We start from the raw sequence: 72,089 nt of genomic DNA, 5'->3' as shown, positions 1-72,089 counted from the left end.
AGGTAGAAGCCATAGAAATCCACTGAGGATAGGGTGAAAAACCATTGGTGACCTTGCTGAGGAATACCAAAACTGTCTCAAATGCCAATTTAGGATCAAACCAAAAAGGCAAATTTAATCAAGACTCATCCTAATGAGGATATAACTCAATAGGGAAATCCATCCCAATGTGTGTGTTGGGAGGAAACGGAAGCAACCGTCATCCACGAGGATAAAACTCAGTGGGGAAATGGCAGGAAGGATAGACACTTTCTGCTTAAGGGGCTGACTCTATTTTGAAGGATCAGACACACCCATCTGCCTGGGGGAATGTATATCACCAACTAGCAGGAGACAACAAACAAAAGATATATGGCAAAAAATGCAACATGAATATCTGAATGTTAATGATTATGCATGTATATGCATGGTTTATGTATGATGAATGCTGACAAACAGACATATCTAACAAAAACAGGACCAGGAATTAAACGTCCGGTACTACATCTCGAGAGAGAAAGCCAGAAACTCTGATGGAGAGTATCCAATCTGCTGGAGATCTGAGATGCTAGGAAGCAAAGACTCTGTAGGAGAATTAGAGATATCACAGAAATCATAAATCTCTGAGTGATGGATCATCAACCAATCCGGTTAGGGAAAAGAGTCGTCGCACAGGCAGACAACCACAACATCAACTCATGCTGGGGAGATCCAGATACCAAAAAACAAAAGTATCTTTGTTGGGGATAGATCAACATAGATAAAGCTTATCACCAACAATTCCGTTAAGGAAAAGAGTCCACTGCACAGGCAGACACTGCTGAGGAGGACAAAATGCACGAGTCGAACCTGCCACACAAGCAACTCTACTGGGGATACTGTCAGCAACTCCACTGGGGACGTCTACTGGCAACTCTACTAGGGAAAACCACTGAGAGCACATCCACTGGGGGATCAATCAGCAACTCCACTGAGGAAATCTACTGAGAGAGCACGCTCTGCTGAGGAGAGAAAATCATTCTTCCGCTGAGGAGGAGAGTGGTGAACATCTTAGCGAACAATCTGCTTAGGGATAAACCCAAAAGGCTCAGCTAGGGAGAAAAGATTCATTTCACAGGACGAAATCTGCTACAGCCATAACTCTGATGAGGAGCAATGAAAACACAAAATCATCGCAGGGATGAATCAACATTCTCAGCTGGGAGAGGTGCTTAATTGTACAAGTAGAATCTGTCACAAAAGCAACTCTGGTTGGGGAAACTGTCAACACAGGTAAGATCCATCATACCAACACTCTGCTTGGGATGAGTTATCACAGGTAAAATCCATCACCAAAAAAAATATGCTGCGGATCAGAGAAAACAACAATATCTCTGAAAGAGGATAACATCGTCGAGATAAGATCCAACAGACCAACCACTCTAGCTGGGATCTAGATATGCCAGGAAACAGTAATATCTCGGCAGGGAATCTACCACATGAGCAGCTCTACTGGGGAGCCTATCTGATAGATGAAGGGAAGACTACTGCTTCAATGACTTCGCTGAGGAAGAAATCAACAAATCCAATCTTCCAGAGAGAACACACCCGAGGGGAGAAAATTACTGCTCTGCTGGGAATCTGGAGCGTGAATAAATTGTCCCAACACTCTGTTAAGGGAACGAAGCCAAGAAAGGCAACCTGCTCGGGAGAAAACCATAAAAGGCTCCGGAGGAAGAGAATACAATCAAATTCTATGGATATGAACAAATGTCTTACCCTGTTGGGAATCATACCACCCTTGGGAGAGCACTGAGGATCTCCTAAGTATCTTTTGATCATTGTGAATGTTCACTTTGTTTAAAAACATGTTCGTGAAAATTTTGTTTATTTTGAAAACAATGATATTTTATCAATTAAAACATGCAAAACATTTGTTGAATTGAAACAAATCAGAGTGCAAATAATTGGATAAAGGCTCAAATTTATTTGATGGAATGGTAGCCTGCAAATGGCAAGACTCCATAGATTTTTACAAGTTTGAAATTGGTGATATATATTGGAAAGGGCTACATTGAACATAATGACCATTTCTCCACCAATTCCGGATTCGATGTATTCGAAGCTTCAGTTGACGACGAATGAACAGGAATCTCTGATGGATGACAGATGTAGAACACAGTCTTGTCAGGATGCAGTTACTTGCCAAATCCCTTATTTTTGCCTAGATTGCCCCAGGGTGAGGTACTCAATCTAGCAGGATGTAAATATTCGTTTTTTTTCATGTCTCTAACTTTTTCCTGGATCGCCCTTTCGGGTTTTCCACCGAGACGCTCATTTTTGCCTAAGCCGCCCTTTCGGGTTTTCAACTTAGCGAGCTATTCTGTTTTTCTTTTTAGGCAAAGTATTTCTTGACTGCATCTGAATTCACAGGACGAGTGAAATCCTCCCCATCCATAGTTGTAAGCATCAAAGCACCGCCTGAAAAGGCTCGCTTGACAACATGTGGACCTTCATAGTTTGGAGTCCACTTGCCCCTGGAATCGGGCGTGAAAGACAAGACTTTCTTGAGCATAAGGTCACCTTCTCGGAACACACGAGGCTTGACCTTCTTATCGAATGCTTTCTTCATTCTTTGCTGATACAACTGACCATGACACATGGCAGTCAATCGCTTCTCTTCGATCAGATTTAGCTGGTCGTAATGACTCTGAACCCATTCAGCATCAGTCAACTTGGGGTTTGAGGGTGCCATTTTTTCTTTCTTCTTTTTTTTTTTGATTTTTTTTTTTGATTTTATTTTTTTGATTATGATTTTGTTTTTCACCCCTCTTTTTTATTACATTTGTAAAACCCCAATTTGACTGTTTACGGGTTCTCAAGATACGACTGAATGATCTTCTTTTTATGCTCAAGAAGACGGGTAATCTCATCAGGAATCTTGTCAACATCATCTTCCTCTACTTCGAATACAGGGGACCCAAAATTGGGAGATGGCGTTGGATCATTATGTTCAATGGGTTTAAGAATCAACCTGCATAATGATTTTGGATATGAAACGCTTTTTAGAAATCAAACAAGGCAATCATTATGCAGATGAAAAGATTGCTTTTATTCTTGTTTTAGGGTTCTTTGTGATCACCAATTTCATGCAAAAAGCAAAAAGTGAAAACAAATGGGAAAAACAAACATTTAGCATGAATTTATTGAATGAAATATCATTGTATAAATGTTGCCAACAATGTCATCACTTCTCCTTTTGGCATGGGAGAAGGGTTTTTCAAACAAAGTGATTATTACTTTGATTTATGGATAACTGTAGGAACATCCACAGCGACCCAATTGTTGCAGATCCCTCCAGGGATGACAAAGTTGTCAGAATCCTTTGCATCCTCTTCAAGAACAGCAGCAGCTTCCTCGCTCTGAGCGGCGTGGATGAAACCTCCACTCTTGAACAGCCCTTGCTCGTTGAAGACCCCAGCAGAAAAGCTAATGCCAGCCCGGGACTTGTTGTCTTCAAGCTCGATCATTTTTCCTAGACCAGCAACTGCACCACATTCAATGGCCAGTTTTGCATCTCGATAGGAAGCAAATGAAGGAGTCCTCTTCTCAACAGGCTCGGCTATAGATAAAGCTTGGAAAGGAGTTCCAACTTCATCCTCAGCATCTATGTATGAGAAGGAAGACAAGTGGCTAACCAGGAATAAATCCATCAAAAGCACTTAGTCTGGCAAATGCCTCTTTGAGTTCACGGTTCTCTTGCTCTAGATGATCCATCAATCTCGAAGAGTTGGCTCTGGTGTAGTACCGGTGAGTCAGCTTGTCTTCAAAATAAATGAAGAGCAACAGAGTCAGACCACAAGACCAGAGGCTGAGAAACAACACCTGCTTATGCAAATGATGCATGAAATGCTTGTGCATATGATTTGTTTTCATTTCAGAGGAACTTTAGGGTGTTATTTGCAAATTTTGAAATATTAAGCATTTTATCGCATATGGAATATATCTCATCAAATAATTCTTTGTCTTTCCATGTCTGAAATGTTTTGCAAAGAAACCCCTTAAGTTCCTTGAGAAAAAGAATTTCTCATTTTTTGATGATATGGATGCAGATGAATGCATGAATGCAACAATCACACTCAAGGAATAAGCAAAGCACACCAGACAAAGGTCATGGGATATCTCGTATTATCCTTAATATCAATCATCCATTTTGGTGGATTATGGTTTACACCGTATCGACACCCAAGTTCCATTGATATTAACGATATATGAACGGCTCAACCATCCTTAATATCAATCATCCATTTTGGTGGATTATGGTTTTCACCTTATCGACACCCAAGTTCCATTGATATTAAGGATGTGTGAACGGATCAACCATGAATCACGGGTTTGTTGCGAATCACGAGCAGGGAGTCTCGGTTAAGAACCACCCAAAAGGAGTGTACTAGGGTTTAAACCTGCCGAACATGTTCTATCAGAGGTTCCCATAGTCATCATCCCATCTTTCGAATATTATCGGAGGAACGAATACTCGTATTCCAAAAATATTCTCAAGAGAGACTCTTATGAGTGTGGTATCGCGTAACAATCGCATCAGATATTACATCTGAACGACCTCCGCACAACGTCCTAAAAATAGGCCAAGATGGGCTTGGTAAACTAAGGTCCTTGGCTTCTAAGGCACACATTGGAAAGATAATGTCTAACCACAAATTACTTGTGTGACATTATTATCCCAACATGACCTCCACCAAGTGAATGGACTCGCAAGTCAACTTGCTAAGGAATAACTCCACACAAGTCGACGAGACTATGCCATTCTCCTATCCTAAGGTGCACTCGAGTTCGGGTATAGAACTCATCTCACAGAGATCACCAAGCAAGTAAGTAATTGATATATCAAGCAATTCAAACATTACAATCAATACAGTAATCCCAAATTGCACCAAAAATATATCATAAACAAGTATAACACAACAAGTGTGAAAAGTTGGCAAAACCCACCAGGAAGAAGTCCCCAGCAGAGTCGCCACTTTTCTGTAGCGGTGTATTCATCACCATTGGAAATATTAACTAGATCCAAGGTAAATCATACAAAGTCAAGTCGCCACCGCACTTCTATTTATCCAAAGGAATGGTTAGAAAGCGAACAAAAACCTATAAAGTTTTACAAACAAAACTAGTAAAAGAGGGTCAGAGATCTGGGTAAGGGGGTTGGTTATGCAAAGGGAAGGTGTTAGGCACCCAATGCATCCTAGGTACTCCTAGGGAGCCCTTCTCACAACTTGTTGTATTGTTATTGTTTATGAAATTATTTTGTGCAAACATGATTGAAGAGATGAGAGAAGAATGTACAAGTTTATTTACATTTTTGTGTTTGGATGGATGAACCCATTGCCTACGTACCTTTTCATGAAAGATAAGGATCAAAACCCCGTAGTTCGGGTAAAAGATTTTGAAACAGATGATTGGATTGATTTTAAACAAAAGCCTTAAGGTCTTTCATTATCAAAGGGAGAAAACTCGACCTGAACAACCACAAGTCCACCATGTGAGAACAGCTTCGACATGCTAGTGAGGGGTTATGCCCTATAATAAGCATGGAAGTCTTACAATTCAATCACTAAGGACACAAGGTGAGATTTACATCAACCACTAAGATAATTCAGATCTATGGCTAATGCATGAAAATTTGATTAAGAAGTGGGCGAAGGCCACAAAAGCAATTGAGTGGGTTGAATTAACCAATTAGAAGTATTCACAAAATGATGTCAAAGTATGAATTAGAGTTCATTTACAATGAGTATTAGTGAAAGAGAGATTGAAAAATCAAAGGCATAAGGCCTAGGTTTCTAGTTTTGAAAACAAGTCAGATGTTTGCACAAAAAAAATTCTGGTTTGGGTTAAGGGTGAAAAATATGGGTCAAGGTTAAGCACAAAAGGGTTAAGGGAACAAATCCACAAACAGGAGTTGCTTTCTCAAGATCATAGAAATGATCCAAGTAAGTTCCTTTGAAATTAGGCAACACAAAGCAATAAGCAAATAAGCAGGGTCTCAACAAGAGAACAACAAAAACTGGAAACGGAGTGCCAATCAATGGTCTTACATCCAACTCCAAAAATAAGCTGGAAACAGATATCCAATCAATGGTCTTACATCTAACTCCACAAAAGAAAATAGCATAGGAAACAGATAGCCAATCAATGGTCTTACATCTAACTCCACAAAAGGAAACAGGAAACAGATAGCCAATCAATGGTCTTACATCTGACTCCTCAAACAAACAAACATGTATGAAAAGCAAACATATGAATGATTCACAAATGAGCAAACAAGCAATCAAGTATCACACTCTATACACAAGCAAGAGGCTCAGACAAATTGGTTGGGCTTTAGTCAAGGGGTCATATCAACCTCGACAAACAAGCCAAAACTGTAGGGGTGTTCTTGAGCTCTTAACCACTAACATTGAGAGTTAGGGTGAAGCTGATGAAAGGAAATGAGGATAAGACCTCATGCTCTTAACCCTGGCCTGGGTAAGCTTGAATCAAAGAAGATGTGGGGATCCAGAATGAGGGACCCTATTCCACATGACTGACTCTATACAACATCTTGGGTGTTTATTCAAAAGCATCAGCACGTAGTGCGAGCATAATGAAAGACTCAACTGATTAACAGGGGATTGATTGCAAATCCCTTCTATCTGTCAATTGCCTCTTCACTTAGGAGGACTTAACAAGTAACATGCCTCGACAAGGAGGTCTTTAGCACAAATATAAACAATCACAGTCATTGCCTCTTAAGGAGGACTTCAGCCAAATGCCTGCCAAAAGAAACGACAGGGCTTCCAGACTACATGCAGTTAGAGAGGTTACCTAAGTGGTAAACCAACCACAAGCAAGGCAAATCTCAAATGAGAGCTAAAAGCGACTAATGTACCTGTACAAAAGCCAAACAGTCAACATTCACATTCAGAAAACCAAAACAGACAACAGAGGAACATCCAACAGTTATACACAAGGTAAATCTCAAATGCAATCACTCAAGTGAGTTCATCACATCAAGGGACCTACAACACAACAAAGGTTAGTAGACAAAGCAAATGGCATCTGAAATGATGAGGCCACACCAATCATTAGTGCTAATACCTGAAACACAAACATAATTGGTGAGTACAAACCACTAGTACAAAGACTAGGGTCAAAGGCAAGTCAAATAGTCAAAACAGCAATTGATCTTTTGCATAATGTACATTTAAACCATCAAGAATATGTCCTTAAAAGGACCAAGTTCAACTCATGAAGGAAAGACATCAAATGATTCAAGTCATGTAGAGGCAAACCAAATGCACACAATTGGATATTCACATGAGAAAAATCAAAACAAAACAGAAAAGAATCAAATGATCATGAAACTTTTTATACATATTTGACATGTCATGAACAAGCATCATACCAAAAATCAAGTCCAGAGGAGTTCAATTGATGCATGAATGAAAATGTACAAAAGCATGGTTCAAAAAGGTTACACCAAATGTCACACCATATGATCATGTATGCAAAACAGTGACAACAAATGGGAAAAATGCCAAACCAATTCTCAAAAATCAAGCAACATGTTAGGATTAAGCATGTTAAATTTCAAGGCAATTGGAGAAACAATGATCATTTCACAATCAATTGAATGAAGCATGGTAGATTTGCATACATGTTCAAACACACAATATCAATTAAAAATCCAGAACCATTCAAATCACACAAATGACATCTAAAAATAAAAGACATCAATACAAACAAGTGAAAAAAAATTGGAAGCAATTTGGATTTATATGCTATTTTTTATGATTTTTTCAAATTGAATGAACAAAATGAAATAATACATGAAATAATATGGAGGGAAATAAAATGGTTTGATAGAATTTGAAAATATGCTGGAGGTAGGGATTGAACCCAGGATCATGAGGTCACCAAAGGCGCATGAAAATAAAATTCAGAAGTGTCATGGCAAGGTATTGAACACAGGTTAGCATGGTGAAAACAAGCGCGTAAAAAAATAAATCAAAAGTAACATTGCCACGAATCGAACCAAGAATCATGAGGTTCAAAGTAGCGCATGGAATTAAAATCAAATAACAAAAGCAAGGCCAGGGAATCGAACAGAGGACGGTAAGGTTCAAGGCGCATTCACAGTAAAACACATTGTTTGGTTAAGTGGAAATCACAAGCGAAAAATCCAAAATGTCCAGGCGCGGAATCGAACAGAGGATTGGAACATGAAAGGCGCTCAAACAGTGAATCTCAACGCGCTGAACCAGAAACCTTAAGTACTGTTCATGCGCGGTGGTTGACAGTGGTTTCCACCGTCTTCCTCAATGAAACGGCGGCGCAACAGTGGCATTCATCAAAAAAATTCCAGAAACACATGAAATTTATACCAATCGAAAGCTTATCTAATGTACATTCCAAATCCAGGTTCAAATCACCTTAATTCTTCCTAATAAGAGCAGATCGAAGTGAAACAGTTTGATCTACAAAACTTCAAGTCATCGTATCTCATGCAATATTTAGCCAAATCAAAATCTAAAAGCATCAGCATCACCAGGACAGAAAACTCTACCTAATCATGGCAATAGAATGAAGAATTAAAAGATTCGAAATCCAACCTTCTTGAAGAACAGAATGATGAAACAGTGGATTCAAGCTCCAGCAATGTCCAGATCTTCTCCTCAACTTGTGTATTGAAGCTTTATGCACGAATTGATGCTTGAAAAGGCTTGAATCTAGCTCAAATTGCAACTTCCATGTTCATCTTCATATGCTTGTACAACTTGATTCTTGCTCCAATTCTTCAATCTAATAGCTTGATCCTACTCAATGAGGCTTAATGAACACGATTGTGCAATAAAATCAATGGATTATATGAAGAAATTTGAAGTTTGAGATGAGAGCAAAAATGGAGGGAAATGAAAAATCTAGATCTAGAATGTGATTGTTATGAAAATTCTGTTACAATTAAGCTTATATATCATGTGCTAATCATGCTGAAAATGTAATTAGGCAATGGTTAATGGAAGATTAATGAAATATAAGGTGCATGGCAAAATTAGTAAAAACACCTATGCATGGCAAGGCATACGTGAACAGTGCCATGTGAGGACTCAAAGTCACTTAAAGTCATCTCATGAACAAGATAGAATTGGAATTTTGCATGTATGATGCACCAAATTTGAATTAGGCATTTTCCCTCCAAAATACTCTTGAATGAACAAATGATCATGTGATTTTATTTCATGGAATGCAATGAATGATTTGGAAAATATTGGTCACAAGAAGCAAATTGCAAAAAGAGGGACTCAATTTGGAGTTTTTGATCAAAAGTTATGGCCTTTTGAAGTTCCAAGCATACTTTGCAATCATTGGATCGTAACTCCTCAACCATTCATCAGATGATCATGATCTTGGACTTTTTGGAAATGGGAGAGAAAGATATTCAACTTTCATGTTGACCAAAAATTCATTTGGAGCTTCTTTAATGTTGGAAAGTCAAGTTGAATGTGAACCAAAAACTTGCCATTTTTGGAAACTTGAAATTACAGGTCACTTTCCATTTTTGGAAACTTTTGATTTAGCTTCAAAATCTTCAAGGTAGATGTTTGACATGATGAATATGCCTTGTTTGAACATTAATGAGGATGTTAAGATCAATTCCCACACCTCAAAGCCTTCAATTGACTGTACAGTTGATTGTATGGTCCTCAGATGACCTGAAAATGCTTTGATGAACTTGGGGGACTATCATCTCTTGTACAAAGGAAAACCTTGAATTGCCTGGCTTGATGACTGCTTAGACTGCAAAACAAATGTTAGGTGACATATTTTTTTTGCTTTTGGTTAGTGATTAAACAAGAAAAGCAATGATATACAATGCAAGCAATGCCTGGTGATCCAAAACCACTCACAGGGAGATCCCACCCAAAGGAAAGGAAGGCAAGATGCTCAAAGATCCTTGAGGCTATGCAATGCTATGATATGATGCCATGAGGGATCTTAGGGACAAAATTGGGGGCTTACAGGTTGACCTAATATCTTGGATGATTCCCCATTGTTTTTATTTAATTAAATGATTAAATTTATTTTGGTCAATTAATTGAATTAATGACTTTAGAACTATTTAGTTACCCCTTAAAAACTCTTGTATGCTCCCTTAGGTTCTTTTATTCAATTAGGTGATTAAAATCCCCTAATCACTTGATTTTAATTAGATTGACTTATGGACTTGTACCATGCATGTTCCCTTAGGTCAAATACAAATTCCTCACTCTAAAACACTAGAAAATAGGTAAAATAAATGCATGAAAATATTAGGATTCATTCCCCATCCTTAGTACCATATCCCATTCATTTAATCATGTCTTTCTCTTTCTTCATGTAAAACTAAAACCTCTTTTTTCAAATAAACTTAAAACACTTAACAAATACGATGTGAATTGTGTGCCATGAGCCTTAAGAAATGGATAAGAATGAAAGAAAACACTCTTATCCTTATTCTGAATATCTTTGGATACAAGACGTGTGACCCAATTATTCAAAGTATTCACCTTCATTCACAGACTTTAATGCAATTTAAATCAAGGCAATTTTCATAATAAAAGGAATAAAAATGAGGAGGATGTAAACTCTGTCTCCCCGAATGTTCAGACACTGTTCTAAAGCTTCCTGTTTAAATATTCGTCCTTAGACTAAAATCAATTATAACCAACATCGAGAACATTTCATTCTCACTTGGTACCAATACAACTCTTCTTGGTTTTGACACCCAAACTATTCCCTTTTCTCTTTACCTTATTAATTCACTGGTTTAGGAAAATTGTCTCATTCCCTCTCCTATTTGCCTTGTTAATCCCCTAGTTTATGCAAACCCTCGTTACCATTTGCCTTATTAATCTCTAGTTTAGGCAAACCTTTACAATTCTGTTCTTGGTTCAGGAACCACCTTTACAATTTCATGTCCTTGGTTTAGACACCACCTCCTTAGTTCAGACACCACCTCTTTGGTTCAGACACCACTTTCATAATTCTTTGTCCTTGGTTCAGACACCATATTTGTAATTCTTTGTCCTTGGTTTAGACACCGAAGTAATTTCTTTTCATAAAAAAAATATATATAATCCATTCCTTAGGAGTCAAACTAACAACTTTGAGCATCCAAACCAGGATCAAACAGCTAACGTCATACACCTCTAGGATACAATTATAACATTATTCCCTAAAATCAACCAACAAACATTCATTTTTTACCCAACAAACTACGGAGTTATGATTTTCTCATTGCACCATGAGAATACGTAGGCATAAGGTTTCAAATTCTTGGTGAGCACATTAATTAAAGAACTTATTTCCCCTAATTAAAACCAATCCCAAGTAACCTTTAGATAATAACACATATTCGTACAAAGAACAATCAAAACAGTTCTTATTGAGTACAACGGATGTGAAGGGTTCTTATACCTTCCCCTTGTATAACCGACTCACTTACCATTTCTCTCTTCCCTTTGGGTTTTATTGATATTTTCCCTTTCTCTTATAATAAATAAAATTCAGTGGTGACTCTATTGTATTTCGTGCGTACGATGCGCTCGGGTATTTTTCACAGCACGACACATGGTTCAAACATAAAATGCAAATGCCAACTGTCATGTTGATTACCTTACTAGAATCAAAACATGACCATGAAACAAGTTTTAAACATAAAATTCATGTCAAGCATTCCAAGGAAATTCACATGTCTAATATTGAATCATGCCAAACACATTTATTTGCAAGTGACTAAGGAAATGACAAATCATGTGGGATTTGAACTCACATCCACAAAGTATCTAACATCTTGATCAAATTATGCATTCGTACGTTAAATAGATTGGTAGTCCACACTTTCCTATGCTTACTTTACAAAAAGTCTTGTATCATATTCTTGGTTAAGTCCTGGCAGCGGATGATCGAAAACCTGGGTAGACTCATATACTACCTTAAAACACCTTTATTAAAGGTCCCAATCATGAACTTACATTTGAGTGAATCAGAAGCTTCTACTATAACCATCTGATTGTTAATAGCAATAATGTGTTCTTGGGGATCAATCTTACCCTTGAAAGATACTAACGATGATGGATTAAATTTCTCCGGGACCTGATCATCTAAGATAGCTTCAGATAAAGGATGAGATTCTAGAGGCTCCTCTTTTGTATCTCCATCTTGAAGACTCTGTGATTGCAAGACTTGGACACTGTCTTGCAAGGCTTCATTTTGTTAATGAAATGCTTCTACCACCGCGAATAATTGAGTTATATCTGGCAGAAGAGGCGGGTCACTTCGATTGGGAGATGATCTTGACATTTCCAGGTCGAAGTACTAACGCTTCGGTGATGGTTTTTGCATGGCCTGAGCAAGTTTTATCGAGGCCCCACGGTGGGCGCTAAATGTTCTTGCTAAAAAAATACTAAAAGGTTGGCTTCCTTGTTCTATTTCAAGGAGAGCCTAAATTGAATGGTTAAAGTGTCTGCCATGTGAGGTTTTCGTGTTTAGTTCCCCCATATACCCTCCAAGAATCCTTCTATTTATAGGTTTCCTTATCTCATTTCCTGACTCTTCATATCCTTCATAAATTCTCAGTTAATAACGTTTGTTGCCCCTTATAATTTCCTTTTAACGATTGTTTCTTCAATAATTGTAACTCCCTGCCATAATGTATCATATAGTAACCTTCTCTTGTGACCTCTCAAATAGCGTCATGGCCTTATCATCGGGCCCGATCTCTACTGATGGGATCACTATTTGTGTATAGGAGGTCGAGTGTGTCTTGCTTATTCTAATTGTCAGAACAAGAATTTGGTTCTGCAATATATCTCTAAGTTTTGATGATATCAAATAATGAAACAATTTGGTATCCTAATAATTTTCTCTAAGTGTGCAGGTTTCTAAGGAAAAATGAATCTAAGGAAAATAATATCTGGCAACTAACGAAGTCCAAGACAGTTGATCAAACAATGAAGAAATCATATCTGACTCCAAACAAGAACATCTTCGAAAGAACCACATATAGAATCTGACATTTAAGTTCACATCTGAAGACTTTGATGACTCTACATCTAAAGACTCTACAAGACAACATCAGAAGAAACATCTATTTGAAGACTACTCAACAAAAATTTATCTGAAGATTATTCAACAAACAACTATCTAAAGAATACAAGCCTCTGCTCAAAGACTCTGACTCTGCTTACTCTAATTCACACTAAAAAAGTCATCTGACTCATCAAAATCGGAAACTTAATCAAGAAGTATTCTAAGTATGGTACAAATCTATGTAAGGAAGTTATAGATTATACTCCAAGACTGCTAAGGAAAGGACAAGAAAATTAATTTCATTAAGTCCCATAATTGACAAGATATCTCCATTAATTTCCCTCCAACAGTATCATCTCAAAGTTCTATATAAAGGCCTCATCATCATCATTCTGAAAAAGACGAAATAATTACACAAGAATTCTACATACACTTAGATCTATATACTAAATACTTTTCATTATAAAATTCAGTAATCACACAAGAGTTGTTTCTCATAGTGTGATCATCGATAATTATTCTTAATCATGTTCATACTGCTTACCTAGAAGCACTAATTCAAACACTTGTAATTCTTTAAAGTTGTTGATTTTCCTCAAGTGACTTGTTGAAGTCTGTAGACTTCACAAGGCTAAGAGATTGTTGAACTCTTATACGTTTTTGTAATCTATTGAGATTATTAGATTAAGTCCTTATTGAAGGCGAAATCACCTTGGCCGGGTGGACTGGAGTAGCTTTGATTTTCAAGCGAACTAGGATAAATTTCTTGTGTTATGAGCATTTAATTTCGTGTATGCGGTGTTGTAAAAGTTTTTAGTTATTGTGAAAACAATTCAAACCCCCCTTTCTTGTTTTTCTCCACCTTCAATTGGTATCAGAGCTTCGGCTCTGTTATTAATTTTTGAATCAAACACTTAATAGCATAGAGAGATCCAGCGTGAGAAAAACATCATGGCTAACATAAATGAAAGAAATAGCTACAATGATAAAAATCCAGTTTTTGATGGAAAAAAAATTTGACTACTGGAAGGACAAAATTGAAAGCTTCTTCCTAGGCTACGATGCTAATCTATGGGACATTATCACAAATGGTTATGAACCACCCATCTCTGCCATTGGTATCGCTATTCCAAGAAGTAGAATGAGTGATGATCAGAAGCGTGATTTCAAGAATCACCATAAAGCTAGAACCATTATGTTGAATGCAATCTCCTACAATGAGTACAGGAAGATCACCAATAGGGAAATAGCTAAAGAAATCTTTGATTCCTTGAAGATAACTCATGAAGGCAATAATCAAGTCAAAGAGACTAAGGCTCTGGCCTTAATCCAAAAGTATGAGGCCTTCATAATGGAAGAAGATGAAGCTGTTGAGCTAATGTTCTCAAGGTTCCAAACATTAGTTGTAGGACTTAAGGTTCTGGATAAAGGATACATTATAGTAGATCATGTCAAGAAGATAATCAGAAATCTTCCAAAGAAGTGGAGACCTATGGTTACAGCTATGAAGAACTTATCAGCTCCCTTATGAGTCATGAGATATAACTATAGGAAGATGAACCTCAAAAGAAAAGCAAATCAGTAGCTCTGAAGTCTAGATCAGTAAGAAGAAAGGAAAAAAGTAACAAAGCCTTTCAAGTTGAAGAAGAAGATGATGATGACTCTGAGAATGAAGATTTTGATGATGAAAAAGAGTTATCTCTTTTATCCAAAAGAAACAAACAGCTCTGGAGAAAAATAAATAACAACTTCAGAAAGCCCAGACAGAAGGGAGATCATCCAGAGTCAACCTCCAGAGGCAGACCCAACAAAGAAGTGACCTGCTACGAATGCAAAGAACTTGGACACTACATAAATGAATGTCCAAAGCTCAAGAAAGACATCTCCATAAAGGAAGGGTTCAAGAAAAACTCCTTCAAAGCAAAGAAGAAGGGACTCATGGCAACATGGGACGACTATAAATCTGAAGCTTCAGAATCTGATTCTGAAGAAGAGCAAGCAAATGTTACATTCGTGGACACTACCTTTGGAATTTCATCTGAAAGAGAGTCTGATTCTGAAGAGGTGTTCTCTGACTTTTCTCATTCTGATCCGGAAGCCTGTTTATCAGAATCTCTGAGCTTGTATCAGAAGCATCGATAAAAATTCAAGAACCCGATAAAGGTTCATGAAGAAACTGTTGAAGAGTGTGATAAGCTTGAGAAAGAAGTTTGTGAACTTAAAGAAAATAATTTTATCCTTGAAAAAGAAAATGAATTTTCAACAAAAAAATGTTCAAAACTTGAAGATACTATTTATAAAGCTCGACCTACTTCTGACACCATCATATACAAATATGAAAAGGATTTTCAAAAATTTCTGAACAGCAGACTTGAAAGAACCAAAATGGCTTCTATGATCTATGGTGTTAGTCATAATAAGAAAAGAAAAATTGGATATGACTCTGATGAAGATGATTTAAAACCTTATGCAGAAAAGAAACTTAAATATCCCTTTTCTTATCATTACACACTTGCACAAACACAAAAATTTAATAATGCTAGAAAACCTAAAGTTTTCAAAAACTCTGGGAAAACTAATTCTAAAGGACCCAAAAGATTCTGGGTACCAAAAGATAAAATAGTGTATGTTGCAGATATCCTATGCAACAGAGTTAAAACACCAATCATGGTATCTGAACTCTGGTTGCTCGCGACACATGACGAGAAGAAAGAATATGTTCAAAAACCTGGAACTTAAAAATGCTAGCTTCGTAGGCTTTGGAGGAAACCAGAAAGGAAGAATCAGAGGATCTGATACAGTTGGTAATGGATCTCTGCCTTCTATTTCTGATGTTCTTTATGTTGAGGGATTAATGAATAACTTGTTATCCATACGTTAATTAAGTGATAACGGTTATGATATAATTTTTAATCAAAAAACATGTAAAGTTGTTAATCAGAAAAATGACACAGTCCTGTTCACTGAAAAGAGGAAGAACAACATTTACAAAATAAAGCTTTCAGATTTAAAAGATCAAAACATAAAATGTTTAATGTATGTAAATGAAGAGCAATGAGTGTGGCGTATTAGCTTGGGTCTGTTACCACAAGAAATCTATAAGGCAGGTTAAAGGCGTAATCAATGAAAGTGCCTTATGAATGTAAGGTTTATACCCCACCAAGGGGTGGTTTGAAAGAAAGATGTGCCTAAGATAAGTAAGAGAGAAAAACATAAGTCACCAGGAGATGAAACCGACAGAAGAATCATGTATGGTCGAAACCCATTCTGTCGACTGAAGTGAAGACTAGGACTTAAGGAATTTCGGGTTGCGTCAAACACATGGGAGACAGGGTCGACCTAAATACCTAGGCGGGAGAAGTTTGAAATTTAAAGTGACTAGCGGTTACAAGGAGAATAAGCGCCAGAATATGGAGCAGTTTGCAGAACGTGTATGGAGCAATTTGTAGATCGTGTGGCATGACGTCTGTTATTTTTTAGAAGTTTTTGGCCTGTAGGCAGTTTCCTCAGTTTAGTATAAATAGGATGTCCCACGAGGGACTCAAGGTGTTCACCTTGTACTAAAATCACTTGTAAAAAACTTCTCATTCCCAGCGCGAGGAAGCAGGAGTTTTTAAGAGTGTTCACCATATATATTTCAATGCAACTTTCTTATTTTTCAATTGTTCCCGTTGAACACTTTATTTTAATTTCATTTACCTTTGAGTTATAACTTTACGTTGTCATCTATGCTGTCAACACTGATTCTATTACGATAATAGAGTTCACCAAAAGCGTGTTCGTCGTGTACGTCTTTTGAATGTTGTAGTTCTGTCGGTCATGAGTCACCCATAGGCTATATCATCATTTAACATCTCGTGTAGAAAAAACCTGCGCTTGTTCAATACTTTGTCAGGAGCCATTCCTCACAAAGCTGATTATCTGTCAAATTGAATAAGCCACACTCGCACTAGCACATGTCTTAGGATCAACTGGTCGATCCTGCAAGTAACCCTCAGTTGTAAGGCCTAGGGAGGACCAGCGGTTGTTTACCAATTTCCACAGTAAACAAAATGGCACGCCTAGTGGGATAGTGCTAGTGCAGTTACGAAATTGCATGAAACTTAGAAGTGGCAAACTATATAGTAAGCCACAAGAAACTTTGAAAATGTCAAACTCCAATATGGATGAAGTGCCACAAGGGACTTTATCCACTACGTAAACAGTAATCTCGCAGGTTGCAACTTTGTCGCCGATGACAAGTGCAACCTCAACGATGTCGACTACGGGTGTGGTTGGAGCATCAATTCCTTTACCTCCACCGGGAGGTTCAGGATCAACGACAACGACGTTCATACCTTATGTGCCTCGCTTTGGCACCACAGATCCTCTTTATGGAATGTCGTATTCCTTAATGCCAGGATATCAGTCGGCATCAAGTGCAACACTGTTTTCAGACAACGCTCAAAATACTAATCCCTCCTTGCAAGGATCAGCGTAAGGGGGCAATGTTCAGAACATGAATAATACTCAAAATAGAACCATGTCGTTGTCGAACACTTCAATAGCGGTGATGAGGCAGCAAACGGATGGTAGTAACCATGATTGGTTATGTTAACTAATCAAATGGGTACAGTTTTTAATCCTGTGATACAGGAATCTGCTGGAACAAATAGGCAGGTGGCAAATCAATTGACGCACTTGTGTAATTTTCTGGGGGCACCGGCTTGACAGATGGCACAAGTGGTAAGACAAACCGTTCCTGTTCATATGGAGATAGGGGCAGCAGAAGATGAGACAGTCTACGAGGGATAAATCCTTAAACCCCAGCAAAATCAAGGCATTGAATCAGGAGTAGCAGGACGTAACCAAATGGTGTTGGTTAACCGACACCAAGATGTTGATCAAATTGTCGATCAACATCGACAAGAAGACTTAGCAGTAGAAAATAATTTGACAACTATTGTCGAAAGGATTATGGCTAGGAATGGTATGAGTGTTACATTGCAAAGGCCACTATATGCTTCCCCGTTGGCTGAATTTATTCTCCAAACCGAGGCACCTAGAGGAATGAAAGTGCCTAAGTACACTAAGTTTGGGGGAGAATCTGGTGAGTCGATAATAGAGCATATTGCCAGATACCTAACAGAGTCAGGAGACTTAGCTCATAATGAGTGTTTGAGAGTTAAAAACTTTCCTTCCTCTCTGACTAAGGCTACCTTCACATGGTTCACTTATTTGGCCCCAAGTTCGAATGATTCATGGGCCAAGTTAGAAAAGAAGTTCCATGAACAGTTATACGAAGGACACTCCAAAATTAGTTTGGTGGAATTGTCTAGTATTAAGAGAAGGTTTACTGAGAGCATCAACGATTATCTGAATAGATTCAGATCGTTAAAGGCCAGGTGCTTCACGCAAGTACCAGAACATGAACTTGTTCAGATGGCTGCTGGGGGGTTAGATTATTCCATTAGGAAGAAAATAGACCCAACTTTTGTGAAGAGTATGTCACAATTGGCTGATAGAGTTTGACATCTCGAACGGCTAAGGTTAGAAAAGGTTAGACACAATAAGGCTAAGAAAGAAAAAGTAGCGTTTGTCGACTATGACGCGACGGATCCAATATATGAGGCTGATTATACCTCATCGACCGAATTAGAAATTGACATGGCTGAGTTAAAGCCAGGATCTTCCTATGTGTGTCGATCATTACTTCCTGCGCAAGGAAAAAATCCTGTCAAAAACAATCCAAAATTCCCTTCGAAAACTTATACTTTTGATGTGACAAAGTGTGAGGAAATTTTTGATTTGTTAGTTAAGGATGGCCAAATGGTGGTGCCACCTGGTACTAAAATACAACCTTTAGAATAAAGACAGAAAAGAGGATTTTGTAAGTATCATAATTATTTCGGTCATAATACCTCTAATTGTTTCCTTTTCAGGGATCTGGTTTAGAAAGCGATTCAAGAAGGCAGGCTGAAATTTGTTGGCCGCAGAATGAAGATCGACGATGACCCTCTCCACCAGGAGGAAGCTCTATTCGTGGAGCCAGTCGAGATCAACATGGCCGAGATCACCGAATACGATGAGGCCGGCATGCTGGAGCAAACGGGTGAAAGCCCAGACGTCGACATAGCTGAAGTCTACGCAAGGGCTGATAATGATTTGGTAGATTTCTTGTATCGTTGCAAGAATAAGGGTTCACAAGTTCGCCTGTGCCCTAGATGTGGTGTTGTCACCGACAAAATAGCTGCTGAAAATTTCCAGAAGTTACAATTGAGCAAGAGCAAAAGAAATGGGCTAAACAGAGAGCGCCAGAATGAAAGAGTCCCAAAGAAGGTTGTGGAAAGTACTCAGGCGAGGCCTAGGAGCTTCGTACTGCCAGCAAGTGTTCCTAGAGGCACCTGGGTCAAGCCTCAGGGGAAACAAGAAACCCCATAAGGGGTTGCAGCTGCTAGAGGAGGTCTAGCAATTAATTACAAGCGTGAGTTCAAGTCTGAGAAAAGGACTCATGTCTCTGAAAATTATTTAGGGAAGAACCCCATGTCGAGGACTCAATGGAGACACTTTCAGAGGCGTAAGCAGGCCGAAAGAGAGGCTGTTAGAGGAATATCTGGAAAAGGCAGGGCCAGTGGGGCGAATGCTGGAAAGAAAGTTGTTGTGAAGGTCGACACAGCAACAAAAGAACGGATCAGGGAGTATGTTCGTCGACCAATTGAGAAATGTTCTGATGAAGTTACTGATGACTTCAATTCAGAATCTGAAGCAAGTCTGGACATCTTAGTCAATGTGGTGTCAATTCTACCACAAGAATATAATTGCGTGACTGAGGTGGAGGAGTCGGTAGATGATGTCGATGCTGAAGAAATGGCTTTACACCAGCCAAGATGCTACTTTGTGTTGAATGATGGCTCCGCTGAGAGCTAAGAAGCAGTTTTTGAAAGGCCCACGATGAGTATGAAAAATCATTTCAAATCGTTGTTGATTAGGGCCAAAGTGGAAGGTGTGACTATCAATAAAGTGTTGGTAGATTGTGGCGCCACTGTCAATATCATGCCACACCATATTCTGAGGAAGATTGGCAAATATGATACTGATATTAGATCCAACAACGTGGTCTTGTCTGACTACGGGGGCAAAACAAAAAGCACCATGGGTGTGATCATGGTGAATATCACTGTTGGTTCAATAACTAGACCGACACTGTTTATGGTGATAGATGCCAAGCCAAGCTATAACTTGCTATTTGGCAGAGAATGGCTCCATGGTGTCGGAGCCGTACCATCTTCAGCACACCAAAGATTGGTGATTTGGAGAGAAGATGGAGTGGTCGAAAATATCAAAGTTGACCAAGGGTACTTCATGGCTGACGTGAACAATGTCGGCAAGAAGGAATTCGAGAGAAAGCTGGCCAACATTTCTCTTTGTTTTCTAGTTGAGGATGTGTGCGCTAATCTGAGTGAAGCTTTTGTTTCTCTAACTTTGCACGAGACTTATGGCTTCATTTGGGATGTGGAACGTTTAGATGATCCACCCTATACAGGTATCCGGTTGACAGGCTGGGGAGATGTCACTGGTGATGACTGAGCTAGAAGCTCTAAAAAAGATTTCGGCATATGTTGCCAAGAACAAAATAAAATCGGCTCTAGAGGCTGAAGAAAACATTGTTGGCGAAGCCTATGTGTTAAAGAAAGAAGGTAATTTGGCTATTGAGCAAGAACCTCCAGATAAGTCAGTTTTGGCTAAAGGAAACGCCAACATGCAGTGTTTGGACTGCATTTATGACGAAGAATCTTTAGGGTTTGAAAAGGACCCAAAGGCGCCATAAAAGATGCGACCAAAAGACCCCTTAAAAGAAGTCGACCTTGGCGAAAATGGCGACAAAAGGCCAACATACATCAGCATTAACATCGACAAAGAGTTAAAATCTGAGGTAATATCTTTACTTAAAGAATTAAAGGATTGTTTCGCTTGGGATTATAACGAAATGCCTGGTTTAAGTAGGGATTTGGTCGAACTAAAACTGCCAATAAAAACTGGAAGAAATCCAGTAAAGCAGACGCCTAGACGTTTCGCACCAGAGATCATGGCAAAGATAAAAGCTGAGGTAGAAAGGCTCCTCAAAAGCAAGTTTATACAAACTGCAAGGTATGTTGAATGGTTGGCCAATATTGTGCCAGTAATTAAGAAAAATGGGTCTTTAAGAGTATGTATTGACTTTAGAGATCTAAATGCTGCTATCCTCAAAGATGAGTATGCCATGCCCATAGCAGAAATGCTGGTCGATTCTGCCGCTGGTTTTGAATATTTAAGTATGTTAGATGGTTATTCTGGATATAACCAAATTTTTATTGCAGAGGAAGATGTGCCGAAGACGGTGTTTCGATGCCCAGGAGCCTTAGGTACATATGAGTGGGTTGTCATGCCATTCGGCTTAAAAAATGCCGGAGCGACATATCAGAGGGTAATGAACTCAATGTTCCGTGATTTTATTGAAGATTTCATGCAAGTATACATGGATGATATTGTGATAAAATCAAATGGTCGACTTACTCACGTCGAACATCTCTGAAAGGCCATTTTAAGGATGAGGAAATATGGATTGAAAATGAATCCATTAAAGTATGCTTTTTGTGTGCAGGCGGGTGATTTCCTTGGCTTTGTGGTGCATAAAAAAGGTATTGAAGTAAACCAAAGCAAAACAAAAGCCATTATGGACGTCAAACCTTCGCCGACCAAAAAGGAACTGCAATCTTTGTTGGGAAAAATATTTTTTCTTAGAAGATTTATATCAAATTTAAGTGGCAAGACTAAAGCATTTTCACCACTCCTTCGATTGAAGAATGAGGACTTTAAGTGGCAAGAAGAGCACCAAGAGGATTTCGACAAAATTAAAGAATATTTGACTAAGCCTCCAGTACTGGCCCCTCCTGTTAGGAATATGCCAATGAGGTTGTATATTGCAGCTTCAGAATAGACTATAGGAAGTATGTTAGTCCAAGAGGATGAAAAATGTGTCGAAATACCTGTGCATTACCTTAGTCGAATGTTTAATGATCTTGAAATTAGGTATAGTGATATAGAAAAACTATGTCTATGCCTGTATTTTTCTTGTATGAAACTAAAGCAATATATTAAGCCTGTTGATGTGTATGTATCTTCTCACTTTGATATTATTAAGCACATGTTATCTAAACCAATTTTGAATAGTCGATATGGTAAATGGGCTTTAGCGTTAACTGAGTATTCACTGATGTACGTGCCTTTAAAAGCGATGAAAGGGCAAGTGGTGGCAGATTTCCTTGTCGACCATTCAATGGTCGAAATGGCGCAAAATTACGTAGACATAGCGTGATGCGTGTGCTTTCACAAGTATACGAACGCGTCAGAGTAATATAAAAGATTGTCGAATCCACAGAGACCAAGTGTCAATCTATCGTTATCTGTCGTTATGGTGTTTATCAAAGGCAATCAAAATAGGTGTTTATAGAGTGTGCAATGGAAAGTAAAGTGTTGAATAAAGTTTAATTAATAAAGACAGGGTCGAATGTAATTCATGTAATCAATTAATAATCCAAGTACTTGCTAATAGAACTACTTATGGGCAATGTTTTCTACTTTGAAAAGAACTAATTTAACAGGAACTGTCGCTTTCGCGTATTCAGAACCGAGTTGTACTCCCTAATCAAATGCTCTTATTGTCACTTATAAAAAGGCGCGCATTGCGTTAGAGTAGTAAACCTATTTTTAAGAAATATAGTATCTTGACCAAGTTGAAAAGTATTATAACCTGGATTTCTTAACCAAAAGAGGTTCTCACGAACCAGACTCTAAACTTATAAACGCGTCCGAAAATAGTTTTAAAATATCTTTTCTTCTTAAATTAAAAACTCCTAATGAACTAAACAAAGCGCTTTCACTGTTTTTAAAATAGTTAAAAACAATTAAGTTTAGATAGACGTTGGACGACTTTCGATCTTACCCAACGGAATTGAAGTGCGGGAAAACTTAAGTTGAAAGTTAAAATAGCCCTTAAGTGTTTCTACGAACAATTGTACGGATTATCGTTTCAATTACGATCCTTACATTCTAACCTTATAAATTTAATTAGACATGGTAAAGTAAAAGTGCATTAATTTAAATAAAAGTAGTGCGAGTGCGAGAAATAAATAAAGTAAAGCGAGTGCGGGAAATAAATAAAAGTAAAGCGAGTGCGAGGAAATAAATAATTTAAAGCGAGTGCGAGGAAAATAAATAAAGTAAAGCGAGTGCGAGAAAATAAATAATTTAAAGCGAGTGCGAGAAAATAAATGAAAGTAAAGTGAGTGCGAGAAAATAAATGAAAGTAAAGTGAGTGCGAGAAAATAAATAAGATAAAGGCAAGTAATAAAAACCTGCTCCAATCGGAGGGTTGAGTAAATTGCAAAGTGAAAATGAAAATGGCGGCAGGATTAACTTCCTTCCAAAGTGCTCCAAACTCGATTACAGACTCTATCACAGACTCGATTACACAATTGTGACAACACTCCAATGCGAAGCGATGACCACTTTATAATACTGAATATATGCCTAAGTGAAACAAAGTTGCTCTGAGTTTGCCTCTGTTCTAAGTTTGGATGATTGTAAAAGTGATTTCGAGTTTCTATTTATAAGCAAGTAAAAAGATGGAAATGACAAGGATGCCCTTCAACTTGAAAATGGGAGGGAAAACTTTTCCTCTTATGGCGCCCGCCACAAGGCCATGGCGCCCGCCACAAGACCATTCTGAGGCGCCTTAGTGGAAGTAGTGGGGAACATGGCAGTTGAGGGAGGTTGAGCTTGGACACGTCATGGCAGGGTCTATGGCGCCAACCATGGGGTAGGCCACAAGTACAAAATGCTGAATTTTAGGGTTTTTAGCTATTTTTCACTCCTTTTCTCGATCGGGGCTCCGATTAAAGTAAAAACCTGAAAACAAAGGAAAACATAGCAATAACAAAACAAAATAACAATAAAACAACTAGAATGCATGTGAAATCGGAGTCGAAAATACGGTAAATTTTAGTGTTATCAAACTCTCCCACACTTAAACCTTTGCTTGTCCTCAAGCAAAATATTAAAAAGCTCATAAAAGAAAAACTGGTGCAAACGAGTGCTTCAGGTAAAAATTCTAAGTTCAAGTCGGGATGCAGTGATAGGTACTAAATGAGTGAACTAAGGGTATCATGATGACACTAATCCGCAAATACGGACATAGACTTCATTCCTATATTAACCAACCCATATTATCCCACAATACCTAGTCCTGCTTCTTCATCTCTTTTTGTGTCCTTTTCATTCAGGCGCAATCACATTAAGCCCGTTATCCGTACATGCTTCATAGTAGAGTGGCCTGTTAGTGATTATGATCTGAGCATGGGGTTTCTGGCACATAAATATGTGTAAACCCTTTTATTGGACCCAACTGTAGTTGTGGGGGATCGGATCGTAATCCGCCCTATCGAGTTCAGTGCCAGATACCTCTGAACCAACTAACAGTGGGTAAGTTTTTTTCTTTTTGTTTTTGTAGAAAATTTTTACAATTCTTTGGTTTAAATGACTTTGTGAGGGTCACCTATACCGGAGTTGCCTTTTTGCTTTCTTTTATTTTTTTTTGTTTTGCTGGATCATTCACTTATTTGCATCGGTCCCCTACGTAGAGGATGTGTAGGCCGGAGCTGACTGCTGAGATAAACTACTGAGGACTTATACGGAAATGATGATTAAGGCCATGGTATATGGGGTTTCGGGAGTGGTTCTTATATTTACGAAGTCTATGGTGCTAAAATAATACTGATGTTTCGCAAAGTTCTCCCAAGTCACCGCATCCTTTCTCAAAACATGTCTTTAAAACCTGAAAACTTTCGGAATAACACTATTTTCTTTTGCAAAAAAAAATTCGGTGGGGCTAAAGGTATGGGGAGGTAGGATTCTACTAAAGATCTACTATATTTGGTGACTCGTCAGACTCATGCATTATACTAAAAGGCAAAATAAACAACTAAAAGGAAATAAAAATAAATAAACTATCTAAAAACAGCAAAGAAAAAGCGATAAAGGAAAAAAAAACGAGAAAGGTAATAAAGAAAAGACGATAGAGTCTCCTCCCACACTTAAATCGAACATTGTCCCCAATGTTTCGAAATAAGATAAGGGAAGAGTTACCTGACAATCTATTGCTGACCACTGGTGCCCTCGCCATCCTGAGGTGGACGACGGGATCGGGTACGACGACGGTCTCTCTGATCCATCCTCGCCTGCAGGGCATCCTGAGCGGTCCTCACCTCTCGAAGGTTACCCATAATGGAAACTTGAGTGGCTTCAATGAGTGCCATGTGTCTCTGGTGGTAGTGTTGCTGATGGGCTTGCGTATCTGTGATCGTTTGTAGTGACTGTAGAACAGTGTCGTAGGACCTATCTGTCCTCCGCTGCGACTCTTGCATGAAGCTCATGTTATTCGCCAGCTGTTGTTGGATGGTAGAGAGTATGTCGTCACGCCTCTGCTCTTTAGCCATGTGGTCACGCCACATCTCCTCCGTAATATAAAAGCCAGGAGTGGTACCTACAGAAGAAGAAGATGGTGCGGTGTGTGGTGGTGAAGGATGATGGGGGGACACATGGGGTATGGGAGATCTCTCTCTCCGATCATATTCATCATCAGTGTTATATCCCGCCTCATCAGGAATGTTAGGAGGAAAAGGACCTAAAACAGGTGGAGCATCTAAAGCGTAGTTCCAATTCCTTTCATCTTGTACATCTGTACGTCTAGTGCACGGTAAAACAACAGATGGGATGGCTACACCATGAACCATAAGCATATAGCCTCCTTCTCTCCTCAAACGGCACAATTTCATGTCTCTCAGAAATTTTAGGTTAATTGTGCGAGGAGGTAAGGGGTCTATGGTAGCCATCTCATTGTTCAAGTTAAGTGCTCAAGCAATAGACGTAATCAATCCACCAAAAGAAATCGGTCCCGCTTTATTTAAAGTTAAAGTCATATGAGCAAGCATGAACGGGACCGAATTAATTCGTCTATTTGTGAGGCTTCCTTGCAAAAATAGAAGCTCTCTAGCATTAACCTTATTTGGATTCTCCCAGCCAAAAATAGTACATGTCAACAGATATCTAAAAACTCTGATGGTCGGGTTGTGGATAGTTGAGGCAAGAACTCCTTCAAAAGAGTTTATGGAAGTGTTTGATAATCACTCCCAGAAGGAAAATACCTCAACTGACCACTCTGAATCCAAAGGGGCCTCACAAATAGCACCGTCCCCATGAGGGATTCCTAACAAGCTGGCTAGTTCGTCGGTACTGAATTCATATTCAACAACAAACATTCTAAATCTGACAGTACCAACTGTGCTAGCAGTGTTAGGGTTGACAATGTAAATTAAGGAACTCAAGAATTCAAGTGTCAATCACTCATAGGTGGGTTCTTTGTTGGAAAAGAAATTATGCAATCCTAAGTTATCTAATAAATGAAATATGCTATGATAGATACCTAAAGTGTAGAGACAGTTTTCGTCAACATACCTTGTCGGGAGGATCTCCCGATTTTGCAACTGTTCGATGATTTTTCTTTGTCTATCCCCCGGTTTCCCTCCTCGAAGAATGAATCCATTAAACTCCATTTGGAAGCTCTTGAAAAGTGATGAAGAAGATGAAGTGGAATGTGAAAAGGTTGGATTTTTACGAAATCCGACGGATGAAAATGAAAATGGAAATCGGAAAAATGATTTGTACGGTGTGGTGAGTAGAAAGGTATGAGCTTTTTGTGGGTTCAAGGATGTTTTTCCAAGGTGAAAAAATGGGTTTGGAAGGTTGTAAGGTGTGAAAATGGTGAAGGAAGGGGTTCTGCCCCGACCTTTTACAGACGCTGTGGCGGGCGCCACAGGGTCTATGGCGGGCGCCACAAGGCAAAATCTGGTTGGGCCAGATTTTGGTCCTTTGGCTTAGGCTTTTCTTGTCTTTTGGCTTTGAGGGATTCAGATAACATTTGTCTTGTGATTTCCTAGTATCATTGGCTTGCATAATTTTTATAGAAGTAAAATAAAAATAAAAATGAAACAAAAATTAATTATTATACTAATAAATAAATAAATAACTAAAATAAAATAAAAAATGCAAATAAAACAAACATATGACATATATAGATAAAAGTAGAAATATCAATGTATAGACATAGTTTATATAATATTCCAAATGCGATAATATAAAATGAGTTATGTAAATACGAGAAATATAAGAAAGAGATAAAATAAGATGAAATGGTAAGATCATATAGTAGGGATGCCATCTTCCTGAGTGGATCCACGGAGCATGGCTACCTCCTGCCTGAGCTCTGTGATCTCCTGATATAAACAGTCGGCTTCGGTAGCGTGGGTGAGATCAGACACTCCCATCTGTAAAGTGAGTTCAGCCACCTCTTGTCTAAGCTTTGCGATCTCTCTACGACACTCAGCAATCTGGGTGCGGATGTCGGGGGTCTACAATGAAAGATTATTAGAGAAAACAGTGATCCTGGGAGATGGTGGTGTAGGCGTGTATTCAGCAATGGGTGGTGATCTCGGCTCCTCGACGGTCTCTCCCTGGCCCTCTAGAGCATAACTCCAATTCACTGGATCATGCACACTAGTCATCATAGGATCTGGCAGTGTGAAATAATGGATAGCCTCGCTGTTGACCAGCAATCGAAACTGACATGGGTGGAAAGAGGCTCTCCTCATCAACCCTCTGGTCAAACAAAAGTCGATGTCCATGGTAGTGTACCCACAGTAGATCAGGAGATGTGACAGCTTGCGAGACAGACCTAAAGCGACAACAATCTGCGTGATGATTCCGCCCACATGGATGACTCCTTCGGTAGATCTGGAGACACCGCTGAGACTGTATAACAAAAAGTTCCCACATGCTACTGGGCGAGACTGGGATGCACAAAATAATAGGAAGATCTCCTCTTCACTCAGTAGTGTCTCTGCATCCGGTCTTCCCAGGAAGGAATGTGCTAATATCATCTGAAAGTATCTAAAGGCGGGGTTATGTATAACATGAGATAACTGCGTAGATGGATCTTGGCTTCCGCCACCTGATATATCACTCCAAAACTTCTCCACCTCCTTACCTAGAAAATATCCCATAGGTGTCTCCGGGATAGCATCAGGAGTGGTCTGGAAACCCAATAGGTCGCCGAACTCTTTCTGGCTGAAAGAGTACTCAACTCCAAAGAGCCTGGAAGCAGCATACCCATCTGGTCCAGAGTATGGGTCATAGTCGAATGAACTCAGGAACTCCAATGTCAGGTTCCTGTAGGTGTTACTCAAGTCATCAGCAAACTCGTCCCAGTGAAGCTGGTGGCTAAGGAATCAGATACTCGGCTCGATACCCAGTGCCTCCATACAGTGATGATCAGGATAACGTGTGGGTTCCATAGGGCGCTGATACAGAGCGATGTAGCGCTCTCTCTGAGCATTATCTCTATAGGCCACGTGCATATCATCGAAATCTTGCATCCTATAAAAGTTAAGAAAGTGATCCTGAAAATGCAAACCATTCAAATTTTTAGTCTCGATGCAAAATACGATAAAATAAAATAAAAATAAAATTAAATAAATGTGAAAAAGTAAAATGAAAGAAAAACCATGGGTTGCCTCCCACGCAGCGCTTGTTTAACGTCATTAGCTTGACGATTAGAATTTATACACCTGTAGTAGTAGGAATCGGTGGATCAATCAGAGTGTGGCTTGAGTAGTATGTTGGAATGCCTCCTCCTTCGTAGAGCTTCAGTCTTTGTCCATTTACAATGAATGGACTACAGGTTTCGTTCTTGATTTCCACGGCTCCGGATCTCAGAATCTTGGATACTTCGAATGGGCCAGTCCATCTTGAGCGTAGCTTTCCAGGGAAGAGTCGTAACCTAGAGTTGAAAAGGAGAACAGGATCGCCTATATTGAAGCTTTTCTTTACTATTCTTTTGTCGTGATAGGCTTTTGTTCTTTCTTTGTATATTTTTGCATTCTCGTAGGTAGATTGCCTAAGTTCTTCTAGTTTATAAATGTCTAGGGTACGCTTTTCTCCAGCGGCTAGGTAGTCTAAATTCAAAGTTTTAATGGCCCAATAGGCCTTATGCTCTAATTCGAACGGTAAGTGACAGGATTTTCCATAAACTAGTTGGTAAGGAGTAGTTCCTATAGGGGTTTTGAAAGCGGTTTTATAGGCCCATAATGCTTCTTGAAGCTTCTAAGACCAGTCTCTCCTAGAAATAGAAACAGTTTTCTCTAGGATTTGTTTTATCTCCCTATTAGATACTTCTACTTGGCCACTAGTCTGTGGATGGTATGGTGTTGCTACTCTATGCCTAACTCCATATTTTCTTAAAAGTTTGTCAAATATTCTCGATATAAAGTGTGATCCTCCATCGCTTATGACTAAACATGGTGTTCCAAATCTAGGGAATATATAGTTTTTAAATAGTTTGAGTACTACCCTAGTGTCGTTTGTGGGCGCAGCTATAGCTTCAATCCACTTAGACACATAGTCTACAGCTACTAAGATATACATGTTTCCTAAGGATGGTGGGAAAGGTCCCATGAAATCTATACCCCATACGTCAAAGAGTTCTACTTCCTGAATGTTTCTTAGAGGCATTTCATCACGCCTTGAAATGTTTCCAGTGAGTTGGCATCTATCGCATTTGACAATGCAAGCATAGACATCTCGCCACATGGTAGGCCAGAATAGGCCAGCTTGAAGAATCTTGGCGTATGTCTTAGAGGTGCTCGCATGTCCACCATACGGTGCAGAATGACAATGCTCAATAATACTATTTACCTCTTCTTCTGGAACGCAACGGCGAAAAATGCCATCTTTACCCCTTTTGAAAAGGAGCGGTTCGTCCCAATAGAAGTTTCTCACATTGTGGAAGAATTTCTCCTTGCGGTGGTAGTCAAGATCAGGAGGTACTATATCAGCAGCTAGGAAATTAACGAAGTCTGCATACCAGGGTACGTTACTTATTGCTAAGGAATTTTGGGAGTGCTCATAAGGATCTAGGTTATTATCTTCAATGGTTTCTACTCTAGCTATCAGTCTATCATAGGCGAAATCATCATTTATGGGTACTAGTTCAGGTTTTAGATGTTCTAGCCTAGAAAGGTGATCGGTTACCATGTTTTCAGTGCCTTTTTTATCTCTTATGTCTAAATCAAACTCTTGTAGTAATAGAATCCATCGGAGTAACCTGGGCTTGGCATCTTTTTTACTTAATAGGTAACGAATGGCAGCATGATCGGTGTAAACTATAATTTTTGCTCCTACTAGATAAGATCTAAATTTGTCTATAGCGAAAACTACAGCGAGTAATTCTTTTTCAGTTGTTGCATAGTTAAGTTGGACAACATCTAGGGTTCTACTGGCATAATAAATGGCATGTAATTTTTTATCTTTCCTTTGTCCTAGAACGGCTTCAACTGCATAATCACTAGCATCGCACATTATCTCAAAAGGTTCCGACCAATCTGGTGGTTTCATAATGGGTGCTGAGATCAATGCTTGCTTTAAAAGGTTAAATGCGTCATTACATTTTTCATCGAAAATGAATTCAGCATCTTTCATTAAAAGTCCAGTTAAAGGTTTGGTTATTTTGGGGAAGTCCTTAATGAAACGTCGGTAGAATCCAGCATGTCCAAGAAAGCTTCGGACTTCTCTGATGGTTTTTGGTGGTTTTAGGTTTTCTATAACTTCTATTTTAGCTTTATCTACCTCTATACCTTTTTCGGAAACTATATGTCCTAAAACTATTCCTTCGGTCACCATGAAATGACACTTTTCCTAGTTTAGCACGAGGTTCACCTCCACGCATCTCTCCAGGATTTTCTCAAGGTTAGCAAGACAATTGTGGAAATCAAATCCGCAAACTGAGAAATCATCCATAAACACTTTCATGATACCATCAAGGTAATCTGCAAAGATTGACATCATGCAGCGTTGGAAAGTAGCTGGGGCATTACAGAGGCCGAATGGCATTCGTCTGTAGGCAAAAGTTCCATAAGGGCATGTAAAGGTAGTTTTTTCTTGATCTTTGGGGTGGATAGGTGTTTGGAAGAATCCAGAGTATCCATCTAGATAACAGAAGTAAGAGTGTCTGGCTAGACGCTCCAACATCTGGTCTATAAATGGTAAAGGGAAATGATCCTTCCTAGTTGCTTTATTTAATTTTCTATAATCTATATACATCCGCCATCCTCCTTCTAAATGTTTTGCTACATGTTCGCCTTTATCGTTTTGCACGACTGTGATGCCTCCCTTTTTAGGTACTACATGCACAGGGCTCACCCACTTACTATCCGAGATCTGGTAGATTATACCTGCCTCAAGTAACTTAAGAACTTCCTTTTTAACAACATCACTCATTATAGGGTTTATTCTTCTCTGATGTTCTCTAGAGGGTTTTGAATCTTCTTCGAGCGAAATCCGATGCATGCATACGGATGGGCTTATACCTTTCAGGTCAGAGATATTATATCCTAAGACTGAGGAATATCTTCGTAAAACGTCTAAAAGTTGGTTTGTTTCCTCTAGGCTCAAGGTAGCACTAACTATAACTGGACGGTTCATCTTTTCATCGAGGAATTCATATCTCAGGTTCTTAGGCAGTTCCTTAAGTTCTAAGGTTAGTTTCTTAGGGCATCGCATAGGATCTGGAGTAAGGGATAAACATTCGTAAAGGTTATCATCGATGTAGGGTTTTTTAAAGTCATCATCTTCCCTTATGAGAGTTAATGGTAACTTAATTGTTTTTATAATTTCTTTTTGTTCTAATTCTCTAACACATTCATCAATGATATCTAAGGCATAACACAAGTCTCCCATCACAGGTGCCATAAGAAATTTCGAAAGTATAAATTCTATTTTCTCGTCACCTACCTCAAATGTCAACTTTCCTTTCTTGACATCTATTATGGCTCCTGCAGTCGATAAGAATGGTCTACCTAGAAGGATTGGTATATCATTGTCCTCTTTGATGTCCATGACAATAAAATCAGTAGGGATAAACAACTGACCTATCCTAACAAGGACATCTTCTAAAATGCCTATCGGATATTTAACAGATCTATCGGCTAACTGAAGTGACATCTTAGTGGGCTGTAATTCTCCTAAGTTTAACCTCTCACAAACTGCTAAAGGCATTAGGCTCACACTAGCTTCTAAGTCTAGAAAAGCTTTTTCGATGACATGATTACCCAAAAGGCAAGGAATGGAGAAATTTCCAGGATCTTTATCTTTCTTTGCTAATTTGTCCTCGGAAATAGCATTACATTCCAAAGGCTTCGGATCGTCAAGTCTACGTTTGTTGGTAAGGATGTCTTTGAGAAACTTTGCATAAGAAGGTATTTGGGTGATGGCTTCTGTGAAAGGGATTTCTACATGAAGTTTTTCTATAACTTTAATAAATTTTTTATACTGTTTATTGATCTGGGTTTGTTTGAGTCTTCGCGGATATGGTATAGGTGGTTTATATGGTGGGGGTGGTACGTAAGTTTTATCTTTAGGTTCTTCTCCTTTTTCTTGACCTTCCTGGTTTTCAGGTTCCTGTGGTTCCTTTACTTCGTCCGTGGGTTTGGTACATTCCTTAGAAGTTTCGGGTTCACTCAATCTAGGGTTTGATGGCTCATCATAAGTATTCCCACTTCGTAGGGTAATGGCATTGGCTTGTCCTCTCGGATTTTGTTGAGGTTGTCCAGGGAATTGTCCTCCAGGTGTAGTCTGAGGGGCTTGGTTTAAAGCTACCTGAGAGATCTGGGTTTCAAGCATCTTGGTATGAGTAACTATTTGGTCAACCTTAGTTCCTAACTGAGTAATCAATTCGTTAACATGAATGTTTTGGTTCATGAACTCCTTGTTTTGTTGGGTTTGAGCGGTGATAAAATTTTCCATAGTTTTCTCAAGGCTCGGCTTTGGTGGCACAGGTTGCATAGGTTGATTTGATCTTGGGGCCTGATAACTAGGTCTCGGAGGTGCATTATTTTGGATAGGGTTATTGTTTTTATAGGAGAAGTTCGGGTGATTCCTCCATCCAGGGTTATAGGTATTCGAATATGGGTTCCCTTGGGTGTAGTTCACTTGCTCAAAGTGGGTTTCGTTTAATAGACTGCATTCTGCAGATTGGTGTCCTTTGGTTCCACATATTTCACAATCCGACGAAATTGCGGCTACAGTATTCGGGTTTATGCACATATGCTCGACCTTAAGGGCTAATGCGTCCATTTTAGCTTGTGTCATGTCTATAGAGCTTAGTTCATGCACTCCTCCTTGGGCTTCCTTCTTCTCAACTGTCGCTCGTTCGACTCCCCATGATTGGTGGTTTTGAGCCATATCTTCGATGAGGGCACTAGCTTCAGGATAAGGTTTTTTCATCAGAGCACCGCCTGCGGCAGCGTCGATGGTCATCTTTGTGTTGTAATGAAGTCCATTATAGAAGGTTTGAATGATTAACCAATTTTCTAAACCATGATGTGGGCATGCTCGTAACAACTCTTTATGTCTCTCCCAAGCTTCAAACAGCGATTCTCCTTGGTTTTGGGTAAATCTAGTTATATGGTTTCGAAGAATGGCGGTTTTACTCGGGGGAAAATATCTAGCAAGAAAAACTCTTCTAAGGTTATCCCAAGTCGTAATGGAATTGGGTGGAAGGGAATCTAACCATGATAGGGCTTTATCTCTGAGGGAAAAAGGAAATAATCTTAAACGTATTGCCTCAGGAGAAGCTCCATTGGTTTTAAAAGTGTCTGCTAATTGAAGAAATATTTTTAAATTTTGGTTTGGGTTCTCAGTAGCGAGACCTACGAATTGTCTCTGTTGCAACAGGGATGGTTTAAGTTCAAAATTATTAGCTGGGATGGTTGGGTTTACTATACTAGAACTAGGTTCTTCATTAGATGGTTGAGCGAAATCCTTAAGAGGTCTTTGGTTTTGATCTTCGGCCATAGCTCTCTTAATTCTATGAAAGAATAAACGTGCACGAGCGTAACGTTCAAGTTCCGCCAGAGGGTATACTAAGCTTAAACTTCCGGTGCTTCGAGTTCTTCGCATTGACCGGCGGGAAATAGCCAAAGTCTAAACGATATAACAACAAGAAAATGAAATTTGACGAAATTGGTCCCCGGCAACGGCGCCAAAAACTTGATGCGTGTGCTTTCGCAAGTATACAAACGCGTCAGAGTAATATAAAAGATTGTCGAATCCACAGAGACCAAGTGTCAATCTATCGTTATCTGTCGTTATGGTGTTTATCAAAGGCAATCAAAATAGGTGTTTATAGAGTGTGCAATGGAAAGTAAAGTGTTGAATAAAGTTTAATTAATAAAGACAGGGTCGAATGTAATTCATCTAATCAATTAATAATCCAAGTACTTGCTAATAGAACTACTTATGGGCAATGTTTTCTACTTTGAAAAGAACTAATTTAACAGGAACTGTCGCTTTCGCGTATTTAGAACCGAGTTTTACTCCCTAATCAAACCCTCTTATTGTCACTTATAAAAAGGCGCGCATTGCGTTAGAGTAGTAAACCTATTTTTAAGAAATATAGTATCTTGACCAAGTTGAAAAGTATTATAACCTGGATTTCTTAACCAAAAGAGGTTCTCACGAACCAGACTCTAAACTTATAAACGCGTCCGAAAATAGTTTTAAAATCTCTTTTCTTCTTAAATTAAAAGCTCCTAATGAACTAAATAAAGCGCTTTCGCTGTTTTTGAAATAGTTAAAAACAATTAAGTTTAGATAGACGTTGGACGGCTTTCGATCTTACCCAACGGAATTGAAGTGCGGGAAAACTTAAGTTGAAAGTTAAAATAGCCCTTAAGTGTTTCTACGAACAATTGTATGGATTATCGTTTCAATTACGATCCTTACATTCTAACCTTATAAATTTAGTTAGACATGGTAAAATAAAAGTGCACTAATTTAAATAAAAGTAGTGCGAGTGCGAGAAATAAATAAAGTAAAGCGAGTGCGGGAAATAAATAAAAGTAAAGCGAGTGCGAGGAAATAAATAATTTAAAGCGAGTGCGAGGAAAATAAATAAAGTAAAGCGAGTGCGAGAAAATAAATAATTTAAAGCGAGTGCGAGAAAATAAATGAAAGTAAAGCAAGTGCGAGAAAATAAATGAAAGTAAAGCGAGTGTAAGAAAATAAATAAGATAAAGACAAGTAATAAAAACCTGCTCCAATCGGAGGGTTGAGTAAATTGCAAAGCGGAAATGAAAATGGCGGCAGGATTAACTTCCTTCCAAAGTGCTCCAAACTCGATTACAAACTCTATCACAGACTCGATTACACAATTGTGATAACACTCCAATACGAAGCGATTACCACTTTATAATACTGAATATATGCCTAAGTGAAACAAAGTTGCTATGAGTTTGCCTCTGTTCTAAGTTTGGATGATTGTAAAAGTGATTTCGAGTTTCTATTTATAAGCAAGTAAAAAGATGGAAATGACAAGGATGCCCTTCAACTTGAAAATGGGAGGGAAAACTTTTCCTCTTGTGGCGCCCGCCACAAGGCCATGGCGCCCGCCACAAGACCATTCAGAGGCGCCTTAGTGGAAGTAGTGGGGAACGTGGCAGTTGAGGGAGGTTGAGCTTGGACACGTCATGGCAGGGTCTATGGCGCCAGCCATGGGGTAGGCCACAAGTACAAAATGTTGAATTTTAGGGTTTTTAGCTCTTTTTCACTCCTTTTCTCGATCGGGGCTCCGATTAAAGTAAAAACCTGAAAACAAAGGAAAACATAGCAATAACACAACAAAATAACAATAAAACAACTAGAATGCATGTGAAATCGGAGTCGAAAATACAGTAAATTTCAGTGTCATCATAGCGCCATGGATACTATACTTCGACGGTTCAAGGCATAAGAACGGATCTGGGATAGGAGGAGTCATAATTTCTCCAGATGGAATTCCAGCAGAGTCCAAATACAAAATTGAAGGAGTATGCACAAACAATGAAGCAAAATATGAATCATTGATTACATGACTTGAACTTCTGCTAGAATTGGGGGCAAGGAATGTCGAAATTATGGGAGACTCTGAGTTAGTAATTAAGCAGGTATCAAAAGAATACAGGTGTGTTAAAGAAAATTTAATCATGTATTTTGTGGTTGCCATCAGATTACTCAAGAGGTTTGAGCAAGTAAACCTCCAGCATATACCACGGAAAGAGAACCAGAGAGCAAACGATTTGGCGCAGGAAGCTTCAAGGTACAAAGCATCGAAAGAACATGATGAAGAAGAGGTCCAAGTAAAAGAGAAGGTACGAGCGACATTGTTATCACCATCAGATTTGTCGATTATAAAGTTGGGAGTTGTAGATAAATATCATTTTGAAATTCTGACCGTCGACGACGAGGGAGAAAATGATTGCCATAAACCGTTAGTAGATTATTTACATAATCCTATAGGGTCGACAGATCGAAAGGTAAAATATAGGACCCTTAGCTATGTCTTGGTGAATGATGAATTGTTCAAAAAGACAGCTGAAGGAGTTTTACTGAAATTCCTAGGAGAAAGTGAGGTGTATGTGGTTGTGTCTAATGTACATAGTGGAGCGTGTGGGGCGCATCAAGCGGGACTGAAGATGAAATGGCTTTTGATGCGCTCAGGAGTTTATTGGCCTTCAATGTTGAAAGATTGCATTGAATTTGCTAAAAGCTGTCAGGAATGCCAATTGCATGGGGGCATACATCATGTGCCTGCAAGCGAGTTACATACAATTGTAAAGCCCTAGCCTTTCCGAGGATGGGCATTGGATGTGATTGGAGAAATAAAACCAGCTTCGTCGAAACAACAAAGGTATGTTTTGGTAGGTATCGACTATTTCACAAAATGGGTCGAAGTCGTAGCATTGACAAGCGTAGATCAAGATGCCGTGATAGACTTTATCCAAAGTCACATCATCTGCAGATTTGGCATCCCAGAAACAATCACAACCGACCAAGGGTCAGTCTTTACTGGTCGAAAAGTGCAAGATTTACAAACGAAATGGGAATCAAATTATTGACTTCTACCCCATATTACGCACAGGAAAATGGCCAAGTCGAAGCGGCCAATAAGGTGATCATTAGCCTAATAAAGAAACATATAGGCAAGAAGCCAAGAAATTGGCATAAGACGTTAGATCAAGCTTTGTGGGCATGTCGAACGTCACCAAAAGAAGCAACCAGAACAACTCCATTTCGACTGGTATATGGGCACGATGCAGTGTTACCAGTAGAGATTCAGGTTCAGGCAGTCAGAACCCAAAGGAAATATGAAATACCTTCTGAAGATTATTGGAGCATGATGGCAGACGAACTTGTCGATTTAGATGAGGAGAGAATGTTAGCCTTGGATTCACTACAAAGGCAGAAAGAAAAAGTCGCCAGAGCCTACAATAAGAAGGTGAAAGGAAAAATGTTCGCTGTCGACGATTTAGTTTGGAGGGTGATCTTGCCTATGGAAAGAAATGATAGAGTTTTGGGTAAATGGTCCCCAAATTGGGAAGGACCATTTAAGGTTTTGCAGGTTTTCTCTAATAACGCCTACGAGGTCGAAGAGTTGGCACCAGATAGGCGAATCTTGAGGGTAAATGGAAAATACTTAAAAAAGTATAGGCCTCTCCTTCAAGAGGTCAAGATTTTGACATACTAAATGGTTGTCGAATAAACTAGGTTGGAGAAAACTATGTTTGAAACCAGCTATAAAAGCATAGAAAATTAAATATACACAGTGCTAAAAAATAAAATAATGACATAAAAAATTGGCAAAAAAGCCATTGTTCAAATATTACATAAAAATAATCGGTCAAAGTTGGCCGAATCTAGATCGAAAGGACTGAAGCTCAAAGTTTTAGTGGAGAGACGTAGGTTCCAAGGTGTCGGCCTGGACTTTAAGCTGTTCAAGCTTCTTTTCAACGGTGGAAAGTTCTTCAGCTACCGCCAAGGCATCGCTGGTGGTCTGCTCCACAGTGTCTTGGATAGGCTTTATGGCCTTGTCGATAATGCATGACTCCTCCTCAGTAATTGACTCCAATTCATTGTCCAAAACAGCAATTTGACGCCGAAGGTCATCAATTTGCTGGCGTATCTCAGCAGCCCTTGTTTGTTTGGAGGCCAATTCCTTTTTCTTATCCTCAATCGTCCCCAGCAATTTGGTGACCTCTGCGTCGGCATTCATCCCCAACTCCCATTTTTCCTTCACAAAGGCCTCAGTAGTTACAATCTGGCGCTCATTTTCCCTAACGCCGTCGAGATGACGTAGCATGGGAACCAGAAGTTTTTCTAAAGCGGCCGTCGCACACTTAGCATACTCTGAAAGTTGAAGCTCTTTGAGTTGGGCAAGCACATGCAAGATTTCTGGGCCGACAGTAGGTTCACTCATAAGCACATGGGGGAGATCTGGATTCAAGGCGTGAAAACGAACATTGTCCGTTAGAGCTTTGATTTTTATCGCCTCAAAACCCATCTTACCAGAATGATGAAGCTGCTCAGAATCAGAAGAAACATCACGTGATCTTACTAGGCTACGAAGCCTAGCAATTGCTTCTAGAGCAGAAGGTTTTATTGCCAGCCCCTGGGAAGATGAAGGAGAAGTAGTTGATAAAGGAGTAGTCTGAGAAGGTTGGTTTTTTATGGTGTCGACATCCCCCGGTCCCCTTGAATCCTACAAAGGCAAGGAAGCTGAAGAAAGACTAGAGTCAGAACTAGTCGAACTGGAATCCATGTGCGTTGCAGGGCTAGTGACTGAATCAGAGTCACTATCACTAATCTGGATAGGGAAGCCAATGAAATCACTAGCAGTGTCGACATAGGGTGCTTGGTGAGTTGGAGAAGAAGCCGGTGACGAGTGAGTATAGTCGGCGACAGGGTGAGGTGGCTCACCAGAAGCATCAGCCTGTTGTAAGAGAAAAGATGTTTGTAAGAAAAGTCCAGTAATTCAAGGGAAAAGATAGTAAAACAAGTGATTACCTGTGTCGGTGTAGGGGAAATGACATCGGGATTTTCTTTCCCCAAGACAGCAGCAGTGGGGGTGCTGGTCGACTGCGAAGCCCCCACAGTTGGATCAGAGACTTTATTAAGGAGGGACGTGTCGACCACAATAGTGTCGGCATCTAGAGAAGGAGCCTCTGGAGTGAGCACTTTGTGGTGTTTCTTCTTCTTGGCTTTACCACTCCTAGAGGGAGAGTCATGCTTCTTCCTTTTATGGCCCTGATGGCCTTTGGGTTTGTGGGACTGCTGAGAAGATGGCTGAGTCGGCTGGGGAGTCGGCTAAAGACATGAAGAGAGGTTATAAGCAGATATTCTAGTCAGAAGATCAGACAAGCCGACAAGAAATACCTCAGATCCTGTGGCAGCAGAGCGTTTATGCTTTTTGGATTTCTTGGAGTGAGAAGAGACAGTTGGGTCTGTCGAACGTGGTTGACCCTGCACATAAGTAAGAAGTTAGAGACCACGTGTTGTTTTCCTTAGAGAAGTCACAAGGTTGAGTGAGATTGCTTCATATAGGTGCATACCAAAGAACTGGGTTTTTTCAAAACTTGGGCAATAGGTCGCTCATCATCATCAGAGGACTTCTTAGGAGCAGCCTGCAAGAGAGGAAATGATAGTTAAGAATAAAAACCGAGGAAACAGAAAACGACAAACCAGCCAGAGTCGAACCTGAGTCTCTTGTGTCGAAAGGATAAGATCATTGTCAGGAACGTGATCCACAAGGTCTAGGGGGATCGTTGTAAAGAAACATAAAAAGCAAGTAAGCGACAAAATCCAACTAAAAGGAGGTGTTAGCTTTCCAGAAAAGTGTTACAAATTTGTGTGGATTCGAACACGCTAACATATTGATGATCAATATGAAGTGACCTTGAGTAGTAAGGCAGATAATGCTTCGTCGGTACCACTATGTCAGCCTTTTTCTTATAAGCATTTTACACGTGTGAAAAGGGACAATAATACCAATCTGGAACCGTATTGCCACAAGTGTAATACCCCAAAATTTACCCTTCATTTTTCCTGGAAGCATACGCTTTACGCCTCATGCATGCATTCATTTTTAGGTCATTTAGCATTTGCATTTCATCATGGCAATCGGAATATTTTAAAAAAAACGAAAAAAAAAACGAAAAAAAAAGAAGAAAAAAGAATAATAAATAAAATAAAATTAAATAAATAAAAGAAATCTTGGACTTGGACCTCTCTCATTTGAGCCCACAGGTCCACAAAAATCAGGTTATAAATTCAGAGTTTCAGTGAAACAAAAAGAAATTCTATTCCTATTGCCCTGACTGGAAAAAGATAGTGAGAGAAGAGCTAACAGAGTTCAGAGCAGCCTCCAAACCCTGAAGGGAACTCAACTGCACAGAATCACCTCTGCCTCACATAAACCCTAAAGATTGTTTTGTAAACCTCACGGGTGCAACTCAATTTCAATCAAGCTCTCCAATCAGGTTTGCCCTTATTCCCATTACCTTTGAGCTTTGAATTTGAATACTCTGAATGTTTGAGGTATTATGGATGAATTTGATACCCTTTTGATGCATGTCTTTTTTGTGAATTTTAATGGCATGATTCATGTGGTTACATTTTGATTTGGGGGCAACCCTTGATTACCCTATTTTTTTGTCTCTAGCCTATTTGTTGAGTTTTTGTGAGGGCTCACATGACTTTTGCAGGGATAACTTGCGTGGTTTTCCACTTTATTTGTGGGATACTGCCTGGAGGTTTCATTCTGATTACCTGTACTGACTCACTTTCTTTGATGGTGTTTAGCTTGGAAGGATCCCTGGGTTTCCCATTCCTCTAATTGCTGTTACTTCGGATCTTTATCCGCGTGGTACTTTTACATTTTTCCCGCATTTTACTACTTTCCTAGCTGGAAGACCTCGATAGGAGGCAATGTTTTTGTGTGTTTTTTTTTTACAGGTTCCTTCGTCCAGGACTCCTTTTGCATGAGCATCCCAAACCCTAACCCTTCATTGATTTTTCTTCTCCTAAACACACGTTTACTCCTTCTACTACAGGCGAGTAAGTCTCCAAAGGTCGAGCATCTGGTAGATTGCGTAGTAACATCGTTCGTCCAAAAACCAATCCATAACCCTGTAGTTAGCCGAACTACGGCTTGCTCTGATTCTCATTCCAGATGAGATACGTAGGCATAAGACGCAATGTCTTAGCGAGCACACATCCCCCAAACACATAGGCCAGCCGAGCTACGAAGACTCTGATTCTCATATTCAGATGAGATACGTATGCAGTGGATGCGACATCCGCGCGAGTCATTTTCATTTAACCCTTTTTTTTAGTAAACAACACAAGATAAACTCACACCCTTTAGACAAAAACTACAAAAGTGGATCCCGTAGAGTACTACGGATGCGTAGGGGTGCTAATACCTTCCCTTCGCATAACCGACTCCCGAACCCAAGATTTGGTTGCGAGACCTTGTCTTTTCCTTTCCTCTTTTCAGGTTTACTTCAAGCGTTTCCTTTCCCTCCTTTGGGATAAATAACGCACGGTGGCGACTCTTCTGTCATTTTCTTTCGCCGGTTGTTTTTTCGCACACTGTATTTTTTCAGGTTGCGACAGCTGGCGACTCTGCTGGGGACCCGGTTTCCCTAAGCGAGTCCCTCCTAGCTTTTGTAGTTTGTTTCTTTATTGGGTGTTCATGCTTTTGTACAGTTATTTATTTACCTGTTTTACCTTATTGCATTGTGTACATATCATTGTTGTATCTGTTGGCTGGCTATGGCTACTTGGTGATCTTTGTGAGATGAGTTCTATACCCGAACTCGAGTGCACTTAGGATAGGAGAATGGCATAGTCTTGTCGACTTGTGTGGAGTTATTCCTTAGCAAGTTGACTTGCAAGCCTATTCACTTGGTGGAGGTCATGTTGAGATCAATAATGTCACATAAGTAAGTTGTGGTTAGACATTACTTTTTCCAATATAGACCTTAGAAGCCGAGGACCTTAGTTTACCAAACCCATCTTGGCCTATTCGTAGGACGTAGTGCGAAAGTCGTTCAAGTGTAAGATTTGATACGATTGTTACACGATACTACACTCATAAGAGTCTCTCTTGAGAATATTTTTGGAATACGAGTATTCGTTCCTCCGATAATATCCGAGAGATGGGATTATGACTATGGGAACCTTTTGTAGAACATGTTCGGCAGGTTTAAACCTTAGTACACTCCTTTTGGGTGGTTCTTAACCTAAACTCCATGCTCGTGACTTGCAACAAACCCTTGATTCATGGTTGATCCGATCAGGTATCCTTAATATCAATGAAACTTGGGTGTTGATAAGGTGTAAACCATAATCCACCAAAATGGGTGGTTGATATTAAGGATAACATGATCCATCCCATGACATTTGTTTGGTGTGCTCCTAATTTCTCTCCAGATAGTGCAACCTGACAGATGTTCAAGCAGATACAGCGATCCTGATTCCCATGCCACTGCACTGCATTCACATCATTTTGCATCACATCATTTTGCATTCATAATCATTCACACATGTTTATCCATTTCTATGGGGTTTATATCTTCTACTTGATTCTAGTCGGAATTTTCTTGGTTCTCATCAACGGCTTAGTCTTTTTTTTTACATCGTTTATCTATTGAGAGACTGGAATCAAGGGGGTAGAATACCTTTGGAATTGATAAACATGTCATTGCATTTACATATTCATTAGCATGTCTTGCATAACAGGTACCGCCACAGTGTTCTCAGTTTGTTTGGTGTTCCATCAGCAAGATAGCTGACCCAGGCATTCACCGGTACGGTACCCGCAGAAACCAACAGAGAGTAATGGAAAGCCTACAGGCAGAGTTCGCCGAGATGAAAATCCGCATGAATCAATTCATGGATGTGGTTCAAGGGGTGGCTCAGGGACAGCAAGAGCTCAGGCAGATGATACAGAGGAGTCCCCCTGCTCAACCAAAGACGGTGACTGATCCTCCAGCTGGAGAGGCTAATGGACCCAATGGACCGGGGCCTATCCCAATCCTACATGTCACCTCCGGTCAACAGCCCGTTCATGATGATCAGGACGATCAGTTCCCCCTGCTGCAGGAAGACTTTGGTATGGGTCATGGTGTGGACCCCATGTTTAGAAGATTGGAAGAGAGGTTGAAGGCAGTGGAAGGACAGAATCCTCTGGGAGTAGATGTTGCTGACTTGGGGCTGGTCCCAGGTGTGAGAGTGCCACCGAAATTCAAGGTCCCGATATTTGACAAATACAATGGCAACTCTTGCCCGAAGATCCATGTGCAAGCCTATTTCCGTAAAATGGTTGCATACTCCGATGACGAAAAGTTGCTTATGTACTTTTTCCAGGACAGCCTAGCTGGGGCATCCCTGGAATGGTATATGAGGCTGGACAAATCCCACATCCGTTGCTGGAGGGATTTGGCTGAGGCTTTCGTGAAGCAGTATCAGTATAATGCAGACATGGCTCCGGACAGAACTCAACTTCAAAATTTGTCTCTTAAAAGCAATGAGTGCTTCAAAGAATACGCTCAACGCTGGAGAGAAACAGCTTCCCGTGTTCAACCTCCTATGTTGGAGAAGGAAATGGCTAACATGTTCATGAACACTCTGCCAGGACCTTATTTGGAGCGCCTGGTGGGTTGCAATGCCTCCAATTTTGCTGATGTAGTCTCTACCAGAGAGAGGGTGGAGAATTACCTGAGGACATACAAGACCCAGAGTGGAGGTGGATCCTTATCAGGGGTGAAGAAGCCGTTCATTCAGGGACAAAAGAAGAGAGAAGGGGATGCAAATGTCATATCTTCTTATCAGAACAGGGATAACCGGAGGAATAACTTTCAGAACTATCATCAACAACCGTATGTTGCGGCTGTGACCATTCCAGCTGCAGCACCACTACAACAACAACAACCACAACGTCAACCAGCTCAGTACCAACCACAACAACCGGGTAATAGACCCACCTATCAACCGAGGCCAAGGACGATGGACCGGCGTTTCGACACTCTTCCAATGTCGTACGCTCAGTTGCTTTCTAGTCTTCAACAACTACAACTTGTGGAGTTACGCACTCCGGCTCCTCCCGTTGGTAGGCTTCCGGTGGGTTATGACGCCAACGCTAGGTGTAGCTTCCACTCTGGGGCACCTGGCCACAATATTGAGAACTGCAAAGCTTTTAAGCACGTAGTTCAGGACCTCATTGATTCAAAGGCCGTTAACTTTGCACCAGCTCCTAATGTCGTCAACAATCCCATGCCCCAGCATGGTGGAGCCAACGTTAACATGGTTGAAGGAGAAGTCAAATTAGTCTCTGCGGTCAACAATGAAGATGGGGATAGTGATTGCGACATCGATAACTGGGTGCGTCCGAGGATCCCGGGTGAAGTTCTCAACAATTGGTCTTCTGAGGAGATTGTCCAAGCCACTTGTTTGGAGGAGTAATTTTCTTTGTTTATTCATGCATATCCAAGTCTTACGTTCCGCCAGGGCGTAATGACTCATTGTAGGGCTCATCTATGTGACACTTGCATTTTTTATCATAAATAAAGGACGTCTTTTTGCATTCAAATATTTCGTTCCCTGTCTTTCTATTTTTGCAGTTTTTCAAAAAAAAATGGAAATGTTTTGTTTAGTTTCCACTTTTTTTTCACACTCATAAGCACATACCATCACTCATGCAGATGCACATCACCAGATCCTATTGATAACGGTTCTGCTATGGCTCGCTTCGACTTTGAAAATCCAATCTTTCAAGCTGAAGAAGAGGGTGATGAAGACTGTGAACTCCCTGAAGAACTTACCAGGTTATTAAAACAAGAGGAAAGGGTCATTCAACCGCATCAAGAGTCTGTTGAAGTGATTAATCTCGGCACCGAGGACGCCAAGAGAGAAATCAAGATAGGGGCTGCTTTGGAAGACAATGTGAAGAAGGGGTTGATTGAATTGCTGCAAGAGTATGTTGACATCTTCGCTTGGTCTTATCAGGACATGCCAGGGCTTGACACAGACATCGTGGTACATCGCTTGCCGCTCAAAGAAGGTTGTCCTCCAGTCAAGCAGAAGCTCAGAAGAACAAGACCAGAGATGGCTGTCAAGATAAAGGAAGAAGTGCAAAAACAGTTGGATGCAGGGTTTCTAGCAGTCACAAATTATCCGCCATGGGTTGCAAATATCGTTTCGGTACCTAAGAAGGATGGAAAGGTACGGATGTGTGTTGACTACCGGGATCTGATCAAGGCTAGTTCTAAAGATGATTTCCCCTTACCTCACATTGACGTTTTGGTGGATAACACGGCTCGGTTCTCGGTATTCTCCTTCATGGATGGCTTTTCTGGCTATAATCAAATTAAGATGGCACCAGAAGACATGGAGAAGACAACATTCATAACCCCATGGGGCACCTTCTGCTACAAGGTGATGTCGTTTGGTCTGAAAAATGCCGGAGCAACATATCAACGAGCGATGGTACTCTGTTCCATGATATGATTCATCATGAAATCGAGGTTTATGTTGATGATATGATTGCCAAATCTCAGACAAAAGAAGAACATTTAGTGAATTTGCAGAAACTGTTTGAGCGTTTGAGGAAATTCAAGCTGAGGCTTAATCCGAACAAGTGTACTTTTGGGGTGAGATCTGGAAAACTACTGGGTTTTGTTGTTAGCGGAAAAGGGATTGAGGTGGATCCGGCCAAAGTGAAAGCGATACAGGAAATGCCTGAGCCAAGAACAGAGAAACAAGTCCGTGGTTTCTTAGGGAGGTTGAACTACATTGCAAGGTTCATCTCTCACCTAACAACCACGTGTGAGCCAATATTCAAATTGTTGAGAAAAGATCAGGCTATCAGGTGGAATGATGATTGTCAAAGGGCGTTCGAGAAGAAAAAAGAGTATTTGCAGAATCCTCCTATCCTTGTGCCTCCGGTCCCAGGGAGACCGCTGATTATGTATTTGACAGTACTAGACAATTCCATGGGTTGTGTTCTTGGTTAACACGACGAGACAGGTAGGAAAGAGCATGTCATCTACTACCTGAGTAAGAAATTCACAAATTGCGAGTTGAGATACTCAATGCTTGAAAAAACATGTTGTGCACTTGCATGGGCTGCTAAGCGATTGAGACAATACATGTTATCTCACACAACCTTACTGATCTCCAAAATGGATCCAATCAAGTATATATTTGAGAAGCCAACTCTCACCGGAAGAGTTGCTTGTTGGCAAATGGTACTGACAGAGTACGACATCCAGTATACTTCCCAGAAAGCCATCAAGGGGAGTATTCTGTCAGACTATCTTGCTCAACAGCCGGTTGAAGATTATGAGCCGATGAAGTTTGATTTTCCAGATGAAGACATCATGTTCCTCAAGATGAAAGACTGTGAAGAGCCAGTTGTTGAAGAGGGACCTGATCCAGACGAAAAGTGGACTTTAATGTTTGATGGGGCCGTCAACGCCAGAGGAAGTGGAATTGGTGTTGTCTTTACAACTCCGAAAGGTGCCCACATGCCTTTCACCGCTCGTCTGACTTTCGAGTGCACCAATAATGAAGCTGAGTATGAAGCTTGTATCTTGGGTATTGAGCAAGCCATTAATTTGAGAATCAAGACTTTGGACATCTTCGGAGATTCAGCTCTGGTAATCTATCAAGTGAATGGTGATTGGAACACTCTCCAGCCTACTCTGGTCCCCTACAGAGATTACACGAGAAGATTGTTGACTTTCTTCACAACAGTAAAGATGTACCATATACCCCGTGATGAGAACCAGATGGTAGATGCTCTTGCTACTCTATCCTCCATGATCACGGTGATCCGTTGGAACCATGCTCCCAAGATCGACGTGATGCGCCTTGATAGGGCCGCATATGTGTTTGCTGCTGAACTGGTAGTTGATGACAAGCCCTGGTATCATGACATCAAGTGCTTTCTGAAGAATCAAGAGTACTCTGCAGGGGCATCCAACAATGATAGAAAGACTATGAGAAGATTGGCAGGAAATTTCTTCTTGAACAAAGACGATGTTCTGTATAAGAGGAACTTCGACATGGTTTTGCTCAGATGCGTGGACAGACACGAAGCAGACATGTTAATGCAGGAAGTTCATGAAGGCTCCTTTGATACTCATGCCGGTGGACATGCAATGGCTAAGAAATTGTTGAGAGCAGGTTATTACTGGATGACCATGGAATCTGATTGTTTCAAATATGCTCGGAAGTGCCATAAATGCCAGATTTATGCTGATAAGGTGCATGTGCCGCCGAATCCTTTGAATGTGATGTCTTCGCCGTGGCCTTTCGCTATGTGGGGCATCGATATGATTGGAAAGATTGAGCCGACTGCTTACAATGGGCATCGCTTCATCCTTGTTGCCATCGACTATTTCACCAAGTGGGTCGAAGCAGCGTCATTTGCGAAGGTCACCAGACATGTGGTTGCCCGATTCATCAAGAAAGAAATCATTTGTCGCTATGGGATTCCCGAAAGAATCATTATTGATAATGGTTCTAATCTCAACAACAAAATGATGAAGGAGTTGTGCCAGAACTTCAACATTCAGCATCACAATTCTTCCCCTTACCGTCCTAAGATGAACGGCGTTGTTGAGGCAGCAAATAAGAACATAAAGAAGATTGTGCAGAAGATGGTCGTTACGTACAGAGATTGACATGAGATGCTACCCTTCGCCTTGCATGGGTACCGTACTTCAGTACGTACATCGACCGGGGCAACCCCTTACTCCCTTGTGTATGGTATGGAAGCAATCCTACCTGTTGAAGTGGAGATTCCTTCTCTAAGAGTCCTGTTGGATGTCAAGTTAGACGAAGCTGAATGGATTCAGACAAGGTTCAATGAGTTAAGTCTTATCGAAGAGAAGCGAATGGCAGCCATTTGTCATGGGCAGTTGTATCAAAGTCGAATGAAGAGAGCCTTTGATCAGAAAGTGCGTCCTCGATGCTTCCAGGTCGGAGATTTGGTGTTGAAAAGGATCCTTCCTCCTCAGACAGATCACAGGGGCAAGTGGACTCCTAACTATGATGGACCGTATATTGTCACCAAGGTTTTTGATGAAGAGAGCCTTTGATCAGAAAGTGCGTCCTCGATGCAACGATGGATGGTGAAAACTTCACTTCCCCGGTGAACTCAGACGCAGTTAAAAAATACTTCGCATGAAATAGACCCGCTGGACAATAAAAAGAGTAGTCCAGGCAAAAATGGGCATCCCGGCGAACCAAGAAAATGAAAAAGGTTCGGGCAAAAATTAGGGATTTAAAGTGAAAAGATTGTACACCCGGTAAGTTGAAAACCTGAAAAGGCAACTTAGGCAAAAATGGGTATCCCGGTGGATTGAAAACCCGAAAAGGGCGATCCAGGCAAAAGTTAGGGATTAAACGAATGACTGCGATCTGAGTAGTTCTGAATCTCATCTCGTGTCAATGACTGGAAACTTTTGAAGGATAGGAAACAGTCCAATCACTCTTTCAGAAAGCTGATCATCTGGAGGATCTTGAAGACGAGCAAGTCATAGCAGAATTGGAACCCAATAGAAATCCATTTCACATTGCCATTAGATTAATGTCTGTTTTTATCTGTTGTGCGATTACCTCTTTCCAGGGATTGCTTCCTGATGTGAATGCCTATTCAGAGGCCGTTCAATCAATAAAATCATGTTATTCAGTATATCTCTGTTTTCATTTTCATTTTTCTGTTTTGTTTGCAAAAATGACGTCCGAATTTTTTGATAAACATTGCATCATGACACATAAGAGCTTTACAGGTACATGCTTAATAAACATTTAAAATTGCTGTAAATGTTAAGTGCTTTGGATCGTCTATTCAGAACAGGTACCCTCGGGGCATTTCCTTGAAATCCCCTGCAGATGATCGTGAATGTTTTCCACTACCAGACGAATTCGGTATCTTATCCCTGCAGAGCTGATCAGAGCGTTGGATTCTTCAATCCCCAGCAGGTTCTCACCACTAAACCTCCCCCCAAGCGGTGGTTTCAGATTATACACTCCCTAGTAGAGTTGACAGTGTCAGACTATATACCCCCAGCGGAGTTGACAGTGCCAGACTGTATCTTCCCAGCAGAAGCGGCTACTCCTCAGAGTTTGAGGCCAGATCAATAATCCCAATGCCAGATCCATGGTTTCTTTCCTTGAAGCAGAATCTCGGTACCATATCGGTGTTTGCTTCGCCTGTTAAGTCGTCTCTCTCGCAGATTATGGTTACCAGTACCATTATCGCTATCCTCAACAGCAGGTTTTCAGTGTCGTTCTCTCCCTAGTCAGAATCTCGGTATTTCGTCATTGCTAGAACACCGTGTGGCGGGTTATGTCCCCACAGAATTCTTTGCGTTGTGCATCTTCAGCAACCTTGCTAGGGTCCAGAAGATGGTGATCATTTCCCCAGCAGATTCCCTTGCCTCGGTTTTGCATTCTACCCAGCATTTCGTATCCCTGCATGTAGAATCATATTGCATTGCATCCTCCCAAATCGCGTAGCATTTCCATTTTCATGGAGCATTACACCATTGAAAAATTCAAACATACGCATGTAAGCATAAAACATTCTCGGTATCCCAAGTGATAAGCCAAAAGTTGTTTCCAGTACTCAGACTGAAGATTGTTCATGACTTACCTTTGTTATCCCCAACAAGTGTCATTGGCCCATGCGCCGCCTCTATTATCGTTCCCTATTTCTGCCGATGCTGACAGGCATGAAGTTTCCGGTATTCAGACCGAAGTGGCGTTCAGGCCAGTTTTCCGATGTTCAGATCGAAGAAGTTTCCGACGTTCAGGTCGATGCAACTTGTGGCGTTCAGGCCAGTTTTCCGATGTTCAGATCGAAGAAGTTTTCGATGTTCAGGTCGATGCAACTTGTGGCATCCAGGCCAATTTTCCGATGTTCAGATCGAAGAAGTTTCCGACGTTCAGGTCGACGCAACTTGTGGCATTCAGGCCAACCTCTCGGTGTTCAGACCGATATTAATAATCTCATATCTCCCGATGTTCAGATCGAAGTCATTTCCAGTATTCAGACTGATGAGCGGCATTCAGGCCATGATTATTTCTGTGTTACCATTTATTTTGGTATCCATGTTAACATTCTTTTTCGGTATTCAGACTGACTCTCACCGTACCAGACGGATTCTTCTTTCAAGACCACCTCTTTGCCGATTCTGACAGGCATTGTTACTTCACTTCACTTCAGTGCAAATTTTCGGGCTTTTATTGTATTCAATCCCTTGATACCTCGAAAGCACGAAAGCCGCTGCTATCTTCTTTCCAGGTCTCCAGTTGATTGAATAAGGGCAGCTGTAATACTTCAAAATTTAGCCTTCATTTTTCTTGGAAGCATACGCTTTACGCCTCATGCATGCATTCATTTTTAGGTCATTTAGCATTTGCATTTCATCATGGCAATCGGAATATTTAAAAAAAATGAAAAAAAAAACGAAAAAAATAATAATAATAATAAAATTAAAAAAAATTAAAAAAAAAATAAAAAAAATAATAATAATAATAAATAAATAAATAAAAGAAATCTTGGACTTGGACCTCTCTCATTTGAGCCCACAGGTCCACAAAAATCAGGTTATAAATTCAGAGTTTCAGTGAAACAAAAAGAAATTCTATTCCTATTACCCTGGCTGGAAAAAGATAGTGAGAGAAGAGCTAACAGAGTTCAGAGCAGCCTCCAAACCCTGAAGGGAACTCAACTGCACAGAATCACCTCTGCCTCACAAAAACCCTAAAGATTGTTTTGTAAACCTCACGGGTGCAACTCAATTTCAATCAAGCTCTCCAATCAGGTTTGCCCTTATTCCCATTACCTTTAAGCTTTGAATTTGAATACTCTGAATGTTTGAGGTATTATGGGTGAATTTGATACCCTTTTGATGCATGTCTTTTTTGTGAATTTTAATGGCATGATTCATGTGGTTACATTTTGATTTGGGGGCAACCCTTGATTACCCTATTTTTTTGTCTCTAACCTGTTTGTTGAGTTTTTGTGAGGGCTCACATGACTTTTGCAGGGATAACTTGCATGGTTTTCCACTTTATTTGTGGGATACCGCCTGGAGGTTTCATTCCGATTACCTGTACTGACTCACTTTCTTTGATGGTGTTTAGCTTGGAAGGATCCCTGGGTTTCCCATTCCTCTAATTGTTGTTACTTCGGATCTTTATCCACGTGGTACTTTTACATTTTTCCCGCATTTTACTACTTTCCTAGCTGGAAGACCTCGATAGGAGGCAATGTATTTGTGTGTTTATTTTTTTTTTACAGGTTCCTTCGTCCAGGACTCCTTTTGCATGAGCATCCTAAACCCTAACCCTTCATTGATTTTTCTTCTCCATAACACACGTTTACTCCTTCTACTACAGGCGAGTAAGTCTCCAAAGGTCGAGCATCCGGTAGATTGCATAGTAACGTCGTTCGTCCAAAACCCAATCCATAACCCTGTAGTTAGCCGAACTATGGCTTGCTCTGATTCTCATTCCAGATGAGATACGTAGGCATAAGACACGATGTCTTAGCGAGCACACATCCTCCAAACCCATAGGTCAGCCGAGCTACGAAGACTCTGATTCTCATATTCAGATGAGATACGTATGCAGTGGATGCGACATCCGCGCGAGTCATTTTCATTTAACCACTTTTTTTAGTAAACAACACAAGATAAACTCACACCCTTTAGATAAGAACTAAAAAAGTGGATCCTGTAGAGTACTACGGATGCGTAGGGGTGCTAATACCTTCCCTTCGCATAACCGACTCCCGAACCCAAGATTTGGTTGCGAGACCTTGTCTTTTCCTTTCCTCTTTTCAGGTTTACTTCAAGCGTTTCCTTTCCCTCCTTTGGGATAAATAACGCACGGTGGCGACTCTTCTGTCATTTTCTTTCGCCGGTTATTTTTTCGCACACTGTATTTTTTCAGGTTGCGACAAAAGGCCAAAGCCAATGGGCTAGATGGAAAAGGAGGGAATTTGATGTTTCCAAAATGAAGGGCGTAAAGATACTTGTCTTTCACGTAACCAGGGATTTTAACTTTTGGGAGCCTGTCGGTTACCTTCTCCTTTAATTCGGACGCAGCCTCAAAGATGGTCCGACGAAGATTATCAGGTCGATACACAACTCGGAAATAGTTCTGAAAAACGCAAATTTGTTTAGCATGGAGAGCCTTACACTTGGTCAGTTTCTCCTGCAAATAAACAAGATCCTAAGTTAGTTCAGATGATTTGGCCTCAAGAGCGCCAATGTAAACAGCAAGATACGACTGCCACCAATCATCAAACTCTTTGGTGCAGAAGAAGGCTGGTTGAAAAAGAATGGAATGGAGCTTTGGTCGGTTTTCCCAAAGGGTCTCAAGATCTTCTTGGATCATACTCCAGGGTTGATCACAAAGGATGTTTGTGAGTAAGTCGGGAGAAGAATACAGGGACTTGGGAATAAACTGACAAAGCCCAAATTGTCTGGCTACCAAGTTAGGTTGGTAGGCAACTAGGCTAGGGTTGGTGTCGGAGGTTACAACCGACAGAAATTGGGGGACCATGAAACGTCTCTAGATGACAAAGGTTTCAGTCTTATGTTCGTCTTCAGTCGAGGGAAAAGCCCTGGTAAACCATTCAAGACCTTCAGTTCGACGGCTAAAATGAGCCATAGAAGGGTGAAAGTCGGCACGGGTCAGCATGATGGTAAACAAGAGGCGAAACACCTTGACATCAGGAAAAGTTTTGTCGAGGGGCGTCAGAGGGATCAGGCGTTTCCAACAAAGGTGTCGTTCTTCTGGGGGACACGCAACCCTTCTCATCCCATAGGGTGCTATATCTTTAGAAAAAGTGGCATTGAGCCACAGTTGTAAGAACTAAAAAGGGCCGTGGACTAAAACATTCTTCTTCCTGGAGTTCTCAGGGTCAAAGAGCTTGATTTGGAAGACAACTTCAGACAGAGATTCATAAAGAGAGGCCAGGATTAACTGGCCTAGAGCGATGTCACGCTCTTGGTGAAGCTGGGTTTCCAGAAGAGCAAAATGTTTGGCTATCTGCATTGATCTAGAGCAGAACACAAAGCGAGATAGCCATAGAGTCAGAAAGGTCACATGTCCTTCAGTGGACACAGGGCCTGAAGATGTGGCATGGTGATCAATAAAATTTTTGTATGTCGGCTTGCGAGAATCACCAACATTAAACCTTAGAGAGATTGGTGTTATAGCTTCACAGTCAAAGATTTCGGCAGTCGGTTTTAAACCGGTGATGGCAGCAATATCCAAGAGTGTCGGCGTAATCATGCCACACTTGGTATGAAAAGATGGTCGAACTATCCCAAAATTGGAGGGCAGCCAGTAACATGCCACACGATTGAGGAGGGCCACAACGGGTAATCTGTAGAAGGGTATAGATACTTGTCTGTTTCCAATGGTCGATTTTCTCTATTTCTAAGCGATCCATCCAGGCGCAAAACTTAGGGCAGCTCTTGGGAGAAGCAGTCCTAAAATTCCTATCGACATAACGAAGGGAGAAAGGATTTTGGGAAGAAACCAAAGGTTCAGAGAGATGACTGGTGGGGAAAAAGGAATCTGTTTTGGTTATCTCAGGACGACGGTTTTCTGGAAGTGGACCTAAGAATGCTAAAGGCTTGTCAGCCAGGGAGAAAGGAATTAATACCTGGGAACGCCAGATTTTTGCCTTCTCTTTAGCAAATGGAGGTTCAGGAACGTAGTCCTTGCCATCAGTGGTGAGCGGTTGTGTGAGCTTCGCAGCGGAGGGAAATGTTTTGCTTTTGCTTGAGCTAGCCATGGAAGAAGATGAAGGTTTGGAGAAGAAAGGTTTTGTTTACTAAAACAGAACGCAGGTTGTTTCGTCTACTGAAGCAAAGGGCGAAAAAAGGAAAGAAGAAGAAGAAACAGGGGATTAATAGGGGTTAAACCCTAAGAAAAGGAAGAGTAAACGTTTGATTTCCCTTGTCGACACATGTACTCATGTTCCCACGTTTGTAGACACGTGGAGGCGGAAAGGCAGTTATGGCGGTAAGCACGTTTTAGTCATAAATGCGTGAAGTGGTGGAGACGTGATTTTGTGTATCTCAAGGGAAAAGGGAGACGTTTGTCATGATTAGATGACGTCATCAGCGTGGGGAAAACAGGTGTACCACTAAGTAGAAGTGGAAGCGGTGAGAAGCAAGTCGACATCTCAAAGATGCCATTATCTCACAAAAAGTCGACATTCGAAAATGGCATCTCTGGGGGGCATTTTGTTACCACAAGAAATCTATAAGGCAGGTTAAAGGCGTAATCAATGAAAGTTCCTTATGAATGTAAGGTTTATACCCCACCAATGGGTGGTTTGAAAGAAAGATGTGCCTAAGATAAGTAAGAGAGAAAAACATAAGTCACCAGGAGATGAAATCGACAGGAGAATCATTTGTGGTCGAAACCCATTCTGTCGACTGAAGTGAAGACTGGGACTTAAGGAATTTCGGGTTGCGTCAACCACATGGGAGACAGGGTCGACCTAAATACCTAGGCGGGAGAAGTTTGAAATTTAAAGTGACTAGCGATTACAAGGAAAATAAGCGCCAGAATATGGAGCAGTTTGCAGAACGTGTATGGAGCAGTTTGTAGATCGTGTGGCACGACGTCTGCTATTTTTTAGAAGTTTTTGGCCTATAGGAAATTTCTTTAATTTAGTATAAATAGGATGTCCCGCGAGGGACTCAAGGTGTTCACCTTGTACTAAAATCACTTGTAAAAAACTTCTCATTCCCAGCGCGAGGAAGCAAGAGTTTTTAAGAGTGCTATGTACGTGAATCACCATATTTATTTCAATGCAACTTCCTTATTTTTCAATTGTTACCGTTGAACACTTTATTTTAATTTCATTTACCTTTGAGTTATAACTTTACGTTGTCGTCTACCCTGTTGACACTGATTCTATTACGATAATAGAGTTCACCAAAAGCGTGTTCGTCGTGTACGTCTTTTGAATGTTGTAGTTCTGTCGGTCACAGTCACCCATAGGCTATAGCATCATTTAACATCTCGTGTGGAAAAAACCTGCGCTTGTTCAATACTTTGTCAGGAGTCGTTCCTCACAAAGCTGATTATCTGTCGAATTGAATAAGCCACATTCGCACTAGCACATGTCTTAGGATCAACTGGTCGATCCTGCAAGTAACCCTCAGTTGTAAGGCCTAGGGAGGACCAGCGGTTGTTTACCAATTTCCACAGTAAACATGGTCACATTAGCTTGAGGAGGATTTCTCAGCTAAATAAACTTGAGTTAGTCAGAGGCCTACCTAAGCTGAAGTTTTCTTCAGATGCTCTTTGTGAACAATGTCAAAAAGGAAAGTTTTCTAAATCAACTTTCAAAAACAAAAATATTATTTCTACCTCTAAGCCTCTGAAACTTTTACACATTGACCTTTTTGGACTTGTTAAGACAACGTCGGTCAATGGTAAGAAGTATAGACTTGTCATTATTGATGAGTATAGTCATTGAACATGGGTAAAATTCTTAAAGTACAAGAATGGATCACATTCCATGTTCACTACCTTCTGTTTAAAAGTGTAAAACGAATTTGAATCTAAGATAATCAGAGTCAGAAGTGATCATGGTGGCGAATTTAAAAACAAACTTTTTGAAGAACTTGTTTACTCTAATGGAATATCCCATGATTTCTCTTGTCCTATAACTCCACAATAAAATGGAGTTTTAGAAAGGAAGAATATGACCCTCTAAGAAATGACCAGAACCATGATCAATGAAACAAATATGGCTAAGCACTTCTGGGATGAAGCTGTGAATACAACGTGCTACATTCATAATATAATCTCCATCAGACTTATTCTAGAGAAGACTCCTTATGAATTGTGCAAGGGAAGAAAACCCAACATTTCGTATTTTCATCCCTTTGGATGTTCCTGTTTTATTATGAATATTAAAAATAATTTGAACAAGTTTGACTCTAAAGCACAAAAGTGTATTATGTTGGGATACTCATAATGTTCTAAAGGATACATAGTATACAATACAGAAACACAAATTGTGGAAGAATCAATACATGTCAAATTTGATGATAAGCTTGACTCTGAAAAGTCAAAGCTAGTTGAGAATTTTGCAGATTTGGAGATAACACTTGCAGGCTCTAACGAAAAGACTAAAGAATCTGAAGAAACAGAAAAAGAAACGTCAGAAGCACCTGAAGTCACAACCAATCAGAAAAGATCAAGAAATAGACAAAATGTTTCTGAAGAATTTATTTTGGGAAACAAAAATGAACCTGTCAGAACAAGATCAACATTCAAAGTTTATGAAGAAACACCTATAGGACTAGTATCTCTAATAAAGCGAACATCCTATGAAGAAGCTCTTCAAGACAAAGAATGGATTCTGGAAATGAAAGAAGAACTTGATCAGTTTGCTAAGAATGATGTATGGGATCTTGTACCAAGACCCAAGGGAACCCATGTGATTGGAACCAAATGGGTTTAGAGAAACAAACTAAATAAAAAGGGTGAAGTGGTCAGAAACAAAGCACGACTGGTGGCATAAGGTTATAGTCAACATGAAGGTTTTAGGTAATGTGATATAGATTACGCTGGAGGAAGATTGGAACGCAAAAGCACATCTAGAAACTGTCAATTTCTGCGAGGAAACCTCATCTCATGGGCTAGCAAAAGACAATCAACCATTGCACTGTCAACTACATAAGCATAATACATTTCAGCTTCACTATGCAGCACTCAAATGATCTGGATGAAGAATCAGCTTGAGGACTTTCAGATCTATGAGAGTAACATCCCCATCTTTTGTGACAATACTGTTGCTATATGTTTAAGTAAGAATCCAATTTTACATTCCAGAGTGAAGCACATAGAAATTAAACATCACTTTATCAGAGACTATATTCAGAAAAGGATAATAATTTTAAAATTCATAGATACATACCATCAATAGGCTGACACCTTCACAAAACCCTTAGCTGAAGATAGATTTCTTTTCATTCTGAAACATTTAAATATGGCCGATTACCCATAATGAATCTAAACTTGTGCTTCTCCTCTCTAATGATAAAATAGACCCTGACTTAAATATATGTTGTTTATTTGGTTATGGTTCTGATACTTCTACAAGTTAGAGGATATATGGATTAGAATCCTTCTGAGTCAGAAACCTTTGGTATTCTTGACTACATAAACATCAACACATAGTCTCTTAAACGAGTGGCTTTGGATCTTCTAGACAACTATCTAGCTCAGAACTCAAGAGCCAAACTATTGATATCTCCTCGAGCAGTATGCATATTTTTGAGATTAGACAACCATCATTAGCTACAATTAATTCTTCCAACGCTTGTCAACTCATATTTTAGCAATCATAATTAGTTTTGTCCCCTAACACTATCGTTTTGCATGTGTTTTGAATATGTATATATTTTACCATAATTCCCACTTTCACACTTTTCACTCTCACAACATACACAAACCCCTTGCCTTCATTCTCTCTGCAACTTCAACCTCCTTGCATCTTTATTTTCATTGAAACTTCGTCTCCTTCAACAACTACAATAGGAATCCTTAACAACAACAGGTGTTTGAATACTCTCAACAAATGAATGTCGCTGAGAAAACAGTTGAAGCCCACAACATGTTACAATCCTTACTGTTACGCCCTCAACAACTTCATATCAAGAACCTCATGTTCTTGATCGTCTCCCTCACACAAATCTTGCCACTCCCTTTGAAAAACTAGAAGTGTTATGTGGACTCTTGGTTGATTTTGACAACCTCAAAAGAAATGGAATAGACCTAACTGAAGAATTGGATAACCAAGGATGGGGAAACTACTTCAAAAGGCTTTATGGTCCAGTTTACAAATTCCTGGTGAAGGAATTCTGGATTTTCACTGACTGCGATGACCACTACATCGTATCCTACGTTCTAAGGGTCAAACTGTCATAACAGAGAAGTCTATTGCCAAGCCGCTGAACATGGAAACAATAGAGGGTATAAGAATATATAATATAAATCCTAGGGCAAAGTATATGTACCAGGAAATCATCCCATCTATTTTATCTCAAAACCCATAAGGGAAAACTTCAAAGAACAAAGAACTTCACCAACATTTGAGAGTTTGGTTGAAGATCATTCTAGGAGCTATCCACCACCGTCCAGCTCCTCTGACTACATTAATACATATCAAAAGTGTATTATGTATTGTATGCATAAAAGGTTGAAGCCAAATCTTCCCTCCCTCCTCTTCAAATATCCGAGGGACTCCGTCAGAGACACAAGGAACAATATGAAGCCCATAAATTACATCCCTTTAGGGAGACTAATTTCTGATGTTCTCATTGAGAGTGGTTTGGTGGACCATATGATCTCTCTCAACATGATGAAAGATGTCATGGTGGACGAGCGCGAGCCTATGAACACCAAGAATCTGAAGAACATGGGGCTTATTAACAAGGTCAGAGTCAAACCTACCTTAGACACCTCCTGGAAAACTCTGAAGGATCAGAGGGAGATACCCAATGGGTTGTATCTCTTCTCTAAGATTGATCCCCCAGAGGTAATCGCTCACTATCTTCAAGATCTAGAAGCCCAAGTAATTGATATCTCTGAATTCACTTTGGATTGGCTACCAGAACAACCACCAAACTTTATGAAGAGGAAGAGAGAGCACTATGAGAAGAAGAAGAAGAAGACTCAAAAGTTGGGAGAATCTTCATCATCTTATAAGCAATTTGTGCATCTGAGTTCCTCAGTTCCATGTAAGTCTCCTATTTCTGAAGCTCTCATAAGCTCTGGTTCTAGGAAAATTCTAACATCCTTACCTCAATCACCTCCAATCATATCTTCTTATGAACCAATTATCTCCATCCCCATTCTTTCAGAACCCCATACTTCTGAACCCCAGATTTCTGAACCAAACATATCCTCACCCCCACTACTAAAATATAACCTAACAACCACCTCAATCCCTATATCTGAAGCCAGGTTTCTAAACAAACCCATATCACCTCCCTCATCTACTCTTAGTTCTCCTCCATACTATGACCTCACCTTAAACTCTGAACATTCAGATGTCTCTGACCTAACCTCCCCCACTCTTGTGCAACTATAAGCCACAACAGAATCTGAATAGACTAAGTCTGTACCAGAAACCTCTGAACCCATACCACCTCCTTCTGCACCCACTTCAGAACCCTCTGAAACCCTTCCACCTCCTCCTGAACCCATCTCTGAACCCTCTGAACCCATCCATAAACCCTCTGAACCTATCCCTCAAACCTATGAACCTGACCTAACCCTTCCAACCCTAGATGAGGTTTTAGCCAAGTTCTTAGAGAACACTGTTGTGAGGCTCATGCAGCTATCTGAAGAATCCAGACTAAGTGATAATCCTTCTAAAGTAAGGACCCACTGGAATGGATTTCTCAGGTGGATGACCTATGAGGTCTTCAAGCTCAAGAGACTCTCTAAATAAGTCTGAAATGACTATATCAAAGGTGTTGAGGAAAGATTGGAGGCGCGTCTGGCGCAGGAAGCTAAGGAGAGGGCCAGGAAGGAAGCTGAAGAAAATGCCAGAAAAGAAGTTGAGGAGAAAGTTGTTGCTGCTGAAGTTGAAGCTAAAGCAAGAGCTGACGCTGAAGAAGCTGCTCGCATTGCTGCAGAAGAAGTTGCAAAGACATCTGAAGTTGCTCTGACTTAAGGTGAGTCATCAATATCTGATCTAGCTCCTCTGGTTCTCAAAACTCTAGAAGAGCTTCAGAAATAACAGCAACTGGTGATAGCCAGACTCGACCAACAAGATCAAGTCCACTCCAACATCCAGAACCTGCTTGCTCAACTACTTCAGAGGATGCCTCCTCCTCTAAATAGTTAGACACTCTAGGATTAATTGCTTGTAATTTTATTATAAAAGTTTTGGCCTCCGAGGCTTTCTTCTTTTATGCTTTTCTCCTTGTATCTCTATGACTTTTCAATGAAGTTTTATTTGCCTTCTATGATTTACTTTTTCATTTTTTTAAACTTTTTAAGTCTGACAAAAAGGGGGAGAAATAAATAACAGTCTTTCTGATGAACTAATATATCTAACTCTCAGAGGGTATTGCTTACATTCTAATATTAAAAATCAATTGCACAGTCTAAGTGCTTTTACAGGATATATTTGAATAAGAAAAATTGAATAAGTATCTGAAAAACAAACAAAGACAAGTCAAGGAACCTAAGAAGCTCTGGTAAGAAACTCTATATCCTAGAAACCTTTCTCTGATACAAATAACTATAAAAAAAATTTAAGTATCAGACTTAGGGGGAGATTGCCAATCTCAGGGGGAGTCATACTTTAACTTCCTTTGATTCACTTATATTTGTACCTTTTATCTAAGTGTGCAGGTTTCTAAAGAAAAATGAATCTGAGAAAAATAATATCCGACAACTAATGAAGTCCAGAACAGCTGATCCAACAATGAAGAAATCGTATCTGACTCTAAACAAGAACATCTCTAAAAGAATCACATATAGAATCTGACATTCAAGTTCACATCTGAAGACTTTGACGACTCTATATCTAAAGACTCTACAAGACAGCATCAGAAGAAACATATATCTGAAGACTACTCAACAAACATCTATCTAAAGATTATTCAACAAACAACTATCTAAAGAATACACGCCTATGCTCAAAGACTCTGACTCCGCTCACTCTTATCCATGCTCAACAAATCATCTGACTCATCAAAATCAGAAACTTAATCAAGAAGTATTCTAAGTATGGTACAAATCTATATAAGGAAATTATGGATTATACTCCAAGACTTCTAAGGAAAGGACAAGAAAATTAATGTCATTAAGTCCCATAATTGGCAATATATCTCCATTAATTTCCCTCCAACGGTATCATCTCAAAGTTCTATATAAATGCCTCATCATCATCATGCTGAAAAAGACGAAGCAATTACACAAGAAATCTACATACACTTTGATCTATATACTCAATACTTTTCATTGTACAATTCAATAATCACACAAGAGTTGTTGCTTATAGTGTGATCATTGATCATTGTTCTTAATCGTGTTCATACTGCTTACCTAGAATCACTAAGTCAAACACTTGTAATTCTTTAAAATTGTTGATTTTCCTCAAGTGACTTATTGAAGTATGTAGACTTGAGAGAACTAAGAGATTGATGAAATCTGTAACACCCCAAAAATTGCCCTCCTCATTCATGCATTCATTTTTAGGTCATTTAACATTTCATGTTGCATTTCATCATGTCAATCAGAATCAGATCCAAGAAGCTTGAACATCATCCAAGACACTTTGTGGGTCCTATCTGGGTAATCAGTCAACACAAGGGAAAGACTTGAGTTACTTCCAACAGGTTCAAATGGGCTTATTCATCATTCAAAACGCCAATCTTGAAGGAGCAAAAATCTGTTCCTGAGCTGTCATGCTCGCTAGGCGAGCAGAATGGTTCGCCTAGCGAACCTTGAACTGTCATGCTCGCTAAGCGAGCAGATCCTTCGCTAGGCGAAGCCCAGGCGTTTTGAGTAAAATAAAAAAAAGTCATGGGCTTGAGTTGCCCTCATTTGAGCCCACCAAGCCACGAAAATCAGGTTATAAATTCAGAATTCCATTGAGCCAAACCCGATTATATTCCTATTTACCCTGGCAGAAGAGAAAAACTAACAGAATTCAGAGCAGCCTCCAGACAGCTCTGAAAAGTTCACTCTGACTCACACACTTTTTCACCTCCGTCTCACGCAAACCCTAACATTGCTTTGCAAACCCAGCCGTGCCATTCGACTTTAATCGATCCCTCTAATCAGGTTTGCCCTTATTCCCATTACTCTATGCTTTCAATTTGAATTCTCTGAATGTATGAGGTATCGTTAGGTTTTGCCCACGGGTTTAGATATGCATGAATGTATAAAACAATACTTTGAATGTTTAATCACTTAAATTTCTGAAATGGAGACCACGGGGTTTGGGGTTTCTGAGATCGTACTGTTATCCATGAAGAACCCAAAACCCGCAGGCGCTCGCTAGCACCTCGCTAGGCGAGCGCGCAGCAAAGCTTCGCTAAGCGAAGCAGCAGCGATCGCGACAGCAGTTGTTTTTTCGGTTTGCTCTAATCTGTTTTGTGTTCTTCATGGCATTGTTTTCTCCTGATTCCATCCTGTTACTCTAACCTGTTTATTAAGTTTTTGTGAGGGCTCACATGACTTTAGAAGAGATGGCTTGCTTGGTATTCCACTTTATTTGTGGGATACCACCTGGAGGTTTATTCCGATTACTTGTACTGACTTGCTTTCTTTGATGGTGCTAGCTTGAGAGATCTCCGGGTTTCTTATTCCTTTAGTTGCTGTTACTTCGGATCTTTATCCGTACGGTAGACCTCTTGATCCCTTTATTTTTCCCATATTTTTACCGCTTTCTTAGCTGGAAGACCTCGATAGGAGGCAATGTTTTTGTGTGTTTACTTTTGTGCCTAAAGACCTCCAAGAAGAGGCACCAATGCTAAACATCTCCATGAAGAGGCAATTGGCGGATAAAAGGGATTAGTAGTCAATCCCCCGTTATTCAGTGCATCGTTCTTTAAGATCACACTACGTGTCGATGCTTCAGAACAAAAGCCCAAGATCTTTTGTCCGGTCAGTCAGTGGAGAGGGTTCCATCTTTCTGAACCCCCATGCCTTGTCATGAGCTCACCCTGTCCAGGGTTAAGAGCTATGAGGTCTTATCCTCATTACCCTTTTGATCTGCTCACCCTGACGTTCAATGTCAGTGATTAAGAGCCCCTTTGATTATCCTTACATGGCTTGTTTGTCGAGGTTGATATGACCCCTCTTGACTAAAGTCCTACCCATGTATGTTTGAGCCCCCTTGTTGGCGTGTTTACTTTATGCATGTTTGTTTTGTATGGTGTGATCGTCTCCCCATAGGATTGCTAGGATTCGTATAGTCTCCCGTTTGCATGTCAATTAAGGTAGCACGGTTCCTTCGTCTAGGACTTCCTTTTTGCATGAGCATTCCTAAAGCGCGAACAACTCATTGATTTTTCTTCTCCTAAGAACACGTTAACTCCTCTACTACAGGCGAGTAAGTCTCCAAAGGTCGAGCAACCGGTAGATTGCGTAGTAACGTCGTTCACCTAAAAAATACAACCCCTAACCCGTAGTTAGCCGAACTACGTTTTGCTCTGATTCTCATTCCAGATGAGATACGTAGGCATAAGACGTGACGTCTTACCGAGCACACATCCCCCTAACCCTTAGGCAGTCGAGCTACGAAGACTCTGATTCTCATATTAAGATGAGATACGTATGCAGTGGATGCGACATCCGTGCGAGTCATTTTCTTTTGACCCCTCTTTTAGTAAATAGTACATTAGATAAACTCACACCCTTTAGACAAGAACAGCAAGAGTGGATCCCGTAGAGTACTACGGATGCGTAGGGGTGCTAATACCTTCCCTTCGCATAATCGACTCCCGAACCCAAGATTTGGTTGCGAGACCTTGTCTTTTCCTTTCCTTTTCCCAGGTTTACTTCGAGCTTTTCCTTTCCCTCCTTTGGGATAAATAACGCACGGTGGCGACTCTTCTGTCATTTCTTTTTTCGCCGGTTGTTTTTTTCACATTCCCTATTTTTTTAGGCTGCGACAGCTGGCGACTCTGATGGGGACTACGGTTTCCCTAAGCGAGTCCCTCCTAGCTTTTGTAGGTTTCTTGTTTGTTGGGTGTTTGTTCTTTTGTACAGTTATTTATTTTTCAGCACTTGTGTACATATCATCGTTGTGTCTGTCGGCTCTGTTGGGTTGTTTGTTTGTGGGAGTGGGATGTTCTGTGTGAGATAGGCCCAATACACAGGCCTGAGTGCACTTAGGATTAGTGTGGTTTCACATGCCCTCACGTTCCGTCTCGGTCCGATGTTGGAATATGAAAACACAATTTAGATGTGGATATTTCTAGAGAATTTTATGTTGTGGATCTCCTACAGTGCTAGAGCTATCTGGGAGAACCGTTAAGTCTGGATGACGTTTAGGATGACCTTTACCTTACTTTCATGGGAACTTGGCTGAGACACTCCTCTTATAGTGGTAGTGCCAAACCGGAAACGGTGGACGTATTATTAATATTCGGCCTGAGAGTCCGTGATATCAATGTCTCTACCCTTTAGCCTTCGCATGTGAGCTGGGTGGGTTGTTTACAGGTGTGCAGGAACCCTTGACCTCATCATACCCTGATATCTGATACCTGGTACCTGATCGTCATGGTTCTATTTCCTGGATCCGAACTTCTGGCACTGGTTTTATTTGTGGATCTGAACCTTTAAACCTGCATACCCGGATTGTCGACTTTTGAGGATTTCTTCACAGAGAACAGCCCGTGGTTCAGTATATGGCCGGAACCGGTCACATGTCCTTTGCATTGCATAACATCATCTGCATATTTGCATCCAACATCTCATGCTTATTCATTTGCAGGGTATTCCCTTTCTCGGTTTGGTTTGGCTGATCTGTGCTTATTATGGGGGCTCCTAGGAAGAGTAATGTGACCTATCATTTCTTCGATACTGAGATCGGCCCATTGCGTCAGATAAAAGCTTTGATTACTCCTGACCATGTGGGTTTATTCCGGGGTACTTATGGCAACATCTTGCCTATGGTTGAAGACTTGGATGCTTCTCAGAGGAGTTTGATACATACTTGCTTGCAGTTTTATGATCCTCAGTTGCGTTGCTTCACTTTTCAGGATTTCCAGTTGGCTCCTTTATTGGAAGAGTATGCTATGATCTTGGGTGTTCCTCTACAACATTGTGTCCCTTTCAACTCCGATATACCTCCTCCAGAGCATAAGGATATTGCTAAGGCTCTTCATTTGGAAGTGTTTGTTGTGAAGGAAAATCTCTCTTCTAAGGGAGGTCTATCTGGTTTCCATCTGGATTTTTTGGTAGACAAAGCCGAAGAGTGTGTTGCTCAAGGCAATTGGGAGGCTGTGTGTGCTCTGTTAGCATTAAGTGTCTATGGTATTATGCTATTCGCCGATGAACCAAACTTCGTAAGTATGAGTGCTATTCATATCTTTCTGCTAAAGAACCCGGTTCCCCCCCTTCTTGGTGATTTCTATTTTTCGGTGCACAATAAGAATGAGAAGAGATGAGGGAGATTGGTCAGATGTTGCGCTCCATTGTTCCATAAGTGGCTCATGAGGCACTTGCCAAATGACGATGCTTTTCTAAATCTGCATCAAGCCAGGAATTAGGCTAGAAGGTTGGTTGTCTTGACTGCTAAAGACATCAGATGGTGTAATTAGAATACCAAGGGTGGAGATTTTGTGGTTAGCTGTGGGAAATACCCTAATGTACCATTGTTGGGTATGAAGGGTTGTATCAACTACAACCCGATTCTTTTGAGAAGACAATTAGGGTATGCCTTGACTCACGCTCCTACGGATCAAGATCTGGTGGAATCTTTCTACTTCCCAGTGCAAGATAATCTAGAACTGGTTAAGCAAGCTGCTGGAGCTTGGAGGAATATTCAGACTAAAGGTGCTACTGTCTATGGAAAATGTAACAACATCTCTTCTTCTCAGTATGATAGTTGGTTGCGAGAAAGAGCTCGAATTACTCTTCTACCTTTCTCTATGGGAGAACCATCTGATCCGGTTATTGTTGAGTCTATCAGCATGGTTGAGTACAACAGTTTGAAGTAAGAAAAGGGGAAAGCCGATAAGTCGAACGCGAAGCTGAGTGAAGGCCTCAGGAAAACTTTGTGCGCTAAGAAAGAAGCTGAAAGAGAAGTTCAAAGATTGAATGAGCTTCAAAGACAAAGCAATGAGAGGATTGCTGAAGATGATGATTATATCCGTAAATTCTGTTCAGGTGAAGATATACTGAAGAAAGCTTGCAAGGCTGCTAAGAAGCAGTTAGGAAGAGCTAAATATAGGCTTATTGAGCGCCAGCAAAGGTGGGAAGAATTGTCTGATCGCCGGAGACAGGTTGAGATAGAAATCAGAGCAGAAAATGAGCGGTTGAAGAGTAAGGAGAACGAGCAGCACGAAGCACTTCGATTGGCTGAACAAGAGATCGTCGAACTAAAGATTCAAGCAGGGGTCAAGAGAACAAAAGAACAAGACAAGTACAGGAAATTGGAAGAAGCGGTCAAGACGAGGAATTTGTTGATTCAAGGCCTTACAGAGCACCCTACTGACCCGGTTACAGAGGCGCTTCTTAAGGAAGTTCGAGAAGACTCGTTTGGGCTAGGTGTTTGACTCCTTTTGTTTTTATAGAGTTCACCATCAGGCTTGTTGATGGGTTCTCATTTCTTTGTTCATCGCTCTCAGAACAACTTGTATTTTGACTATGACACCTTTCGGACATTTCATTCTCTTTGATTATTTCGTCTGTGACCAAAGCTTCTTATCACCTCTCCTCGATATTGTTATTCGCACGTTCGATTGCAGTTGTACACGTTGTTCAGGAAGGTCAAACCGGAATTGAGAAGGGGCTCTTAAAATTGAATAAGCAGCGCATCACATACCATGCATATTAACCCTTGTTTGTTTTGTAGGTGTCACCACAGTGTCTAATATTCGTTCCCTGTTTCAGGCATTATTGGTCCCAAGCGAGTCCACAGGTACCCGACAAAGGAAAATCGTCCGCAACTAGCGATGGACCAGGTACAGAAAGAGATGGCTGATATGCGTGAAAGGATGGATCAGTTCATGACATTGATGACTGGTATGGCAGAAGGCCAGGAAAAGCTGAGGGAATTGGTTGAGCAACCGAGGCCCGATCCAGAGGTGGAGATACCAAATGCTGGGGGAAACCCTGGTAACCCTGGGAACACTAATAACCCTGTGAACACTGGTAACGCGGGTAACGCAAATGCTGATGGAAACCCGGATAATGTTGGAAATGGTATTGGCGGAAGGTACAATGTGAATCAAGGAATTCGGATTAACGGGCGCCCCATTACTGAAGATTATCAGTATGATCAATTCTCTTTGCACAACGAAGCCCACGAGACCACTCGCCGTATGGATGAGCTTGCTGAGAAGCTCAAATCTTTGGAGTCTCAAAATTCCTTAGGTTTTGATGTCACAAATCTTGGTCTGGTTCAGGGGGTGAGGATTCCTCACAAGTTCAAACCCCCTACTTTTGAGAAATACAACGGGGCTTCTTGCCCACACACTCATCTCCAATCTTATTTGGGAAGGTTGAGAGCTCACACGGAAGATGAAAAGTTATGGATGTACTATTTTGAAGACAGTCTAACTGGAGCTTCTCGCGAATGGTATTCTCATTTGTCTCGTACTACCATCAAGAGCTGGAAAGACTTGGCAGAGGCCTTTGTCAAGCAGTATCAATACAACTTGGACTTGGCTCCAAATCGGACCTTGTTGCAAGGAATGTCTCAGACTGCCAAGGAGACCTTTAGAGAATATGCTCAGCGTTGGAGACAAATTGTTGCGTCCGTCCAACCCCCTATGTCTGAAAGGGAGATGGCGGACATGTTCATGAACACTCTTCAAGGCAATTATATTGAGAGATTGGCTGCTTGCCCGTCAATCAGCTTTGCAGAGATAGTAATTGCTGGAGAAAGAATTGAGAGTCTGTTGAAGATGGGCTGAATTTAAGACAACAGTGCTTCCAGCTCATCGGGTCCCAAGAAACCGTTTGCTGGTAACGGTCAGCGAAGAAGAGAAGGCGAGACAAGCATTGTGTATGCCGGCAGAGGCAGGGGCAGAGGACGCCCTAATTATTATCAAGATCAAGTGGCCGCAGTCACTATCCCAACACCTGCTCCTCAACAGCAACAACAACCGCAATATCATCCGCAACAGCAACCCAGGTACAACAATCAACAACAAGGAGGTAATCCAGGTCAGCAGAAACACTATCAACAACGTCCAAGGCAGACGGACCGGGTCATTGAGCCAATCCCAATGCCTTATTCTGTATTACTCCCCAGGCTGATTGACCTGAATCTGGTTACGTTAAGAACTCTGGCCCCGCCAATCGATCCCAATAATTTGCCTAGAGGTTATGATGTCAATGCCAGATGTGTTTTTCACTCCAACGCACCTGGCCATACTACAGATAATTGCAAGGCTTTCCAGCTAAAGGTACAAGATTTAAGAGATGCCAAGGCTATCAATTTTTCTCCGGTGCCTAATGTTATCCAAAACCCGATGCCAGCCCACGATGGGCAGAGGATTAATGTTGTTGATAGTGGGGAAACTTTGAATTTGGTTTTTGATGTGACTAAAGTGAAGACTTCGCTATCGGTGGTTAAAGACCGACTTTTGAAAGGACAGATTTTCCCGGGCTGTGGGGAAGAGTGCAGAAATTATCGAGTTGCCGAGAACGGATGTGACAGTTTGAGAAGGGGTATTCAGCAACTGATAGATGAAGGTTGTCTTCAGTTCGATCAGACCCGTCCAGTGAAGAATGATGTGTCAACAGTGACGATTTATTTCACTCCTGAAGAAATATATGTTCCCGAGAGACCCGCTCCGACAACAATATATTTCCCAGAAAGTACAGAACCAGCAACGGTGAACATCGAAAGTCCAGCACCAGTTACAATTCACTCTGACAGCCCTCAACCGGCTTTGGTTAGTCCGGTCACCATCACGGTACCAGGGTCTGTTCCGTATGAGGAAGACAGTGCTATCCCGTGGCACTATGGGGCTGATATCTACTTCCAGGGGCGGAAAGTTAACGAAGAAGACATTGACATTGGTAGCTCCGATGTAGACAATGTTGGAGGGGTTGGTGGCTTCACTCGCAGTGGACGCCTATTTGCACCATCAACATTGCGCACGAATACTGAAGCTGAGGCAGCTGCCAAGGCTAAAGGAAAACAGGCAGCCACCGAAGAGGTTACTACTGAGGAAGCTCCTCCTAAGACCGTATTCGAGAAGGAAGTGGATGAGTTTATGAGGATTATCAAGAAAAATGACTACAAGGTAGTCGACCAGCTAAATCAGACACCCTCAAAGATCTCCATTCTCTCGCTATTGATGTGCTCTGAGGCGCACAGAGCGGCCTTGTTGAAAGTACTTAATATGGCCTACGTTCCACTAGAGATAACTGTTAACCAGCTGGAGTCGGTAGTTTCGAATGTAAACGTTAGCCATGGGCTAGGTTTCACCGAATATGACCTTACATCTGAGGGCAGGAATCACAACAAGGCTTTACATATCACAATGGAATGCAAAGGGGCGGTGCTTTCCCATGTTTTGGTTGATACAGGCTCTTCTCTGAATGTTCTTCCAAAGAAAGCCTTAATGAAGTTGGATTGCGATGGCATCATCCTAAGGCCAAGTAATTTAGTGGTGAGGGCTTTTGATGGCTCTAAGAGATCTATCTTTGGCGAAGTTGAGTTGCCAGTTAAGATTGGACCACGGGTGTTCAAGAGCACCTTTTATGTGATGGATATCCAGCCTGCCTATAGCTGTCTGCTAGGCCGGCCCTGGATTCATGCTGCCGGTGCTGTTACTTCTACTCTCCACCAGAAGGTCAGGTCGTCACTGTCTGTGGTGAGGAGGATATTTTTGTTAGCCACCTGTCTACATTTAAGTATGTGGAGATGGATGGCGAGATGCATGAGATGTTGTGTAAGGGCTTTGAAGCCATAAACATCAGTGAGGTCGCGCCCAAAGCTGTCTTTTCACCTAAGTCCGAGAAGGTTGGGACTTCTATCTCTTCATACAAGCAAGCTGTTGAAGTGGTTAAAGCTGGTAATGCCCAAGGCTGGGGCAAATTTGTGGAGCCAGTCATCAAAGAAGACAAGTTTGGATTGGGGTATACTCCGGGGTCTCAGAAGAATGAAGTCGGTACTTTCTCCAGCGGGGGTTTGGTTTCTCCCCACATCGTCAATGTTGCGGATGAAGACAAGGCTGATAGCGTCTGTGACTTAGATAGCTGGATTCGCCCGTGTGTCCCGGGAGAAAAGCTCAACAATTGGTCGTCTGAAAAAGTCGTCTGGGTTACTCTACTGAAAGAGTAATTTTTATTGTTTTCCTTTTATTACATGCATAATAAAGTCTTACACTTTGGCCAAAGTGTAATGACTCATTTGTAGGGCCATCCATTTAGTTACATTTCGCAATTATTTTCATCATCAATAAAGGACAGCTTTTGCAAACAATTTTGTGTTCTCTTTCTTTCAATTTTTTTTACTTTTACAAAAAAAACAATAAAAATGGCAACGTTTCTTTTTCGTTTTCTTTCCAAAAATCTCGTTCTAAGGTAAAGCATGATCCTCATTCATGCAGAGATGATCACCCGGATCTCACTGCTAACGACACTGCTATGGCCAAGTATGACTTCGACAATCCTATTTATCAAGCCGAAGAAGGGATTGAGGAAGATTGTGAATTGCCTGAAGAGTTAGCCAGGTTGTTGAAACAGGAGGACCGAGCTATTACACCTTATCAGGAGGTGACTGAGACCATCAACATTGGTACCGAAGACGACAAGAAAGAGATCAAGATCGGGGCCAGTCTACAGGCCGAGGTGAAGGAACAGTTGACCAGTTTGCTTCGTGAGTACGTCGATATCTTTGCTTGGTCCTATTAAGATATGCCAGGTTTGGATACGGACATCGTTGTGCACAAGTTACCGTTGAATGAAGATATGCCGCCGGTGAAGCAGAAGTTACGCCGAACTCATCCTAACATGGCAATGAAAATCAAAGAAGAAGTTCAGAAACAGTGGGACGCAGGGTTTCTCGCTGTGGCCAGTTACCCACCATGGGTTGCCAATATCATACCGGTACCCAAGAAGGATGGCAAAGTACGGATGTGCGTCGATTACAGAGATCTGAATAGAGCTAGTCCGAAAGACGACTTCCCATTACCTCACATCGATGTTTTGGTTGATAACACAACTCAGTTCTCCGTATATTCTTTCATTGATGGTTTCTCCGGTTATAATCAGATCAGGATGGCACCGGAAGACATGGAGAAGACGACATTCATCACACCGTGGGGTACCTTCTGTTACAAGGTCATGCCTTTTGGGTTGAAGAACGCAGGGGCAACGTACCAACGGGCTATGGTAACACTTTTTCATGATATGATTCACAAAGAGATCGAATGCTATGTGGATGATATGATTGCCAAGTCCCGAACAGAAGAAGAACATCTGGACAATCTGTAGAAGTTGTTTGAATGTCTGAGAAAGTTCAAGTTAAGGCTGAATTCGAACAAGTGCACTTTTGGAGTGCGAACTGGTAAGCTGTTAGGTTTCATTGTAAGTGAAAGAGGAATAGAGGTAGATCCTGCGAAATAAAAAGCTATTCAAGAAATGCCTGCACCTAAAACAGAAAGAGAGGTTTGTGGCTTCCTGGGCCGATTGAACTACATTTCAAGGTTCATATCTAATCTTACAGCCACATGCGAGCCATTGTTCAAAATGTTGAGAAAAGAGCAAGAGGTCAGGTGGAATGATGATTGTCAGAAAGCTTTTGAAAGAATAAAAGAGTATTTGCAGGAGTCCCCGATTCTAATGCCTTCAGTAGAGGGAAGACCGTTGATCATGTACTTGACGGTGTTAGAAAGGTCAATGGGTTGTGTGCTCGGTCAGCATGACGAGTCAGGTCGAAAAGAGCATGCAATATACTACCTTAGCAAAAAGTTTACCGACTGTGAACAAAGATACTCACTGCTCGAGAAAACTTGATGCGTTTTGGCATGGACTGCTCGCCGACTAAGACAGTATATGTTGACTCACACGACTCTATTGATATCAAAGATGGATCCGGTCAAGTATATTTTCGAAAAGCCAGCGCTTACCGGAAGGGTTGCTAGGTGGCAAATGATACTGACAGAGTATGATATCCAATACACTTCACAAAAATCCATCAAAGGAAGTGTCTTGTCAGACTATCTTGCAAAGCAACCGATTGATGATTACCAACCTATGAGGTTTGACTTTCCTGATGAGGACAT

General features: G+C 40.7%; 1 non-coding gene across 1 annotated transcript; it reads left to right on the top strand.

The window, feature by feature from the left end:
• The first annotated feature begins 33,583 nt into the window (after positions 1–33,583).
• LOC127090228 (small nucleolar RNA R71) lies at positions 33,584–33,690 on the top strand. The gene has a single exon (XR_007791754.1). It is a non-coding gene; the product is annotated as a small nucleolar RNA R71 (small nucleolar RNA).
• Positions 33,691–72,089: the final 38,399 nt, after the last annotated feature.

The sequence above is a fragment of the Lathyrus oleraceus genome, chromosome 5 (genome assembly GCF_024323335.1).
Source record: "Lathyrus oleraceus cultivar Zhongwan6 chromosome 5, CAAS_Psat_ZW6_1.0, whole genome shotgun sequence".
Taxonomy (NCBI): Eukaryota; Viridiplantae; Streptophyta; class Magnoliopsida; order Fabales; family Fabaceae; genus Lathyrus; species Lathyrus oleraceus.
This window is presented reverse-complemented; position numbering and strand designations above follow the sequence as displayed.